Source organism: Rattus norvegicus, chromosome 10 (genome assembly GCF_036323735.1).
Source record: "Rattus norvegicus strain BN/NHsdMcwi chromosome 10, GRCr8, whole genome shotgun sequence".
NCBI lineage: Eukaryota > Metazoa > Chordata > Mammalia > Rodentia > Muridae > Rattus > Rattus norvegicus.
The window spans coordinates 33,479,031-33,551,119 of record NC_086028.1 but is presented as its reverse complement, the minus strand read 5'-3'; positions in this window follow the sequence as shown (position 1 = coordinate 33,551,119).

Genomic DNA, 72,089 nt, shown 5'->3' with positions numbered 1-72,089 from the left:
ATGTATGTATGTATGTATGTATGTATGTATGTATGTATGTATTATTATTATTATTATTATTATTTCTTTAGATGTCTGTTTGCATTCTAATAAAAGAGAAAGAAAGGGTGTGGAATTGTATGGATGGTAAGTGGAAGGACAGATGGGGAGGAGAAGCCTTAGAATAATTGTAAGAAAAAATTTCCAATCAATAAAATAAGACCCCCAAAGAGTGTGGATGTCACGATAGCGTATAATAGGCTCAGATTCCCTGTGCAGCATTCTGGAGAAGGTGGTGTAAGAAGCTTTGAAGGTGAAGCCTAGGCTGCAATGTAGATGCCAAAGATGCTGGGACCGTGGAACAGCTACAAAGAAAAAAGAAAGGTTCGAGAACCATGAAGGGTTGGTTCCTGATAGGTGACATGTGCTGGAAGCAGGTATGCCCTTGGAGTCTAGATGAGGTCACAGTGAGCCTTAGAAACTGGTCATTGAGCTACAGAGTTTGGTGTTTAGCCTCTTGGGTATTGGTTTTATTTTATTCTCACCTTTCCTAGCTCTCTTCCTGTTTTTCCTTTCTAGGCTGGGATTGTGTACTCTCTGCTATTGTAAATACCCGGTGTATCTTATGTCTTGATTTTATAGGACCTTAGAGTTAAGAGTTTCCTTTTGAGTTTCAGAGAGTCTTTTAGACTTAGCTTTTTAAAAAAAATGTTGAAACTGTAGGACTATGAGGGAAATTTGAAGTTGAACGGAATGCTACTTGGATTATGAGATGGCCATGAGTTTATGGGGGTCAGTGCTAGACTTTTATGATTTGAATTAAAACGATCCCAATAGGCTCATAATGTGTCTGAACAATTTGTTCTCACTGGTGGTCCTGTTTTGAGAGGTTGCAGAGTCTTTAGGAGGTGTTGCTTAGCTGGAGGAAGGTTGCTGGGGTTATAGCCAAGGACTTCAAGGGTTCTAATTAACTCCTGCTTTGGGACTAGTCTCTCTCTGTGTTTTGCTCTGCTGAGGTATAAGCATGCCTTATATATAAGTATATAAGTATGCCTTATATAAGTGTATATAATGCCTTGCCAGGCAGTTGGCTACAGAAATGAGAAAAGTACCTAATACAGGGGACTACCTTTTCTGGTTCTAACATTATTAGGCAGGTCTAAATAAGAAATTGGTAATCTTTACAGTGTAAATATTTCATCACGGGAAGGCTGTGAATTCTTCAAGACCTTCAAAATTCGTCAGCATCAATGTGAAGACTCAAACACTTGAAAACCATTAGCCTTGCTGTGGCTAGGAGGAGTTACTAGAGTACTAACACTTTAAGATTCAGGAACAGTGGAGGGCTAATGAGATGGCTCAGAGGACAAAAGCACTTGTTACCAAATTGGATACCAGAGTTCAATCTCCAGAAAACACATGCTAGAAGGAGAGGTTTGACTCCTGGGACCTCCACATACATGCCAAGGCATGAGCAGGCTCCCACACACTCTCAAAATAAATAAGTACACATAATGAGAAAACCAGGGGAACAAAACAAATCATTAAAAAAAATCCCTTCTATAAAAATCTAGCTTTGAAAGTTTGAGAAATCACAGTTTGTTGGGGATTGGCTCATGAGGTGAAACCTGTTTTCACGAAAATCTTATCGATAGAGTCTGGACGTGAGAACAAAGATTATATATTAATGGAGAATAAGAATCAAGAGAATTAATTAATATTGGAGTATATAATAAACACCTCAGACTTGGCTAATCCTAAAAAAACAAAAACAAAAACAAAAACAAAAAACCAAAAAAAACCTTACTAAACTGATTAAACTGACTAAACCTTACTAAACCTTATTAAACTGATCCTTACAAAATGGGGGAGACTTGAATAGCTTTAGCATCGGTATAAAGAAAATATTCCAGGAAACCTTAAAGAAGAATTGAACCCCCAAACACGCAAGTGATAATTTCAGCATAAAGTCTTTGCTGACTGCCTCCTTGAGTGTGAGCACTGTTTCTTCCTCATTGTAGGTTCTAGAAGACTGATCTCTTTAGGAGTCACTTTGACCTTCTGATCGACTGCCGGCATCTGGATTGTGATTTCATCTGCTTGCCGAGTCAGAGCGAGAAAACCCACGATTCTGGGGGCCCATAAATTACTTCTAGTTATTGCAACGACAAAAGACCTCTTTGAAGGTGACTTGCTCTCTCTTTCTTTTATAGCCCTAATATATCAAGGGGGGAAGATGGAGTGGAATCAGTTACTACCAGGAGCTCTAGGGTGTAGGAGAAGAGGGTGGCAACTGTCAGAGAAATTGAATGCTTTCTGTCAGAACTTAATTCAATTAGCCCCAATTCTATAAATAATAGAGCAAGGTTTTCCTCCTGCACCTCTTGCTGTAATCCTGAGATGACTGCATTCTGGTTGTATTGCAATAGACTGTATAAGTCAGGCAAGAATTAACATTAATTTCTAGAAACACGATGTGATGCAGATTAGCAGAGGGATAACAAGCAGCTGGGGGTTGACTCAGTGATTGAGAATGCTTGCTGTGCACTGTATAAGCCTTAGGACCTGAATTTGTTTCTCCAGAATCTATGTAAAAGCCAGGAATGCCCAGGGGACAGAGACTGGGGATCCTTTGAGCTCTGGCCAGCTAGTTTAGCCAAAAGGGCAAGCTCAAGGTTCAGTGAGAGACCTTGTCACCAAGGAATAAGGTGGGAAGTGATTGATCAGAACACTGATGTTCTCTGCTGGTCTACACATAGGCACATGTGGGCTCATACTCCCCACACCTCTGCACATACACACATTGTCCCATCTGCTCCCCAGAAGGAACAGTGAGTTGGAAGATGTGTGCAGTGCTTAGTGGAGTGTAGGGTAAGAAAGCTGAATAGAATGAGAGAGACTTGGCATCTTGCCCTCTATGTATCCTCTGTGAGGTTGAGCAGGTCTCTCCTCTTGTGTTTATAAAGTTGCCATCCAGGTATCCTCCCCTCCCTTCTCCTCCCTTCTCCTCTCTTCTCCTTTCCTCTTCTTGTATTCTCTCCCTCCCCATCTATCTTTTCATTGGCTCTGTCTCTCTTCTTCATTTTTAATTTAGTTTTTTTTTCTGAGAGAAGGTTTCTTTGTGTAGTCTGGGCTGTATGGGTACTCACCCTGTAGATCAGGCCCCAGGCTATAGACCAGAACTCAGCGATCCCCCTGTGCTGGGATTAAAGCTGCTCACCACCACTGCCAGGCTCACCTAGGCATTTTCAAAGCTTTACATCAGCAGGCACGGCTCCCATAGTGAGGTCTGTGGTCATTCTTGTCACATGTTTACTGAGGGCCAGCAAGGACTCAGTCCATGCCCTCTTGTTCTTGACCCAGGTCGGTGGAGTAGATGCCATTTTCACTGCTGAAGATTTCTCTGATGAGAGAATGCAGGGTATCCCACTGGCAACCAACTGGCCTAGAGGCGACATATGTCTTGTTCTCTTATGAGTCATCAGAAAGAACTAGTTTCACAACATTATATAAACAATGGGAGCCAGAAAATAAAATTCTACCATGTAGCTGGCATTTGGTGAGTGGCATTAGTAACCATATCAAGTCTTTTCTAGCAATGGTGTTTTATAATTATTGAATTTCCATTGACTTCATATACATATATGTATATATATGTATGCATATATATGTATTATTAGATATTTAATGTATTTACATTTCAAATGTTATCCACTTTTCTGGTTCCCCCTTTCCCATCCCCTCTCCCCTTACTTCTATGAGGTTACTTCTCCTCCCTCTCACCCACTCTCATCTCACTACCCTGGCAGTCCCCTATACTGGAGAATGGAGCCTTCACAGGAACAGGGCTTCTCCTATTGATGCCAGACAATGCCATCCTCTGCTACATATACAGTGGAGTCATGGGTCCATTCATGTGTACTCTTTGGTTGGTGGTTTAGTCCCTGGGAGAATTGGGGGGGGTCTGGTTGGTTGATATTGTTGTTCTTCCTATGGGATTGCAAACTCCCTCAGTTCCTCCAGTTCTTTCTCTAACTCCCTCATTGGGGTCCCTGTACTCAGTCCGATGTTAGCTGCAAGCATCCTCATCTGTATCAGTAAGGCTCTAGCAAGAGCCTTTCAGGAGACATTCATTGACTTCTAACTTTACATTTTGGCTTTTCACTTTGATTATGAATCCTGAATGAAGTAGGTTTTGAATAGATCTCCTTCACCCATCACTGATTGACAGTTCCTTAGTTTCTTCATGGATGAGTCTACTCTGCCTCATAGTCCTATTTAGCCATCTGATGCCAAGCAATTGATCCATGACCCAGTTACTCATCTGCCCAATAGGAATAAAAATGGTACCTGCTTAGTGCAGTTGTCACGAGTTACTACTTAGAATGGTGCCTGGCCTTTAATGAATGCTTGAAAAGTGCTAAACAGAGGGGCTGGATTATGGGTTAGTGGTTGAAAACAAGTACTCAGTGTTCTTGGATAGGACTCAGGTTCAGTTTCTAGCACTAACGTGGCAGGTCACAACTGTCTATAACTTATTCCAAGGGAAACAATCCCCTCCTCTGGCTTCTACAGGCACCAGGTACACATATGGTCCACAAATATACAGCAGACAGAACACCAAACACATTAAATTAAAAATACATCTTTTAAAGCTCTAGTTATCACTCTGGGAGTCAATACGTAGTGGGGGGCCGTGAATATCAATTAGGAGAATGCTGTTTGACTCCACCTCTCATAAGCCATGACACTTGGATGGGTGGACTTCTACTGGGAAAGAGGGATGGTAATTGTGCCCACCTCATGAGATTGATATGAGGATCCAATGAGCTAATTTCCTAAAAGTGCTTAGCAAAGTACATGGCATGTAGCAATTAAGTGAAAATGCTAAATACTCTCTTAATGTCAAATTTGCAGCATTTGGTGATATTGAATCCACCCTCTGCTTTTGAAACTTTTGCCACTCTTTGTTTTCTTGGCCACATTTATTTATAAATTTTCTCTTGCCTGGATTACACATTTGTTTTTGAAGATGCTTCTCTCCCTCTCCCTCTATCTCTCCATCCCCCCCTCTTTTTTAGCATTTGAAGTTACCCAGAATTCCATGCAAGACTATCTGCTGTCTATGCTCTCTACATGAGCTAGCTCATTCTCAGGGCATCAACTTTTTCAATGATGGGTTCTAAAGACTCACTTTCAGTCCCCACCCTTTTCCAAGTCTACTGACTTTACCTATACGAATAGTCCATGACACCCCACAGTTTTATAATGTGACTCTTAATGTGTTTATCATTATCATCCAGCCAGCAACTTCCTTCTTTCACCCACTTTTAGCATGAGAGTACGGAGGAAGAGCTTTGAGATTATACGGTTCCAAATTGGAATCACTGCTGTATATCAGATGTGCGGGCTTGGATAAGTGACCTATTTCCTAGGCCTTTCAAATAAGGATACATATAATGCCTGCACTGTGGGTTTAATTTGAAGATCGAATGGGATCATTATGCAAATCACCAACATAGCATCCTGCACAACGAATGGCAACCACTGCTGATACCATTGTGTGCTACATAATGGTGTGTTGTTTAACGCTGGACCACATATGTGATGGGAGTGCCTAAGGTCATAGCATCCAGGGACACCATAGAGATGTTTATACAAGCACACAAAATAATGTTCGCACAACCATGAGATCACTTAAGGAAGCATTTTTTAGCAACATGCTGCCATTATACATAATAATGCTGATATTATCCATCATTCAGGTGCTTCTGCTCTATGTGAACATTATTTTTCTAGATGACAATGGCAACCTTCTTATCGATTTTTTTTTTTTGCGTAGTCAGGTCCTGTTCATCTCTACTGATTATTTTTTAAAATGAATTAGTTTACTTTTACAAACTTATTGCAGCTTCCCTTCCCTCCTCTTCTCCTAGTCCTTCCCTGTTACCTCTCATCCCCACATGCCCCTTCCCTTTCTTCTCAGAGAAGGGGAGGCCTCCCATCAACCCACCTTGGTATACCAAGTTGCAGTAGGACTAGAAACATATTCTTGTAGTGCCTGAACTGTTGGTACTCTTTTTAGGAAGTTGTCGCCTGCGCCCACAGATTCAAGGCTATTTCCCTCTTTCGTTCCTATCAAATTTTGAGTATCCAGTTTTATGTTGAGGTCTTTGATCTACTTAGACATGAGTTTTGTGCAGGGTGATAAATATGGATCTATTTGCATTCTTCTACATGCAGACATCCAGTTAGACCACCATTTGTGAAGATGCTTTCTTTTTCCCTCTGCACAGTTTTGATTCTGTTGTAAAAATCAAGTGTCTATAGGTAGGTGGGTTTATTTCTGGATGTTTGATTTTTCTCCTTCTATTCCTATTATTCTAAAGACTTATTTATTTATTTATTTATTTATTTATTTATTTATTTATTTATTTATTTAATGTATGTGAGTACACTGTTTCTGTGCTGTCTTCAGACACACCAGAAGAGGGCATCCAATCTCATTGCAGATGGTTGTGAGCCACCATGTGGTTGCTGGAAATTGAACTCAGGCCCTCTGGAAGAGCAGTCAGTGTCCTTAACCACTGAGCCATCTCTCTAGACCTATTCCTATTACTCTTAGGTTTGGTTTTTTCATAGCGTCCATCCCAGAGATCCTGGACGTTTTGTGTCAGGAACGTTTTAGATTTAATATTTCCTGTTAAATCTGATGTATTGATTTCATCTATTGTATTGTTTACACCAGAGAGTTTCTCTACCATCTTTTGAATTCTGTTGGTGATGCTTGTGTCTGTACTTCCTGTTCTCTTCCCTAGGTTCTCCATCCCTAGAGTTGCCTCGTTTTGTGTTTACTTTATTGTTTCTATTTCCACTCTCTGGTCTTGCACAGTTTTTTCATTTCCTTCACCTGTTTGATTGTATTTTCCTGTATTTATTTAAGTGATTCATTCATTTTCTCTTTAAAGGCTTCTATCATCTTAATATGAGTGGGTTTAAGGTCATTTTCTTGTGCTTTGACTGTGTTAGGATATCCAGGGCTTGTAGTAGGTGGATAGCTGGTTTCTGGTGGTGCCATAGTGCCTTGGCTTTGTGGATTGTGTTCTTACGATGGTCTTTAGCTATCTGGATGTTTTGGTGCCAGCAGGCCACTGGGTATGCAGGCAGAGTTGTGGGCCAGAAAATGGGGTGAGGGTGAGTAGGTTCAGTTTACCACCACTGGGTGTGCTTTAGGGGGACTTGGCAGGTGGGGTATTTGTGGGGATTGGTTTTACTTGGTAGTCCCTGGTGCTGGCAGACCTCAGGAAATGCAAGCAGAGTGTGGGCTGGGGAGTGGAGCTCAGGAGACAGAATGCAGCTGACCTCCACTGGGTGTGCCCAGTGGTACCTGGTAGGCAGGGCTTTGGGGTTGGGAAGGATTATAGCCTGGATGTTCCTGGTGTCAGCAGGCCTCTGGGGATACAAGTAGTGTTGTGGGCCTGAGTGTAGGGGACAGGGTTCAGTTTGAAGTTGTTGGGTGTGCCTAAGGGTATCAGGCAGGCAAGGGTCTTAGGGTAGAGTCCTATTTGGTCATTTCAGATGTTGGCAGGCCTTATTGGCCCTGGTTCTGGCAGGGTTCCAGGAATACAGGCAGAGCTGGATGTCCCTGCTGCCAGCAGGATTCTGGGCCTACTGATTCTTAATTTAAGGGTAACTCTTTTTCCATTCTTACCTCTGATCACTGTGTTCTCCTGCTTAGGATTTTCCGGTAGCTTCTTGTTTCCTGAAAAGTAAAGGTGAGATTTTTTTAAAAAGAAGATTTCTTCATTTATTTTATGTATATGAATACACTGTAGCTGTCTTCGGACACACCAGAAGAGGACATTGGATCCCATTATAGATGGTTGTGAGCCACCATGTGGTTGCTGGGAATTGAACTCAGTACCTCTGGAAGAACAGTCAATGCTCTTAACCTCTGAGCCATCTCTCCAACCCCAAGGTTAGATATTTTTTGCTCCACGTGTCCCAACGGTGCTAACTTACAGAAGCCTTGCACTCCACAGTTGGCCCAGGATAGCTATTGGTGCAGAAGGCTGCAGCTGTCTAGATAAGGGTTTGACCAAGGACTCAGCAATTCCAGGGAACCTTTCACACTACATTCTTGATGAGTGGCAGTTAGAGCATAGCAAGGCTTCCTGGACAGAGCAGTGACCTGTCAGAGTCCTGGATCCTCATGGAGTCCTGGCCCAGCTGCATTAGCTTTGAGCCTTAGTTGTGAGGTGAGGTGGCAAGGCCTGATGTGCTTTGTCTTGCAGTTGTGCATGTGAAAGGTCTGTGGCCTGGAAGTATGATTTCTCACCATTCTCCTGCTGTTCCTGTCCTTAGGAGCGACTGAGCAGTTTGGACCAAGTAGAGCCTAATTGCTGCATCTAGTTTGTAAGATAGAAGGCTGTTATGGCAGGCGTGTGATAGGCCCAAGGAGATCACTTGTTTATAATTTAAATTACTTCATTTACTTATGTTAACAGCAGTCCCCATAATAGTTTAAAAAAAAAGCCTAGCAAAAGGAGAAAATAAAAACACCCACACAAGAGCGAGTATTATTAATTCCTTCATATATTTCCTTGTAGACTATTTCCTAAGCATAGGTGGCATGTGCATCATTTTATAGCCTCCCTTTATCTCCATTTAATGTACCACATTAACAAATGCACCTTCAGAGTATGGTTGTGAATGGCGTGTATTCCTTTTCACTGAGAATCTCGGCTCTTACTTATTTACCTGCACGCTCTTGCTGGTGATGCTTCCTCTGCTCCACACAGCCTGCGAGGAGCATCTTCACAGCTAAACCTCTGCCTACACCCCTGCTTCCTCCTCAGGTTAGACTGCAGAAGCAGAATTACAGGGTGAAAAGAAAAAGAAAAAGCATGCAGTACCTTTTTTTTTTTTAAATAAAAACTTTTGTAGAGAACTGACAATTGCCCTCTAGTAAGGTTTTAAATACAGTTGAGTTTTTGAAGGTCATTTCTGTCTAACAGAGTGGAGGGGAAAAAATAAACTTTGAACTTTCAAATGGAATTAATTTCTAGCAGGCTATAATGAAGGTTTTAGTGAGAGGTGTTTCTAATGCTAGCTGGGGAGTGGTGCTGAGGGAGGAAATAGAGGGTGTGCCAAGCTGTATTAAGAGTGCCTTGGCTCTCCCATTAGGTCTGTTTAATATTTAAGAGTCAGACTATACTTTATTTTGGACATAGTTTCAGTTTAGTTGATTTCAGTGGAGATTGACAAATGTTCACACATATCTGATTTACCCCAGGCATATGAGGAGGTGGCACCCCCAGTGTTTTGCAGGTGGGGATGGTAATTGGGCCAGTGATATGGTTCACTTTGGGGGCAAAGGACTAAATTACAAGAGAAGATGCCCTGGAGCTCTCTTCTGCATGGTGAGAGATGTTACCCTGCAGGATGATGGGGCTTCCCCTAGCCTGGGTCTAAGACAGTTGCCCTGGAGGGTCCATCAATGTTCATGGCAGACCTTGTGCAAGAGATAAAGAAATTTATGCTATGTCATTAAGTTTGGGGCTTTCAAAAATGAAGCACAGTCCAATTTAGTCCTACTAATACAGTGACATAATTCTATGCCAACCACTCTGGGGGATAGAAAGAAGGAAGCATGAAAATAATCTCTCACCACAAAGAATACAATGCTTTTTATTGTAAGATGAATGTGTATCTAATATTTATTGAATAATGTGTACATGCATCAAATGTTATAGAGTGACATAGTATCTATTCTATTTTTTTAAACCATAGCATATACTTAAGTGTATACTTTAGATGTATTTTTGAAAATTTTTTTGAGATTATAATTTTTTTGTACAATGATTTTTTTTCTTTTTTTCAGAGCTGAGGACCGAACCCAGGGCCTTGCGCTTGCTAGGCAAACGCTCTACCACTGAGCTCAATCCCCAATCCCATAATGATTTTTTAAAAAGATTTATTTATTTTATGTATATGAATACACTGTAGCTGTCTTCGGGGCATCAGATCCCATTACATGGTGGTTGTGAGCCACCATGTGGTTGCTGGGAATTGAACTCAGGACCCCTGGAAGAGCAGCTGGTGCTCTTAGCAGCTGGGGCTATCTCTCCAGCCCCATTGTGTCTCTTCTTAGGAGGGTTTTTGTTGTACTGGTTCACGTCTGGAGAATAGGTATAATGAACATTTGTTGTTTTGGAAAGATTCTACTTCCTTTAGGAGATAGGTCTCAATTGGATTCTGTTCTGCAAGGTCACAAACTATTTCACTCATTTCTTTGACTGTTGAAATGTATGTAACTTATCTGGAAGTGTTTCTCCTTCTTCCTATGTAGCCCAGGCTGGCCTCCAGCTGATGATCCTCCTGCCTCCAGAGTGCTAGGATTATTGGTGTGCCATGACACCTACCTTCTGGAAGTTTGGGTTGAGGGTGTAGATGGGAGATCTCTGGTTCTTTTGTCCCTTGAGATATAAGAAGTGACCTTGGGAATGATGTCTCCAGGAAGCCTGAGGCAATGAGAACGAGCCATAGAACACAGCTGAAATGAAACTAGAATACAGAACAGTGACAGATTTTAATGCTGCTGGAGTTCCCAGATCCATGTGAGCCTGAGTCAGCATCACCCATACACATCCATATGTGGAAGCTGGTAATTCCATTTCTCTTTGTCTCAAGTGGCATCAAGTTCTTCCAATCATAGTAAATCAAATGAATATGACACATATATTTGTCGATCAAAACAGATGATACCGTGCTAACAATACCTACATTATGCAAATCTTTACCACCACCTTTACTTAGTTTTTCAGCAAGCCCGCCACACTGGTGTAGTAGTAACTGTATTATCCCCACTTTGCAGAAGAAGGAGGAGGAGGAGGGGGGGAAGAGAGGGAAGAGAGGGAGAGGGGGAAGAGGGGAAGAGGAGGGAGAGGAGGAAGAGGAGGAGGAAGAAGAGGAGGGGAGGAGGAAGAGGAGGGGAGGAGGAAGAGGAGGAGAAGGAAGAGGAGGAGAAAGAGGAGGAGGAGGAGGAAGAAGAAGAGGAAGAAGAAGAAGAGGAGGAGGAGGAGGAGGAAGAAGAAGAAGAAGAAGAAGAAGAAGAAGAAGAAGAAGAAGAAGAAGAAGAAGAAGAAGAAGAAGAAGAAACTATATCATGGCAAAGACAGGTTGCTTACCAAAGCTCACACACTTGTTTTGTATAAAAGTTTACAGGAAATATTTTCTATTTTTTGTTTCATGTCTGAAATTATCTTCAAAAGTTGACCCAAGGATGTACAGAGCAATCCTTTTTTTTTTTTTTGGTGTAGAAGTAAAATACAAATCTTAATAATCTTCAAAAAAAATTTCTTTTTGAGACAGAGTTTCTCTGTGTACTCTGCTATCCTGAAACTTGCTTTGTAGACCAGGTTAGCCTTGAACTCAGAGACCGGGCTCTATCTGTCTTTCAAGTGCTGGTACTAAAGGCTCAGCATTTCTTTTTAAATTTTAAAGAAGTGAAAAAGAAACGGTTGGCTATTCAGTAGAATTCTGGCATCTTTGCTTAGAAGTAACTAACTGAGTTCCTTCAATTCTTCCCCCCAACTCTCCCACAAGACTCCCTAAGTTCTGTCTAATGTGTGGCTGTGGGTGTCTGTATCTGTTTTGCTCAGCTGCTGGGTGGAGCCTCTCAGAGTACAGGCTTGCTAGGCTTTTGTCTGCAAGCATAACAGCATCATTAACAGTGTCAGGGAACGGGAGGGGGATGGTGGGAGGGACTAGGTGAAAGGGGGAGGGACCGGGAGGAGAGAAGGGGGCTGAGATTGGGATGTTAAGTGAATAAATAAATTAGTGGGAAAAAGGTAACAGAGTTGGGGAAAGTGAGACTCTGATAATAGAATATCCAATGGATGGTGAATGTTGTCATACTGAGTATAACAGCCTCCATTTTTTTTTTTTTTTGCCATGCTTGTTCACGTTTCACATTGTTTTCTTGCTTTTTGAGTATCAGGCCAATTTGCAGAGACCCATTTCCCTTTCTGGAGAGCTGGCTACAAGGGCAAGGGAATGCCAGTTGTTGAATGGGTTTCTTGCAGTGGGTGAATGTGGCTGTGTGTGCGCAGTGCAGTGGAGCATGCAGCAGGGACGAGGCTGTCAGAGTGTCTCACTCAGGCCCTGCCAGATTGGGTTGAGGCAGCAGGCAGGGCTGTCATTATGCTAATGGTGCCCACGGAGCCAAAGCCAGTGACCCTTGGGAGAAGGGAGAACTTTTGAAGGTCCATTTGAAGTCTTTGTACCATCCGTTTGAAGGCTTGTGACGCCGGCGCTTGGCACCTCCTAATTGGTTTTATTTTTCACTTATGTGGAGAGTATTGCTCCATTAAAGTCCAATGCCCTTGTAGACCTAACAGAAGATTAAAGAGAGGCATGTCCTGGAGGTGGCTGTCAGGTACAGCTGTTTGGATTGTGGGCTCTAGAGGCAGACTGCAGGATTAGAATCTCAGCCTTTGGCCTCTGTGGTTGTACAGTTCAGGCAGGAAATGTCACCTGTCTGCTTCCTGTCGACTTCCCTCACCTGTACAGAGGGCGTGATTGTAATTGCTGCTGAGGACTGGTAGACATATGAAGTCAGTTAATCCATGGAAAACAGATTACACAGGACCTTTATTTCATGCTTGATCAATGTGAGAGGAGAGAGCCCTGGGAAGGGCTGACATTCCCGAATGAGTCTTGATGCAGCAATTAGCAGGTAGGTGACCTTGCATATCTCACATGCTCTTTATGAAGTTAGATTAAATGTGGTCCCTGGAGGTGCCATGTCAGAAGTGCTCAGCAAATGGCTCACACTTTTTTCTTTGTCTCAATCTTCCCATCTTTAAAATAAAAGTGGTTGAAGGTTTTTTTCCTTTTTTTCCTTTTCTGTCTTTACCTGAGAAAGTGAGTCTGATTTGGAGGTCATGAATGAAAGAGGATCCTTTTTGTGACTGCCCATGTGAGCCAAAACCTCAGGGTCAGTAGGGATCTCTGAGCTGAGGATCATCCTCTGGGAAACTTGTCTTCCCTTGTCACCAATGGTAGGAGCAGAGTCTTATGGGAACAGGTGGTCTTATACACAGGTCTTCAACCTCAACCCAAACTAACTGTCTCCAGCTTTCAACTGCCTCACCTGGAAATCAGGAGCATCCATGTTGAGAAGTCTCAAGAAAGGATCATGGTAAGGAACCTGGTGACCAGACATGGAAGCAGGGAAGGTTCTGGGAAATTTAGGAGAATTTGAGGACTACAGCTGGAGAGATGGTGCAAACATCATGTATCTCATTGTAAAGACCAGGCTTAGCCATTGTTCTGGGAACATCTATGATTGTGATATAATTGAACACCTGCTCCAAGCTGAGAGAGAATTGTTGAAGGACAACAAAGTGAAAGTACCTTATTTTGTCTTAAACCTAGTTCTCAATGCTTTTCCCGTGCCATCTCGTTTGACTTTAGGTCAGTGCTAAGAGAGCTCCGTCTCTGACCTTTCTGAGAGGTGCGGCAATGGACACTAAACCAGGGTGAGCTTGCTTCCATACTCACTAGGTTGGCAGCCCGGGAGCTGACACTAATTGTTTCCTGTTGTTGGACATTCCAGCCTTATTTTAGCTAATACTAACTTTAAAATGAAAATTATATTGGGTTCAACCAATATATACCTCCCCCCAAAATATAAAGGCTATTAATGTCTTAGCTCATAGCCCTTAGAGTTTAAGGTCTGTTTGCTTCACTCATTAGTTACAACATTGCCTCGTACCCCTCACCCTCATCCAAATCCCACAGTGCCCAGATCCCAATGCCCACTCACTCTTTTTTCCTTTTGTCTGCTAGGACTGCTGGCTCTGACCCCTCAGCTGGGTACAGGTCTTTAGCAATGATTTTTAGGGAGGGACATATTTGTGTCTAGCTAAGACTATCAAGTGGGCGAGACTGGAGAAACACGACTCTTTAAAATCATTTGGAGAAGGTTGGGCTGTGCTCTCTGGGTTGCCTCTCAGATCCGTATGACCTCTGAACTCACTGGGCTCACATACTCTATGCAATTCTTGGGCCCACTCCTCCAGACCTTTGAGATTCTAACTTCTGCACCATACTGGCTTTATAACTCTGTGTCTGCACATCTAGAATGACTTGTTGCCAAACCTGGCTCACCAGCAGTCCATTTTACCTCCCTGAGTTTCCAGCACTTATTTATACTAGGGTCTAGCTTGAGGTGTGTCCTTAGGAAATTGAGCCACCTAAACAATACTTTGCATACAGTTCCCATCAGTCTTCTGGAAGCTGACATTCTATGGTTTTCTGGGACTAGAATTTTCCTCAGTCCTCTGTTCTGCCAGATTGATTGTATATGCACCATCTTCCCATTTCTACTCAAGAAAAAGTGAGATAGAAAAGCCTAAGTGTTTGTAGTAAAGTCCTCTGGTCTACTGTTTGAGAGTACACACTCTCAGTCCAGCGCTCTTCATTATTCTTATGGGACCCCCTTTAGATGGGCGCTATTGCCCCAATTTAGCGATGAAAAATTGATTTACAGATGCCAAGATTGGACTAAGTGTCATTATAGTTGAGTCAGAGTTAAATGTGTCAAAAATGGGGTCTTATAAACTGGTAATTTACTGGTCTCACCCAATCACAGTCTTCTTCCGTCTGTGAAATGGAATTTTCATGAGATTGCCTCTATTGCCCTTTCTAGTCCTAAGTCTAGGCACCCTCTACTTTCTCCACCAACGTATCCCTATACTCTTCCCACAAGTGAAGTTGAAGCCACGTGTGGTGATGGGTGCCTAGAAGCCCCGCACTTGGGAGGAGAGGCAAGACATCACATGGCCAGCTGACCTATACATTGAGAACTTGTTTCAAAAATAAACCACACGCACACACACACACACACACACACACACACACACACACACAAATCAAGTGACACTTGGCAGAATTCCATCAGGGCCTGTGTCCTTTACCACTTTCTTTGAAGATGATGTGTAAAATGGTTTTTATGCCAGAGAAGGAAGTTGGTAATAAAAGCTGGCTTTTTAGCTGCCCCAATTTCTCTTTAGGAAGAATGAACATATTGTTTTAATTAATCATATGAAAGCAAAATTAGCATGATTGTGTGATAGGCATTGTAAATCATCTCGATCCACATCATTGAGCAAAGAGCATTTAGTTACCCAGGAGTTGTTAAAGATTTTATCTACCCAAGTGAAAATTCAATTAGTCCTAGTTTCAGCTTATATAAAATGCAGGATTTTCAACTGTGGGAAAATACTCTTTGTGTGTGTGAATACCACCTTATGCCACTTTGATAAATTACTATAATTAACCGTATCCTATTCCAGCTAAACAAAATTTACTGAACTGTTGCTCTATAAATGGGATATCAGCTCTCCCCTTGTTGGGGAGATTGCTCTGATCTCTACATGATATCGCTTTGAATATTGTGCTTTTAAAAAATTGCTGAGCTTGAAAAACATCTACAGAATTCTAGTTGGCACCAGAGAGAGGTACTTGGATTTCATCCCTCCTCACCTATTCCCCTCCGGGAGCAGAGACATCAGCTGTGGGCTTCTCTATGATTCAATTAGATGTGCTACGTTTAATTAGCTAACTGGGGAAACACTGTGCAGGATCAACTTGGAACACTCTAATAACTTAGCCAAAGGGTTGAGTTATTTCAGGCAAGGCAGAGGACAATGGAGGAGGAATGCAGACTCACTACAGTGAACTGGCACAGAGCCTGCTTCCCATCCTTTGCTGTTCTCTCAGGCCTGGCTCTGCCCTCCTTCCTGTTCTCTCCCCTAGGTCTTAACTGCATGGCAAAGTGATGCTTTCTTTTTTCACAAACTGGCCAAAGAGAAGAGAATCTCTTCCCCCTCTCTCCTCCCTCCCTTCCTCTCCCTTCCTCTCTCTCCCTTTCTTCTTTTTCTTTTCATCTTTCTGTCCTTGTCTTTCTGTCTCCCTCTTCTTTCTTCCCTAATTTCTCTTTCTTTCAGAGTCTCGTGTAGGCCACTCTTGCCTCACCCTTACTATGTAGTAAAAGATGACCTTGAATTTCTTATTTTTCCACTTCCTGAGTGTTGGGATTAAAGGGTGTGCCTTTCTGTGCTCATTTTATGCAGGTGCTGGTCATGGAATCTAGGGGTGTGTTCATACCAAGCAAGAGCTCTACCAGCTGAGCTGTGTTCGGTTCAGGAGGTATGCTTTGTCTTGTGAATATTTGCTGCACTGGTGTGAGGCAAAAGCACACTGTGTGAGTGATCACTCCAGCATGGCGACAAGTACTTATAGCAGTTGACTCAGTAGGGGAACGTATAGTATCTCAGGGTAGCAGTTTTTAGTCTATGGTTGTTTGTCTTATTGTGCAAGTTCCCAGACTTGTCTGAAAATTTTTGCTGGTTAGTGTTACCAACCTGACAAAATCTAGAACCACCCGAGAGATAGGCTTCTGAGTATCCCTGTGGGGAAATAACTTGATTTCACTAAGGTGAGAGAATTGCCCCTTGTGGGTGTTACCATTCCCCAGCAGGGGATCCTGGGCTGTACAAAATGAAGATAGCAAACTGAGGAGTAGCTTGCATTTATCTCTGTTTGCTTTTTGGTTGTGAGTGTGATTGACCAGAAGCTCCAAGTTCCTGCTGCTTTGACATTTCTGACATGATGGAATGTACTTTGAACTATGAGTTTTCTCTTTTAGGTTCCTTTACTCAAATATTTTTTTTATCAAAATAACAGGAAAAGATACCCTCTCTATTCTTTCTATCTATCTATCTATCTATCTATCTATCTATCTATCTATCTATCTATCTATCTCAGTTGACTTGGCCAACTGAGTCATCCTCCAAGTTCTGACACTCTTTTTGAGGAATCTAGCAGTGTGTTTAGGGTTAGAGTTGAAATACTGTGACTTCCAGGAAAGTGGAGCTATCTCATCATCATTCCATTGAGTTTATCTTTGACGAATTGAGAAAACTCAGTTAGGGTTTTATTGCTGTTAGGAGATACCATAACCACAGCAACTCTTATAAGGAAATAATTTTATTGGGCCTGGCTTATAGTTTAGAGCTTAGTCCATTGTCATCATGGAAGGAAGCATGGTAACATGTTGTACATGGTGGTAGTTGAGAGTTCTACATCTGGATCAGCAGGCAACAGGAAGAGTAGGACACTGGGCCTGGCTTGAGTATTTGAAACTTCAAAACCCACCTCTAGTGACAAACTTCCTCCAATAGGGCCTCCCCTTTTCCAACAATGCCATACCTTTCCATAGTGCCACTCCTTGGTGACCAAACATTCAAATGTATGGTGTTATTTCTACTCAAACCACCATACTAATATAGTTTGACACCTCTTTTTAAAGTTAAAAATTGCATGTATGCATATGTAAAGCCTGTGTATGCTTTCACATGCATATGTGTACACATGTGCCTGGAAGCAAGGCATCAACATTGGACGCTTTAGTTTTTTATCCACCTTAATTTTTGAGATGTGTTTTCTCACTGGACTCAGAGCTAAATAATTGGCTAGCTTGGTTCAGCAAGCTGTGGGAACCTGCCTGTTCTCACCTATCCTCTTTCCCAATTGTTTGTTTTTTTCTGTGGGTGCTGGGGATCTGAACTTAGTTCCTCATGCTTACACAGCAGGTGCTTGGCCAACTGAGCCATCTTCCCAGTTCCCCTTTTGAGGAATCTACCAGTGTGTTTAGGTTTAGAGTTGAAATGCTATGACTTCTAGGCAAATAGAGCTATGGTAATGAGAATGGAAACAAAAGAAAAACGAAGCATCTATAGTTGTCCCACTGACCTAGCAAATCACTGAGTGTTTGTCATTTTTTTTTTTGCACTTCTGGCCTTGGTCTTGATGACATTGTAATTTTACATAGTTGCAAGCCAAGCGGAAGTAGCATTTTCCGATCTAGTGGAATATCCTGTGTTCTTCTCTACTGTGTTCTGCACAGCACACAATCTACTCAGTGACAAGTCTGAATGGTTCTAGAGCATTCCATTAAATGTATATATATACCGTAAATCTTTGTAGTTTTTGCTTTGTTTTGTCTCGCTCTGTTTTGAGACAGGGTCTCTTGCTATAAGCCTGGCTGTTCTGGAACTCACCGTGTAGACGGGGCTGATCTTGAACTGATAGAGATCTGCTTGCCTCTGCCTCTTTAGTGCTGGGATTAAAAGCACGTGCTACTAAATCTGACTGGGTCTTTCTATTTTCATTCATTTGCTTAAGAAATATTTAGTGAACTAGAATCATGTGCTGGGCAGTGAGGAGGTTGAGGGAAGAATATTAGCCCTGGTCTGGGGAGGCAGCCAGGCAAGTAACCAGAGTAAGTGCCAAGGCATAATAAGGGTTGTAAATAAATCAGAGAAGATGAAGAGCTCGGATAATTGGTGGCGGCAGGCGTAGTAGCATCAAGTATGGAGGACAGATAGGAGAAGCCAGTCTTAGAAGGTACCTTAGTTATTCAGACAGCAGTGACAAACCACAGGCATCTGAGGCTTATTTTGTGAGAACTTTATAAACACCAGACATTTCTTGCCCACAGTTCTGGGAGATGGAGTGTCTAAGACCAAAGTCTTAGGTCCAAGACTAAGACCAAAGTCTTAGGTCCAAGACTAAGTGTTAGGTCACAGACCTTTTGCTATAGGATGAAATGGCTATAAAAGACCAGCTGAGGAAGATTCAAGTACCCTCTCCCTCCTCTGGCAGCCTGGGCCATGAGCAAAGCACTAACAGTGCCCTGTTGTGACTGCTTAAAGCACTTCAGTCTCTGAAGGAAAAGCAAGGCCAGCTTCTCCTACCCCAGACCAAGGCAACTTTAAAGCCTAATCCTCCTTAGTGCCTACATCTGGCCACATGCTATAAACCTTGCCCAGCTTCTCTGGAAACACACAAATCAGACCAAAATCAGTTCTTTGGTTTTAAGAGTCCCGTTGTAGCTGCCTATGGCCATCATGTTGTGACTCTCTTAACAAAGATCTTGAAGGAGGGGAACAAAGATCTTTGTCAGCTCGTTCTGCAACTCACTTATTTTTAAGCCACAATAACTAGCTGATTCCGGGACCAGAGAGTCCATTCTGCTTTAAGTTGGTAACCTTTTGCTGTGCTTTCCTGGGGCAGGATGAGGGGCTGCAGTAGAGTCTCTTGGATTCTTAGGATGGAGCCCTTATGACTATGCACTTCTCAATTAGATCCTCTTTATGCTCTCACATTGAACCTTAAGTTCCAAACTGAGACTTAAAGGGAGAAAGGCCCCCATGTTTGGCCAGTGCTGACAGGAAAAGGTCATGATGTAGAAAGGACTTGAGTGATTAAGACTGTACTGTATGGAGGGTTACAGCAGGTGAATTTTAAGACTTGAGGCTGAACTCTGCAAGTCTTCAGAAGTGATGGTTAGCAATTTTGCATCATTCAATCATTATTTCTTTTTGACAATTTTATACATGGGTATAATGAGTTCTGTGCACCTTATCCCTCCTCATCTCCTCTTAGCTGTTCAAACCCTTCCTCAGTGAGCCGATCTCCTACTTTGATGACTTTGTGTATCTATATGTGTGGGACCTGCTGTTTAATTATGGTTGCTTGCATGAGCATAGGTAGGAGGTTATTTACTGGACCGTGGAGAACCTATCAGTGGCTATAACACTGAAGAAAGGGAGTCTCTGGCTTCAGACACCATTAACTACCTAGAGTCCATTAGGGAGGGAGGGCTCATGAACTTTGTGCATATGTATCATTAAATTACAACACAACAGGCGCATTAGAGCAGTGCTCCAAAGCCCTTATAGTGTGCACATATCTTTGAAGTGTTATGGTGCTAACCCCATTAGTTACCATCCCAATTTGCAGGTGGGAGAACTGGCCTAGAGAGGCCAAATAACAGTTTGAAATTTTAACCTGAATGACTTCTATTTTAAGAATGGAAATAAAGACATTTTATGTCTTTGCCATTTTGGTGCTGCATGATTGCTAAACTTGGTTGTCAACTTGACTGCATCTGGGATCAACTAAAACTCAAGCTTCTGGGTACACGTGTGAGAGATTTTTTTTTCTAATTAAATCATTTAAGTGGGAAGATCCACTTTTAATCCAGATCTTTTGAGGTAGGAAGATCCACTTTTAACCTAGGTCACACCTTCTGGTGATAATTTATATAAAGGACATGGAAGAAGGAAGCTTTTGTTCTTTGCCTGCTAGTTCACAGTCAATTGGCAGGTCCATTCCTTCACTGGTGTCAGAGCCTACTTCTTCAGAATTCTGGCATGCACTGATGACCAGCGAGACATCAGCCTAGTGGACTGAAGAATTACTGGATTCATGGCCCTTCCATTGGTAAGCAAGCATTGTTGGACTAGCTGGACCACAGCCTGTGAAGCCATTCTAATAAGCCCATATATCTATATCTATCTATATGTGTACACACACACACACACACACACACACACACACACACACACACACAAGTTCTGTTCCTCTAGTGTGCCTTTCCCCAAATGATACCTGGATACTCTGTCTCTGTCCCTTAGATTTGTACTTATGTACCCTCCCATAGCAAATTGACTATGCTCAGAGGATTGCAAAGGAAGGTGGGGGAAGGAAAACAGTAGAGCATGCCTAGGTTTGTTAAGTGTAGGACTCAGGGTGAGGGTTCCTGCAAATGGCCAAAGGGCAGTAGCAAGTGGAAAATCCAGAAAAAAATTGTAATTTTCCAACAGAATCTAACATTGCACTGAGAGGACAGACAAGGGAAAGCCTGAGGGAAGAAACTTCTAAAGGGAAGGAAAGAAATTGCTCTGCCTATTTGTAGTGGAACAAATCGAGTCTGTTTATTTCAGAAATGCCGGGGAATGAGATACGCAGGCTGGGTTATAGTGCATACTGTCTAATTGCATTGGGATGCTTGAGTGCCTGCCACAATACTACCTTGTTTCTGTCCCAGTGGTTGAGGGTTGGAGCAGCCACTGCCTCTGAGGCATCATATTCTAATAGTTATTCATTTCCCTGGCGAATGATAAAGCGTCAGTATTTAACTGTACATCTTCCAGCCACTAGGTAGGTGCAGGCTGTGGCGAAATGGCCATGGCAGACTCTTATAGCTTCCCTTTTGGGATATACCTGCTGTCTTCTCATAGTGTTTCCTCGCTAACATACCACCACATTTAACTATCTCACTGTAGTATTTATCTCTGGCTAGAATTTGAGTTCCACAAAATTATGTAGTTTTTGTCTTTTTTAATAAATTTATACCAGAAACCTAAGCATAAAGCAACATGGAGTCATTGAATGAATATGTGAATAAGGAGGAAGGAGGAAATGTGAGGAATTAGGAAGTGTGCTTGAGGCAGAGGCACCTTACATATATGTTTGTGTATGGTGACTCTGAATGCAAAGGAGCTCAGGGTACTTATGGGTTAGAGGAATGAGGGGAAGAATGATGTAGGAGAGTGGCCAGGAAAACGTCTCTCCAGCTCTTAGGAGTTTTTCTTCCTTACACTGGGAATCTCTCACATAATTAATCTTGATGATGTCACCTCTGGTCTTAGCCTTAGAATAATTCCAAGACATTTGCAGTTGAACAGTGTAATTATAAACTTTCCTCATAAGTTTTTGCTAGGTTGGTGGCTCTAGTGTTTATCTTGAGAAGGATGCCATTTAAAAATTCCTTTTTTAAAAAACGTATTCTCTCACATAATACATTGCCACTCCGGCCTCCTCTCCCTCTTCCCCTCCTAGTCCCTTCCCCTTCCTGAGATCCACTTCTCCACAGTTTCCCCTAAGAAAAGAGCAGGCCTCCCAGCATAACATTATTCAATAAGACTAGGCACAAACCCTCATGTCAAGGCTGGATGAGGCGAACCAGTAGGAGGAAAAGGGTCCAAGAGCAGGTGAAAGATTACGAGGCACCCCCATTCTCACTGTTAGGGGTCTCAGAAAAAACTCTAAGCTAAATCATAACACATATGCAGAGGATCTAGAGCAGACCCAGGCAGACTCTGTGACTGTTGCTTCAGTCTCTGTGAGCGCCTCTCTATGAGGTTTGCTTAGTTGATTCCATGGGCCGTGTTCTGCTGGTGTTCTCAATCCCTCTGGTACCTACAATGCTCCTTATAGGCCTAAAACAAAAGCATTAATCCATCATGGACAGGAATGTCCAAATTCTAAGATACTAGAAACTTTTTCTCTTTATAACTTGATTTCTTCCGGTATCTCATTATAGTGACGGAAAGATGGCTAATGCATTCAGCAAATATTGACAAGAGCCCTACTATTCACTAGTTTCTGAGGACAAAATGTTACAATGAACAAGACTGAAGACAATCCTTACTATCGTTGATGAGACAGGCATGCTATGAGCCTGAGTAGAAATAGGACCATTCTAGCCAATAATAGTATGTATTTGAAATAATTTGTAAAGGAATGGCATCATTTCACAAGGTGGAACCTTTCTAAGGCTACATAGACAGGAGAATCCGGACACAGTTCTCTGAGGAAACCTCTTCAGTTCAACCATGAAAATGGATATTTCTTTAAACCTTCTGAAGTTACCTTTGGTGTCTCTCCTCCCTTATAGTACTGGAGCCTCAAGTATTATAATTGTGGGTGTGTCCTTTAGAACCATACCCTCTCCTCCCAGGGTCCTTGCTCTAGACAAACACCCTTATTTTATTTTATTTTTTTGTCAGCTGTTGCTCAGATGACCCAGTTTAGCTTCTCAAAATTCTTCTCAATCAGTTCTGGAGGATATATGTATATATTTAATTGGATGCTCAGAATGAAATATGACTCATGACTGGGATGCGAGGGCCTTTGTCCTAGATGCTACATTTTTATCCATTCAGTAAAAGCAGAAACCCCTTTTATATTTGGTTGAGTAAATCACATTGTTTTCTTAATTGAGCTTGCAGTCAAATAAATCATGGAAGTTGTTTATAAATCTTGGAACTTGGGCCATGGAGTTTTGGAAAGCAAACAAGAAAGCTACCATTCATTTTTAGTGAATGAATCTTGTTTGATTTGGCCTAATTCTTCAAGCCAGTCTAGAGCTTCCTATTTTCTGATTCTTATAGTGAGTAACTGTCACTTCTTTAGTCATTTGCCTTGGAGGTTAAGAGAACCTGTTCAGGAAGAGGTAGTGGCAGCCTGGCCTACACACAAAGGACTGAAGATGGACTCAGAGTGGACTTGGATGTTAAGCTGATGGGCTAGAGTCAAGAGGGGAACAGAGGAAGCAAGCATGATTTCTAGGGTTGGAACCTCAACAGCAGGTCTAGTTTGTGTTTAATTAATAGTAAGTTGCTGAAATACATCGTAAGAATTCTACATGGTTTCATTTTGGTATATTTTTTCTCCATTGGCGTGATTTTCTAGGCTAATTGCTATATTTCTTCTTGGGTCATTGAAAAAAATCTTAACCTCTCTTAGTTTTGGTATCTTCCCTCAAATAATGAGGGGGATATACTAGAACAGAGATACTTGTTAGACAACATGTTTCAAATAGCTGGAAACACATACGAAAATAACATGCCTGGCTTGGGAGTAAAATCTCAGGCACTAAAACTCAGGTATGAACAAATGTCAGGAGAAATTCCCTCAGGGACCTCAGAGTGTACTTCAGCTAAAAGTCCCTGCCCACAGTAGGTGTCTGTACTTTTCCTTCTGTCTGTAACAGGACTGGCATGATGCTACCTGACTGAGGCAGGGGACGACTAAGTAGGGAATGTGGTTGTGAAGAAGAATTATTTTGTTCAGTGAGATTATAGTAATTATTTTTTCTTTCTGTTTCCTAAAGTGCTGGGTGTTAATGTTAGTATTTGAGAGCAATAAATGGAAGGTGCAGATTGTTGGCATTAAAACAAGACATGGAGAATGAGGCATGGAATGGAGGAGACATTTTGTTTTGAAACTAGACTGTAGAAACCAGGGCTGCAGTCCTGGAAGAAAGGGGGAGGTTCAGAGGTGACCCTGCTGAGCTACACAGATTTCTGAGGGGAATAGAAATGAAAGATGTTCTCAGTCTTCTTTAGCTTTTATAAAACACAAGCACCGGAGGGCCTGATTCAATCTGCTGGAAGACTGAGCTCTGAGGAGCTATGGGCCAGAGGGTGAACCCGGAGCAGTTAATCTATGGAACACTTGTAGAAGGGAGAGCAAGTCAGTACAAAGGCTTTACAAAGATACTTCATATTCAGAAAACAGAGCATTTTTTCTTGTTATTATTGTTTGCTAGGCACAAGCCTTTGGTTTGATTCAGGTCGTTGACCAAGTTCTCTTCCACCTACTCCTGACAAACAGACGGAAGAGCTTTCACGTATCTATTGCAATACAGGGATTTAAGACAGGAGTAATTTCCAGGAGATTTACCTGACATTTATTTACACTAGGGTTCTCCAACTTGAGACTTTGCTTCCAAGCTAGGCACATCGATCTGAAAAGCATTCCGCCCCCCTCGTTTGATACACACTGCCAATCAAAGATGTCTGATCTGGTACCTTACACTCTGAATACTGAGAGGAAGAGAGAAAGACTAAGAAAGACATTTGACTTTTTCCCAACTGTTGAGAATAGAGTAGTATTAAACGTGGGCGAGGAAATTGCCTTGTGGTAGGATGGCGAGTCCTTCTCAGAGAAGTGCAGCCATCACTTTGGGTGTTGTGGTCACCAGAGACAATATCTTAAAACCAGACTCTTCTGATCTCTTTATGCTATATCTCATAGACTTAGCCCTAAACAATAATCGCCAACCAGATATAGAATGTACATAGATCTGGAAAGAGAGTTGAGTAAAGAATAAACACAGTGAGATTTATATAAACTGAATTCTATTATGTGAATTAAAATGGCATGTACAGGGGTTGGGGATTTAGCTCAGTGGTAGAGTGCTTGCCTAGCAAGCGCAAGGCCCTGGGTTCGGTCCCCAGCTCCGAAAAAAAAAAAAAGAAAGAAAGAAAATGGCATGTACAGTTATGCATTCCACAAGCTCTCACGCATATCGATCTACATAAAACATCTTGTAGTGGTTACCTACTGGAAGAAAGGGAATGGGATCCATCTGTGCATGGTAAAACCAAACACCACAAACAAAGAAGCAAATCTTAAGAGAAAGGGTCTGACTCGCCTGGTGGTGAGTGGGTGTGCCATGAATTGACACATGGAAATATTCACTGCTCTGCATTCAAAGTATTTTAAAAGATGACTCTATGGTGAGAACTGAATGTTAACGTATGTGTGTTATGGCTTACTTGCCATAGATTTGTGCTTTAAATACTTGGACCACAGGTTTGAAGGCTGTAGGATTTGGAAACAGGTTGTCAGAGGAGAGCTTTGCAGTTTTTTTTTTAAGATTTATTTGTTTTAAAGTGTGTGTGTGTGTGTGTGTGTGTGTGTGTGTGTGTGTGTGTGTGCGTGCTTACATGATTGCATGTACCCTTGAAGCCAGAAGAGAGTGGTGGGTACCTGGAGCTGGACTTACAGGTGGTTGTGAGCCACCTGATGTGGGTGCTGGGACTGAGCGAAAGTCCCGTGGAAGAGCAGTAATACACTTCACTACTGAGCTGTCTCTCCAGTCTGGTTTGAATGTGTTGTCCTCCTGCATTCTGCCTGGCTTGACTTTGTTTTGCATCTATGGGATGTGAGGAAGCCTCTACTCCATATTTCTGCTGCCATGTGCCCTACCATACCTTCCCAGCTATGGTGGACTGAAACCTTTGAAATCATGAGCCACAAAGAAAAAAACAAAAGCAAGCAAGTCCCTCCCCCTCAAACAAACAAACAAACAAACAAACAAAAACACAAAAAACAAAACCCAAGCCTTCAAAACATTCTTCCCTCAAGTAGCTTCTGTCATGTATTTTGGCCACAATGACAAGTTACTCATAAAATATATAATGTTATTATCAAGCTATAAATGGAGCTTTAGTTAATGTGAGAACGCATAGGGGATTCTTCTTGTTTGTTTTATTTTTTGAGATAGGATTTCTCTGTGTAGCCATGGCTGTCCTAGAATTAACTCTGTAGACCAGGCTGGCCTCGAACTGATGGAGATCTGCCTGCCTCTACCTCCCAAGTGCTGAGATTAAGTGGTGTGCCACCACCGCCTGACTTCACAGAGGAGTCTTAAAAGCAGGGCATTAAGGAAAGCAACCTAGGTACAAAAGAGCAACCTCTAAATGGCCCCATTCATGTGAGGCACAGACATTCCATCCCTCCTTATCTTCAAGGGGCATCATGCAGGAAGCCTCACTGGTGACTGAAGTGGCAGATGGTACCAAGCCCTGTAAATACTGTTTTACTTCCTGTACATGCCTATGATAATGTCTAATTTATAGATTAAACACAGTGAGAGATGAATAACATCCAGCAATCAAACAAAGCAATAATGATATACTACAATAAAAGTTATAGGAAGAGAGCTAACTGCTTTTCTAGACTAGCATGAGTCCTCTTCGTGCAGAGTTTGATTGACTGCAGGTAAAAGAGAACACAGGCAGTTAATCCATGATGAGGGCACTGGTGTGCTGGGCACAGGGAGCATACATAGGCGTGGGAAGTTAGCCAGGGACCCCGGGGGCTGAGAGGGCTGTGGGGTAGGGTCTACTAATGTGGAGAGGAATTTCTATTTGTGGTAATAAAACATATTTGGGAATAGATGCTGGCGAGAGTTGTGAAACATTTTACTATAATTTATGCTACCGAATTATGTACTTAAAAATGGTTAAGAAGCCAACATTTATGAGATTTATTTTTCAAAATTAGTATTAATTTAACATGCATTTAAAAATTATCTATTATTTATCTTATGTATGTGAGTACACTGTTGCTGTCTTCAGACACACAGAAGAGGGCATCGGATCCCATTACAGATGGTTGTGAGCCACCATGTGGTTGCTGGGGATTGAACTCAGGACCTCGGGAAGAGCAGTCCGTGCTCTTAACCACTGAGCCATCTCTCCAGCCCCCAACATTAATATTATTAATATACCAAACTCTATTTGATTTTATATTTCCAAGGGGGTACTCTGCATAGTGTACCATATCTCAACATTAGTTTTTAAAATTTTGCAAACATGGCAGGGTGTAGTGGTACATGCCTTTAATCCCAGCGTTTGGGAGGCAGAACAATTGGATCTCAGTAAGTCGAGGGCAGCCTGGTCTACATAGTGAGTTCTAGTATAGTCAGGACAATAGTAGAAAGAGATCCTGCCTCAGATACCAAGAAAAAAAAAAGAAACAAAAAAGAAAACCCACAAATATTATTTTTTCCTTTGCCTTTAACTTTTTCTGTAGAAGAATCGACGTGAGAGACAGGGGACAAGACAGACATCACCACTGCATCCCTGTCTAAACCACTGTGGGTGGTCAGGGTAAGGTTCTGTTCTATGTTGGACTCTTTGGGAATCTTGACATTTTTCTGCTAATACAGTGGTTCTCAACCTTCCTAAGGCTGTGACCTTTTAATATAGTTCCTCATGTTGTGGTGATCCCCAACCGTAAAGCTATTTTCATTGCTGATTCATAACTGCAATTTTGCTATTGTTATGAATTGTAGTATAAATACCTGCTATTCAGGATATTTGATATACAGATCCCCCTGAGGGGTCATGACCCACAGGTTGATTGCGCTGATGTCATGATCTGACAAGTTTTGGGAAGTAGGAATTTGTCATAAAATCATAACTGTTTTAAAGTGATTGAACTTGGTATCTACTTGGTCACAGGATACCACCGCTCATGTTGCTAGACGGAAGTGTGAGCAGGTCTGTTTGCCTTCAAGGTTAGCTTCCACTTTGGCGTGAAGGTGATGTTGATATGTGCAATGTTTGAGTTTTATATGCACTAGAAATATTAAAAATGCAATTGAAAAGGCATGGGTACTCAAAACGTCACCGGTTAATGATGCTGATGCTTCCGAAGCCCTTTCTCTTTCCCCTCCATTTCCTCGGGACAATCCTGAAAGGAAGTTGAGAAGGTAAACACTGTTACTTCGTGTGACTCTCCCAAGATAAGAGGGGAAGCTGATAACTTTTAAGGAAATGTCCATGTGAGCTCTTTCAGCCTTGAAAATAACTTTCGGTGTGTGTAGATTAAGATCCATTTCCACTTGGTTTAAACTCTTTTCATCCAGGACCCACACATCTCACAGAGACTCATCTCCTAGTGTGCAGTGTGAGCTCTAGAACTGCCGTTCCTCGTGATTGACAGAAGAAAGAGCACTTGTCCTTTCGCCTGTCTCGGTGGTGAGCAAGTGGTCCAGTGACTACCGGTCATTTGCATGCATAGTGAACCATTTCATTAAGAATTTCATTAAGATGGTAATGTTTAATGTTTCCTGGGAAAAATGAGTTTTTGGCCTGTTCAATTATATAATTAAGGTTGGAGAATTAGGGGAGATTGCAAACTGCTTGCATAATGTAGGCAAGTGTAATGATAAAACTTGTAAATAAGTTCAAAGGGGTGCGGTTCAGGCTAGATCTTGGTGCTGGACCAGATGGGGACATGGAAAATATGGGCTAAAGCCCAGTGACGTTTAATTCCGGTGTCTGAGCTCATCGTTCTGTGGTGTCTTCAAAAGAAGGTGGGCAGCAGAACAGAAAGATCTGTGGACTGGCTGGTCAGGTTCTAGAAAGCTCCTGGAACCCACTACTTGTTTTTCTACTTAACTAACTAGATAATTAGTTTTCTGTATTACGTACGTATTCACATGTGTGCACACATGTATATGTGTATGTATGTGTGTGCATGCACGTCCGTCTCTCCGCTCACGCTCACTGAGGCTGTACCTCCTTACTTTGGTAAGACTAGCTCTTCTAGTGAGCTCCTGGGATCTGCTTGTCTTTGCCCTCTCAGGTTTGGGGTTACAGGTGCAGGCTGCTGCTATTCTCAGTTTTTGCATGTGTGCTGAGGGGATCCAAACTCAGGTGCATTTGCATGTTCAGCAAGCAGTTTAGCCACTGAGCCACGACCTCAGCCCCTTCTCACTTTCAGTATAAGACTTCCCATATAGGAGTGGAAAACCAATGTCAGTAAGATTTCCTAACTGGTAGCCTTAGGCCTTAAACAGTTTTATCTCCCTTGTCTTCGAGGTGAGACCATTCTTCTTTTCCTACCCCCCAGCCCCACCCCCAGTCTCTATGGTACAGAAAGTTCCACCATATTGAAGGTATCAAGAAACTGATTCTGCCTCCCACCCACCTCACATCCTTATCTCTTCATGTAAACCTAATTTATAAAAGAACTAGTTTGTTGGAACATCAATCGCCTTGCTGTGCACTTTACATAGGTATGCTACCCTATTCTATCCTCCCAGGGGCTTTTGGAGATGGGAGTGATTGTTTCCATAACAACACATGAAGGAACGTAGATTTACTAGGATGGAGCTAGTTTTCCTAAAGGATTGGGGAGGTAGAAATGTTTAATATAACAGTGATATATGTGATTTATATCTTAATATTACACATTCCTATTCTTCAAAAGTATTCTCTAAGTCATGTGTGGTCGAAATGGCTCCAGACCTCCTTTTTTCTTTCCCTCCATTAATTTCCCAATGATGTAAAAATATGTTTCACTTTATCCTGGATAAAAATTAGGTCTTCTATACTTCATATTTCCTAACTTGATTTTAAGAGTTTTTTAAAATGTAACCAAAGACTCAGAATCTTGGTTCTTTTGATATAACAAAATACCTGAGACTAGTTACTTTATAAACTACAGAGATTCTTATAGCTCTGAAGGTTGCCAAGACTAAGATCAAGGTGTCAGCAATTTGGTATCTGGTGAAGGCTGGTTCTGCTTTCAAGATGGTGTCTCTTGGCTTTGTCCTTCAAAAGAGAGGAACACTGTGTCCTCATATGGTAGAAGGAACAGTAGAGTGTAGACGTACAAAGCTTGCCCTCTCAAGCCATTTTATAACGATGCTAATCACAAGTGCAAAGACACTGCTATCTTAGCCTAAGAAGCACATAAAGAGTCTATCTTTTAATTCTGTTTCATTGGGAATTGAGTTTCATGCTGTGATATGCATGTTCAACAGTTCTAGGGCTAATATTTTACTAATATTTCAAGGCACTCCAAGAACAAAAAGAATATACCCTTACCAAAATTTCTTCAACTTGAAACTTTATTGAGACATAGGACATACCAAAATGATGAGACACCAAAGCCTAGTTTAAAGAATCGTTCATACCTTTATGTATGTGGGTTTCTTCGTTTCTTAGCTGAGCTTCATCTGAGTTCCCACACGTGTTGTTATGGAGATGATTAACTGTTCCCACTTCCAAAGGCTCCTGGAAGGATGAAGTGGGATTGTATCCATGTAAAGTTTGTAGCAGGCAACTGATGTTTTAGCAAACTAGTTCTTAGATAAATAAGACTTTCTCAAAGAGTTGAGAGCATCTCTTCCCACTGCAGCATTTTTACACAGTCTCTTGAACCCAACTTTCTCCAGTGACTAGAACATCAGGCTTACCTGGGAGCATCTGACCCTGACCATCTTCTGGGACCCAAGTCTCCTGCAGAGGTTTTCATCTTGAATATTTTTTTTTTGTTTTGAGTTATAGACCTTCATTTTGGTGTTGGCACTAAAGTACCATTAATGTAAGAAGGATTTTATATATTAGAGGGTCACATAAAGTTGTGTAGATTTTATATAAGTTGAAAGATGGGGGGGAAATCTAAGATGGGGGGAGGGGTTAGGCAAAGATCTCCAGGAACATTAAGAAAGACGAGATGTGAGAAAATCTATGATTGTCTACTTGAAGTGGCTGCTTCATTCAAATGCTCCTTCAGGAGATGCCTACAGAGTCCAGATGAGGGTGACAGACCCTGGATTTGGTGTTACAGGTGGTTTTAAGCCACTGAGCATGAGTGTTGGTACCTGAGCTCCTCTGAACCATCTCTGTAAGCTCCAATAATTTGCATTTCAAACCAAACATTTTATTAGGGAAAGGCATCAAGTCACTCCTAGAAGAGAAAAATCCTCACTGGGCTTCTGTAGGCAGCTGTACTGACCGGTGCACATAGCCACACATAGCCACACACACAAAAATAAACAATAGAGGGAAGTAAATCTTTAAATGCAAAACGTAATGTTCTCAGCACAAAACTAGTCCTGAAAATTTATTTTCTTAGTTGAGACCCTGTTCAGGTTCCATGTTCTGGCTCCGGACTCTGATCCATGGGTCGCATCCCAAAACCCTAAGCAAACTTCCGAGAAGGCCACTGCTTTACAACACAACCTCTTTTCTTTCTCCCTATCTTCTTCCCATCCTACCTTAAATCAGGTTAAAGCACAGAATCTGATGTGTGGTGTTCCCTTTTGAGAGACAAAGAAGGCCACCCGAGTGCCTCTAAAATTACAGGGCCATCTCTGGCTCTTCGGGCTGCTAATGCAGTCAAATTGTGCAGTTAATGTTTGTAAAGAGTGCTGGGGAGGAAGAGCGCGATCTGAGCACTGGGCGTGATTATTAGGAAAGGAAAAAGAAGAAGTATCCTTTCTACACATGCCCTTCACTGCCTATCCTCGTCTGAGACGATCATGGAATTTTAGAAATCCTTTAATAACATGCAGTCAAATATGAAATTAAAAAAAAAAAAGAGACTCGCTGACTGCTCATGACTACTCATGCTGATGCTGTACTTAGAATACAGGTAACATGGCGGTTCCCATGAAAGGGACTTAGGTACGTGCCATGAGGGCTTATTCGGTTCTGGTTATTCCATAGAGATGTGAGGGTTCTGGTAACAGAGAGGGTGAGTGAATAAAATAGGTGTTAGTGAGCAACAACGACAAGAAATTTGGCAATGTTTACCAATGTTCAAGGTTTATGAACATGTAGCATCAGTAACAACAAAATCCATTAAAACCCAAACGCATGATGAACCTGCATTATTGCAGGTGGTGCTTGCCCGTCTTGCCTCATGAGACTCACTGCACACACACACACACACACACACACACACACACACACACACACACACACACACGCTGCACTGTGCATGGCGTCACTATGTGACACCAAAGGATGCCACCCAAAACACCTGGGCCCACACTCTAGACTGTTGTAGATCATGAACTTTTCTACGGTGTGTGGTTTCCTGTTCTTACAGAAACATAATGGGTTAATTACTGAAAACGGATTTTGAGTATTTCCTACCATTAGTACTTAGCACGTATCAAATCAGTCACTTTTGGATTATATTACTAGGATAGTTGATTCTTTTCAACTTTTTATTTGAGAAGAGTCCAGATGAGAGAACGACCATACTGAAGTGTCATCATGCCCCTCTGTAGGAGATCAGAAGACATTCTTTATGGTATCTGACCATGTCAGATCAGTCCCATGTGGTTCATGAGAAGGAAGAGAAGCTTAGAATTTATGTCTAACATTTGGAGCAAGCAAGGACAGAATGGGAGAAGATTGAGGGGGGAAGTTTGAGATATTATGGCTTAAGGGGTAGATAATGATTGAATTTTGGGGGGACTACTAAATCAGGACTTTATTTATTTATTTATTTGGTTTGTGTTGTCCAGGTAGGTATCATATCCATAGTTTGTACATGCCTGGCTTCGATTGACTGGACTTCCATTTGTGGCTAACCATAGAAAATATGAGTTTCCAAGAGCTGACCCATGAGGTATCCAGAGGATAGCATTTGAGTACATTGGTCAAAGCTGGGTGGAGATTGTTGGGAATTTCCTAAGAGTACATTGCGGTGTCTTGAGGAATGTTCAGGGTTAGTTACAGTTTCAATGGTATGTTTAAGGATGCTGGGGTTAGCTCAGCACAGTGGTACAGGGCTATAGTCTAAGCTACTTGGGAAGCTGAAGGAGAGGGATCACTGGGGCTCAGGAACTACAAGGGCAGCCTGGCAACATAGCTGTTCTCTGTCTAAAATAACAAAGTTGACTTTGCAGCAGACTGCTTGGGCAATATCTTTGGCAACACTGCTGCTTCTTTGTTTTTGACTTTGAAATGTCGTGATATATATGAAACACAAAAAGTTCCTGGCACATAGTCCAGGATCAGAAAACCATTCTCCCTCTCCCCCTCCCTGCCTCCCTCCCCCTCCCACTCCCTTTCCCCTCCCCCTCCCATCTCCTCCCTCCCCTCCCCCTTCCCCTCTTCCTCTCTCTATTCCTCTCCCCCATATACACACACAAACCTCCCCCTCTTTTCCCTTCCCTCCCCCTCACTCCCCCCCCATATAAACCTCCTCCTCCCCTTCCTCTCTTCCTCCACCCCTATTTCCACCATTACATCACTACCATCATTACCTGTTATAGAGGTTACTGCAGTGACAGGGTAAGTAGTAGGAAAAAGAATTTTCATGAAGGGTTGTGAGATTTCATTTTTCCACTTGAGAAGAATCTTCAAGTACTTGTTTCTTAAATTTTGTTTATTTTTGAGACGGGATTTCTTCATGTAACCCTAGCTGTCTTGGAACTCAATTCTGTAGACCGGGCTGGTCTCGAGCTCAGAGATCCACTTGCCTCTGCCTCCCAGTTGCTGGGATTAAAGGAGTGCACCACCATTACCAGCTCTTGTTTCTTAATTTTAAAAATTCTCTTGCCTTGTGTGTCTTTAGATAGGACAGCAACCAAGACTGGATATGTGGTGCTGAGGTTTATGTCGGGGCCACATCACAATGTAATGTCCTCATTTGATCCTAGCAAACACTCTACAGTTTCAAAATGGCATTCTTCCTTTCTAGGTGAGGACACAAAGGCCCAGGAGATCAGGTAGCTTGCTTTAGACTATGTAATATATGGCAGAGTCAGGACTGAAACATCACCTGGCACTCCCAGATTGATGTTCTTTCTTCCTTTTAAAAAAATTTAGTAGGAAAACTTCATTTCATTTATTTCTGTTTGTTTTATTTAAGCAAAGTGATTACTGCACTGTTAGGGGTTCTATTGCTGTGATGAAACGCCATGACCAAAAAACAAGTTGGGAAGTGGTTTATTCAGCTTATATTTCCACATCACTGTTCATCATCAAAGGAAGTCAGGATAGGAACGCAAACAGGGTAGGAACCTGGAGACAGGAGCTGACACAGAGACTGGAGTCCTGACTTGCTATTTCCTGACTTGCTCCTTATGGCTTGCTTAACCTGCTGTCTTATAGAACCCAGGACCACCAGCCCAGGGGTGGTACCACCCACAATGGGCTAGGCCCTCCATATCAGTCACTAATTAAGAAAATGCCTTGAATACAGGCCTTATATGGAGGCATTTCTTTTCTTTCTTTCTTTTTTTAAAATTTTCTCTCAAGTATGTAGGTTTCACCTTTTAAAAAAATTATTTATTTATTATATATAAGTATACTGTAACTGCTTCAGACACACCAGAAGAGGTCATCAGATCTCATTACAGATGGTTTTGAGCCACATTGTGGTTGCTGGGATTTGAACTCAGGACCTCTGGAAGAGTAGTCAGTGTTCTTAAACACTGAGCCATCTCTCCAGCCTTGGAGGCAGTTTCTTAATTGAGGCTCCCTACTCTTAGATGACTTTAGCTGTGTCAAGTTGATGTAAAACTCTCTAGCACATGTACAAGTGGAAAATCCCAACGATATAGAAAGTTAGTATTTTTCACCCCAAGATCCTCCTTAATATCATAATTAAAAGTACAACTTCCACTTATTCCACTCACACTGCTACAGTATCCAGTGTTATTGTCACAGAATATATCTTTCCATACTGTTTTCCAGGCTCTTAGTAACATAAATACACATGTGGAAAATGAGGTTAACTAGTGTATTGTTTATTAAATTAAAAATATTTTCGTGTATGTTCACAAAGCTGATCAGAGAACAATTTGAAAGAGTTGGTTCTTTCTTTCTACCATGTGGTTTCCAGGGACCAAGCTTAGATGTAGGTTCCTTTATCCACTGAGCTTGGAAATTTGCTTTTTCTCCTTCAATAATACTTCACAAAAAATGTTCTGGAATGATTGATACATATCTAATTTATTCAGCTCTTCACAATAACTTCACAGTCTATTATAATGTGGATGGGATTTATGATTTATGTAAACAGTCTCTATTAGTTGGTATTGTGGTTTTCCAAAGTTAGTTTCATTGTTATTTTACTTTTTTACCCTACAGCAAATAAGCAATAATATACCTGTGCATATTCTGATGGTTTGATACCTATAAGGCATGTTCTGAAATATGTCGCTCTTGGGTCTAAATGCTGAAGTTACCTAATACTATGTAATAAACCAAACCTAGTAGCTTAAAAAAGTTACTGCTCAAGTTCCCGAGTTGAGTTTCTTAAGAAAAATACTCAGTGAATTCTGGCTTGGGATTAATACTGAATTTCCGACCATTTATGAAATCATTACCAAACATGTGTCAGACCATTGTTGCTACATGTGGAACAACATTCTTAGCAATGATGATTATAAAAACAAGATACCAATAAAATATGAAGAATGTTGAAAATGTTTTGCATCCTGCAGTATTAAATTTTCAGCCAGTATCAAATATTCAATGAAATAAATTTTAAAAATTTAATTATGGCTTCCAGTCTCCATCTGTGCCCTGGAGCTAAGGCCATCCACAGCCATCCACAGCCATCCACACCCTAATCCCACCCAGAGAGAGCTGGTCTCCCAGGAGTGCTGCCACTCCTAGCTCACAGGTGAGACCACTACTTTTGCTCCAATAATTGGCCAAAGAGGGACCTGCCAGGAGTTCACGGGGCACAGGAATGGCAGAGCAGCGGGAGACAGGAGCCTTCCAGTCTCCATCTGTACCCCTGAGCTAAGACTGTCCCACAGCCCTCTGCACCCAAATCCTACCTGGAGAGAACTGATCTCCCAGGAGTGATGACACACCAAAGATCACAGACTAACAGGCCCATATGAGGAAAAACTTCAGTCAGAAATGACAAGACCAACTAACACCAGAGATAGTCAGATGGCAGAGGCAAATGCAAGAACCTAGGAAACAGAAATCAAGGCTACTTGGTATCGTTAGAACCCAGTTCTCCCACCACAGTGTGATTGTTACACTATCACACTGGAAAAGCTAGATTTGGATTTAAAAATCACATCTCATGATGATGATAGAGGACTTTAGGAAGGACATAAATAACTTCCTTAAAGAACACAGATAAACAGCTAGAAGCCCTTAAAGAGGGAACACAAAAATCCCTTAAAGAATTACAGGAAAACACAACCAAACAGGTGAAGGAATTGAGCAAAACTATCAAAGATCTAAAAATGGAAAAAGAAACCATAAAGAAATCACAAAGGAAGACAACCCAAGAGATAGAAAACCCAGGAAAGAGGTCAGGAGTCATAGATGGAAGCATCACCAACAGAATGCAAGAGGTAGAAAAGAGAATCTCAGGGCAGAATAGAAAACATTGACATGACAGTCAAAGAAAATGCAAAATGCTAAAAGCTCCTAACCCAAGAGCTTGAAGGGGCTCGAGACCCCATATGAACAACAATGCCAACCAACCAGAGCTTCCAGGGACTAAGCCACTACCTAAAGACTATACATGGACTGACCCTGGACTCTGACCTCATAGGTAGCAATGAATATCCTAGTAAGAGCACCAGTGGAAGGGGAAGCCCTTGGTCCTGCCAAGACTGAACCCCCAGTGAACAGGATTGTTGGGGGGAGGGTGGTAAGGGGGAGAGGATGGGGAGGGGAAGCCTATATAGAAGGGAAGGGGGAGGGGTTAGGTGGATGTTGGCCCAGAAACCGGGAAGGGGAATAATAATCGAAATGTAAATAAGAAATACTCAAGTTAATAAAGATTAAAAAAAAAATAAGCGCCTAACCCAAAGCATCCAGGAAATCCAGGACACAGTGAGAAGATCAAAACTAAGGATAATAGGTATGGAAGAGAGTGAAGATTCCCAACTTTAAGGGCCAGTAAATATCTTCAACAAAATTATAGAATAAATTTCCCTAACCTAAAGAAAGAGATGTCCATGAACATACAAGAAGCCCATAGAACTCTAAATAGATAGGACCAGAAAAGAAATTCCTCCCATCACATAAAAGTCAAAAGACCAAATGCACAAAGCAAAGAAAGAATATTAAAAGCATTAAGGGAAAAAGGTCAAGTAACATATAAAGGCAGACCTATCAGAATTATACCAGACTTCTCACCAGAGACTACAAAAGCTAGAAGATCTTGGGCAGATGTCATACAGGCCCTAAGAGAACACAAATGCCAGCCCAGGCTACTATGTCCAGCAGAATTCTCAATTAACATAGATGGAAAAACCAAGATATTCCACAATAATACCAAATTTACACAAAATCTTTCCACAAATCTAGCCCTACAAAGGGTAATAATAGATGGAAAACTCCAACACAAGGAGGAAAATTACACCCTAGAAGGAGCAATAAGTAATCTTTCAACAAACCCAAAAGAAGAGAGCCACACAAATATAATTCCCCCTCTAACAACAAAAATAACAAAAATCACCAATCACTTTTCCTTATTATCTCTTAACATCAATGGACTCAATTCCCCAATAAAAAGACATAGACTTAAAGACTGGATAGGTAAACAGGACCTAGCATTTTGCTGCATACAGGAAACACACCTTAGTGACAAAGACAGACACTACCTCCGAGCAAAAGGCTGGAAACAAAAATCTCCAAGCAAATGGTCCCAAGAAACAAGCTGGAGTAGCTATTCTAATATTGAATAAAATCTGCTTTCAACCCAAAGTTATCAAAAATAGATAAGGAAGGACACTTCATACTCATCAAAGGAAAAATTCACCAAGGTGAACTATTGGTTCTGAACATCTATGCTCCAAATGCAAAGGCACCCATATTCACTAAAGAAACTTTACTAAAACTCAAAGCATACAGTGCGCATCACACAATAATAGTGGGAGACTTCAACACCCCAATCTCACCAGTGGACAGATCATGGAAACAGAAGCTAAACAAAGACATAGAGAAACTAACAATTTCTGATCTGAATGGATTTAACAGATATCTATAGAATATTTATCCTAAAACAAAAGACTATAGCTTCTTCTCAGCACCTCATGGTACCTTCTCCAAAATTGAGCCATATAATTAGTCACAAAACAGGCCTCAACAGGTACAAGAAGAATGAATTAATCACATACATCCTATCAGATCACCATGGAACAAGGCTGATTTTCAATAACAACAAAAGCAACAGAAAGCCCACATACACATGGAAGCTGAATAATGCTCTACTCAATGATAACTTGATCAACGAAGAAATAAAGAAATTTGAGACTTTTTAGAATTTAATGAAAATTAAGGCACAACATAACCAAACTTATGGGACACAATGAAAGCAGTGCTAAGAGAAAAACTCATAGATCTGAGTATCTCCAAAAAGAAACTGGAGCACTAGAACAAAAAGAAGCAAATACACTCAAGAGGAGTAGACGGCAAGAAATAATCAAACTCAGGGCTGAAATCAACTAAGTAGACACAAAAAGAACTACACAAACAATCAATAAAACTAGTATCTGGTTCTTTGAGAAAAATCAACAAGATAGATAAACCCTTAGCCAGATTAACCAGAGGGCACAGAGACAGTATCCAAATTAACAAAATCAGAAATGAAAAGGGAGACATAACAACAGAAATTGAGGAGATTAAAAAAATCATCAGATATTACTACAAAAGCTTATACACGAAACCGGCGGATCTCGGCCCGCAGAAGCTCTCTGCTCCCAAACCTTGTGGGAGAGAGACCTCACCACCTGGTCAGGTGGGCACTCCTGAGGCTGCAGAGCGGAGGAGACCACCAACACTGCCCATCCCTGCTCACATCCCTGGCCCAAGAGGAAACTGTATACGACCTCTGGGTCCCCATAGAGGAGGGCCCAGGAGCAGCAGATCCACTGCGTCTGAGACACCGCCAGAACTTGAAGGGACCGACCAGATAAACAGTTCTCTGCACCCAAATCCCGTGGGAGGGAGAGCTACACCTTCAGAGAGGCAGACATGCCTGGGAAACCAGAAGAGACTGCACTCTGTACACATCTCTGACGCCAGAGGAAAACAGCAAACGCCTTCTGGGACCCTGGTGCACGGAAGCTCCTGGAAAGGGCGGCACAGATCTTCCTGGTTGCTGCCACCGAGGAGAGCTTGTAGGCAGCACCCCATGAGCAAACTTGAGCCTCAGAACCACAGGTAAGACCAACTTTTCTGCTGCAAGTGACCTGCCTGGTGAACTCAAGTCACAGGCCCACAGGAACAGCTGAAGACCTGTAGATAGGAAAACTTACACGCCCGAAAGCAGAACACTCTGTCCCCATAACTGGCTGAAAGAAAACAGGAAAACAGGTCTACAGCACTCCTGACACACAGGCTTATAGGACAGTCTAGCCACTGTCAGAAATAGCAGAACAAAGTAACACTAGAGATAATCTGATGGCGAGATGCAAGCGCAGAAACCCAAGCAACAGAAACCAAGACTACATGGCATAATCGGAGCCCAATTCTCCCACCAAAATAAACATGGAATATCCAAACCCACCAGAAAAGCAAGATCTAGTTTCAAAATCATATTTGATCATGATGCTGGAGGACTTCAAGAAAGACGTGAAGAACTCCCTTAGAGAACAAGTAGAAGCCTACAGAGAGGAATCGCAAAAATTCCTGAAAGAATTCCAGGAAAACATAAATAAACAAGTAGAAGCCCATAGAGAGGAGTCACAAAAATCCCTGAAAGAATTCCAGGAAAACATAAATAAACAAGTAGAAGCCCATAGAGAGGAGTCACAAAAATCCCTGATAGAGTTCCAGGAAAACACAATCAAACAGTTGAAGGAATTAAAAATGGAAATAGAAGCAATCAAGAAAGAACACATGGAAAACAACCCTGGATATAGAAAACCAAAAGAAGAGACAAGGAGCTGTAGATATGAGCTTCATCAACAGAATACAAGAGATGGAAGAGAGAATCTCAGGAGCAGAAGATTCCATAGAAATCATTGACTCAACTGTCAAAGATAATGTAAAGCGGAAAAAGCTACAGGTCCAAAACATACAGGAAATCCAGGACTCAATGAGAAGATCAAACCTAAGGATAATAGGTATAGAAGAGAGTGAAGACTCCCAGCTCAAAGGACCAGTAAATATCTTCAACAAAATCATAGAAGAAAACTTCCCTTACCTAAAAAAAGAGATACCTATAGGGATACAAGAAGCCTACAGAACTCCAAATAGATTGGACCAGAAAAGAAACACCTCCCGTCACATAATAGTCAAAACACCAAATGCACAAAATAAAGAAAGAATATTAAAAGCAGTAAGGGAAAAAGGTCAAGTAACATATAAAGGCAGACCTATCAGAATCACACCAGACTTTTCGCCAGAAACTATGAAAGCCAGAAGACCCTGGACAGATGTCATACAGACCCTAAGAGAACACAAATGCCAGCCCAGGTTACTGTATCCTGCAAAACTCTCAATTAACATAGATGGAGAAACCAAGATATTCTATGACAAAACCAAATTTACACAATACATTTCTACAAATCCAGCACTACAAAGGATAATAAATAGTAAAGCCCAACATAAGGAGGCAAGCTATACCCTAGAAGAAGCAAGAAACTAATCGTCTTGGCAACAAAACAAAGAGAAGAAAAGCACACAAACATAACCTCATATCCAAATATGAATATAACAGGAAGCAATAATCACTATTCCTTAATATCTCTCAACATCAATGGCCTCAACTCCCCAATAAAAAGACATAGATTAACAAACTGGATATACAACAAGGACCCTACATTCTGCTGCCTACAGGAAACACACCTCAGAGACAAAGAGAGACACTACCTCAGAGTGAAAGGCTGGAAAACAACTTTCCAAGCAAATGGTCGGAAGAAGCAAGCTGGAGTAGCCATTGTAATATCAAATAAAATCAATTTTCAACTAAAATTCATCAAAAAAGATAAGGAAGGACACTTCATATTCATCAAAGGAAAAATCCACCAAGATGAACTCTCAATCCTAAATATCTATGCCCCAAATACAAGGGCACCTACATACGTAAAAGAAACCTTACTAAAGCTCAAAACACACATTGCACCTCACAGAATGATAGTGGGAGATTTCAACACCCCACTCTCATCAATGGACAGATCATGGAAACAGAAATTAAACAAAGACGTAAACAGACTAAGAGAAGTCATGAGCCAAATGGACTTAACAGATATTTATAGAACATTCTATCCTAAAGCAAAAGGATATACCTTCTTCTCAGCTCCTCATGGTACTTTCTCCAAAATTGACAATATAATTGGTCAAAAAACGGGCCTCAACAGGTACAGAAAGATAGAAATAATCCCATGCGTGCTATCGGACCACCACGGCCTAAAACTGGTCTTCAATATCAATAAGGGAAGAATGCCCACATATACGTGGAAATTGAACAATGCTCTACTCAATGATAACCTGGTCAAGGAAGAAGTAAAGAAAGAAATTAAAAACTTTTTAGAATTTAATGAAAATGAAGGTACAACATACCCAAACTTATGGGACACAATGAAAGCTGTGCTAAGAGGAAAACTCATAGCGCTGAGTGCCTGCAGAAAGAAACAGGAAAGAGCATATGTCAGCAGCTTGACAGCACACCTAAAAGCTCTAGAACAAAAAGAAGCAAATTCACCCAGGAGGAGTAGAAGGCAGGAAATAATCAAACTCAGAGCTGAAATCAACCAAGTAGAAACAAAAAGGACCATAGAAAGAATCAACAGAACCAAAAGTTGGTTCTTTGAGAAAAATCAACAAGATAGATAAACCCTTCGCCAGACTAATGAGAGGACACAGAGAGTGTGTCCAAATTAACAAAATCAGAAATGGAAAGGGAGACATAACTACAGATTCAGAGGAAATTCAAAAAATCATCAGATCTTACTATAAAAGCCTATATTCAACAAAACTTGAAAATCTGCAGGAAATGGACAATTTCCTAGACAGATACCAGGTACCGAAGTTAAATCAGGAACAGATAAACCAGTTAAACAATCCCATAACTCCTAAGGAAATAGAAGCAGTCATTAAAGGTCTCCCAACCAAAAAGAGCCCAGGTCCAGACGGGTTTAGTGCAGAATTCTATCAGACCTTCATAGAAGACCTCATACCAATATTATCCAAACTATTCCACAAAATTGAAACAGATGGAGCACTACCGAATTCCTTCTATGAAGCCACAATTACTCTTATACCTAAACCACACAAAGACCCAACAAAGAAAGAGAACTTCAGACCAATTTCCCTTATGAATATTGACGCAAAAATACTCAATAAAATTCTGGCAAACCGAATCCAAGAGCACATCAAAACAATCGTCCACCATGATCAAGTAGCTTCATCCCAGGCATGCAGGGATGGTTTAATATATGGAAAACCATCAACGTGATCCATTATATAAACAAACTGAAAGAACAGAACCACATGATCATTTCATTAGATGCTGAGAAAGCATTTGACAAAATTCAACACCCCTTCATGATAAAAGTCCTGGAAAGAATAGGAATTCAAGGCCCATACCTAAACATAGTAAAAGCCATATACAGCAAACCAGTTGCTAACATTAAACTAAATGGAGAGAAACTTGAAGCAATCCCACTAAAATCAGGGACTAGACAAGGCTGCCCACTCTCTCCCTACTTATTCAATATAGTTCTTGAAGTTCTAGCCAGAGCAATCAGACAACAAAAGGAGGTTAAGGGGATACAGATCGGAAAAAAAAGAAATCAAAATATCACTATTTGCAGATGATATGATAGTATATTTAAGTGATCCCAAAAGTTCCACCAGAGAACTACTAAAGCTGATAAACAACTTCAGCAAAGTGGCTGGGTATAAAATTAACTCAAATAAATCAGTAGCCTTCCTCTACACAAAAGAGAAACAAGCCGAGAAAGAAATTAGGGAAACGACACCCTTCATAATAGACCCAAATAATATAAAGTACCTCGGTGTGACTTTAACCAAGCAAGTAAAAGATCTGTACAATAAGAACTTCAAGACTCTGAAGAAAGAAATTGAAGAAGACCTCAAAAGATGGAAAGATCTCCCATGCTCATGGATTGGCAGGATTAATAAAGTAAAAATGGCCATTTTACCAAAAGCGATCTACAGATTCAATGCAATCCCCATCAAAATACCAATCCAATTCTTCAAAGAGCTAGACAGAACAATTTGCAAATTCATCTGGAATAACAAAAAACCCAGAATAGCTAAAACTATCCTCAACAATGAAAGGACTTCAGGGGGAATCACTATCCCTGAACTCAAGCAGTATTACAGAGCAATAGTGATAAAAACTGCATGGTATTGGTACAGAGACAGACAGATAGACCAATGGAACAGAATTGAAGACCCAGAAATGAACCCACACACCTATGGGCACTTGATTTTTGACAAAGGAGCCAAAACCATCAAATGGAAAAAAGACAGCATTTTCAGCAAATGGTGCTGGTTCAACTGGAGGTCAACATGTAGAAGAATGCAGATCGATCCATGCTTATAACCCTGTACAAAGCTTAAGTCCAAGTGGATCAAGGACCTCCACATCAAACCAGATACACTCAAACTAATAGAAGAAAAACTAGGGAAGCATCTGGAACACATGGGCACTGGAAAAAATTTCCTGAACAAAACACCAATGGCTTATGCTCTAAGATCAAGAATCGACAAATGGGATCTCATAAAACTGCAAAGCTTCTGTAAGGCAAAGGACACTGTGGTTAGGACAAAACGGCAACCAACAGATTGGGAAAAGATCTTTACCAATCCTACAACAGATAGAGGCCTTATATCCAAAATGTACAAAGAACTCAAGAAGTTAGACAGCAGGGAAACAAATAACTCTATTAAAAAATGGGGTTCAGAGCTAAACAAAGAATTCACAGCTGAGGAATGCCGAATGGCTGAGAAACACCTAAAGAAATGTTCACCATCTTTAGTCATAAGGGAAATGCAAATCAAAACAACCCTGAGATTTCACCTCACACCAGTGAGAATGGCTAAGATCAAAAACTGAGATGACAGCAGATGCTGGCGAGGATGTGGAGAAAGAGGAACACTCCTCCATTGTTGGTGGGGTTGAAGACTGGTACAACCATTCTGGAAATCAGTCTGGAGGTTCCTCAGAAAATTGGACATTGAACTGCCTGAGGATCCAGCTGTACCTCTCTTGGGCATATACCCACAAGATGCCCCAACATATAAAAAAGACACGTGCTCCATTATGTTCATTGCAGCCTTATTTATAATAGCCAGAATCTTGAAAGAACCCAGATGCCCTTCAACAGAGGAATGGATACAGAAAATGTGGTACATCTACACAATGGAATATTACTCAGCTATCAAAAACAATGATTTCATGAAATTCGTAGGCAAATGGTTGGAACTAGAAAATATCATCCTAAGTGAGGTAACCCAATCACAGAAAAACACACATGGTATGCACTCATTGATAAGTGGCTATTAGCCCAAATGCTGGAATTACCCTAGATGCATAGAACACATGAAACTCAAGACGGATGATGAAAATGTTAATGCTTCACTCCTTCTTTAAAAGGGGAATAAGAATACCCATGGCAGGGAATAGAGAGGCAAAGATTAAAACAGACACAGAAGGAACACCATTCAGAGCCTGCCCCATATGTGGCCCACACATATACAGCCATCCAATTAGACAAGATAGATGAAGCAAAGAAGTGCAGGCCGAGAGGAGCCGGATGTAGATCGCTCCTGAGAGACACAGCTAGAATCCAGCAAATGCAGAGGCGAATGCCAGCAGCAAACCACTGAACTGAGAATAGGACCCCCGTTGAAGGATTCAGAGAAAGAACTGGAAGAGCTTGAAGGGGCTCGAGACCCCGTATGTACAACAATGCCAAGCAACCAGAGCTTCCAGGGACTAAGCCACTACCTAAAGACTATACATGCACTGACTCTGGACTCTCACCTCATAGGAAGCAATGAATATCCTAGTAAGAGCACCAGTGGAAGGGGAAGCCCTGGGTCCTGCTAAGACTGAACCCCCAGTGAACTAGATTGTTGGGGGGAGGGCGGCAATGGGGGGAGGATGGGGAGGGGAGCACCCATAAAGAAGGGGAGGGGGAGGGGTTAGGGGGATGTTTGCCTGGAAACCGGGAAAGGGAATAACACTCGAAATATATATATATATATATATATATATATATGAAATACTCAAGTTAATAATAAAAAAAAAAGCTTATACCCAACAAAATTGGAAAAATCTGGATGAAATGGACAACTTTCTAGAGAGATACCAGGTACCAAAGTTAAATCAGGGTCAGATAAACCATCTAAACAGTTGCATAACTGCTAAAGAAATAAAAGCAGTCATTAAAAATCTCACCCGCCACCCCCCAAAAAGCTCAGGACCAGATGGATTCTATCAGACCTTCATAGAAGACCTAATACTAATACTGCCCAAACTATTCCACAAAATAGAGACAGAAGGAACACTACCCAATTCCTTCTGTTAAGCTACAATTATGCTGATACTTAAACCACACAAAGACCCAACAAAGAAAGAGAACTTCACACCAACTTATCAATATTGATGCAAACCAGTAGCCAACATCCAACTAAATGAAGAGAAACTTGAAACAATCCCACGAAAATCATGGACTAGACAAGGCTGCCTATTCGATATAGTACAATCAAGTCCTAGCCAGAGCAATTAGACACCAAAAGGAGGTCAAAGGGATGCAAATTGGAAAGCAAGAAGTCAAAATATCACTATTTGCAGATGATATGATAGTATTCTTAAGTGATCCCCAATCCTCCACCAGAGAACTCCTAAACCCAATAAACAACTTCAGCAATGTGGCTGGATATAAAATTAACTCAAACCGATCAGTAACCTTCCTCTACTCAAAGGATAAACAGGTGGAGAAAGTAATTATTGACATGGTACCCTTCACAGTAGTCATAATTAGTATAAAATACATTGGTGTGACTCCAACCAAGTGAAAGATCTGTATGGCAAGAACTTGAAGTCTCTAAAGAAAGAGATTGAAGAGTATCTCAGAAGATAGAAAGAACTCCCATGCTCATGGATTGGCAGGATTAATATAGTAGAAATGGCCATCTTGCCAAAAGCAATCTACAGATTCAATTCAATCCCCATCAAAATTCCAACTCAATTCTTCATAGAGTTAGAAAGAGAAATTTGCAAATTCATTTGGAATAACAAAAACCCGAGGATAATCAAAACTATCCTCAGCAATAAAAGAACTTCTAGGGGAATCACCATCTCTAACCTCAAGCTGCATTACAGAGCAATAGTGATAAAAACTGTATGGTATTGGTACAGAGACAGTCAGGTAGATCAATGGAATTGAATTGAAGACCCAGAAATGAACCCACACACCTATGGTCATTTGATCTTTGACAAAGGAGCTAAAACCATTCAGTGGAGGAGAAACAGCATTTTCATCAAAGGGTGCTTGTTCAACTGGAGATCAGTATGTCAAGGAATGCAAATTGATCCATTCTTATATCCTTAGACAAAGGATATAAAAAGTCAAAAGTTCAAGTGGGTCAAGAACCTTCCTATAAAACCAGATACACTGAAACTAATAGAAGAGAAAGTGGGGAAGAGCCTCAAACACATGGGCACTGGGGAAAATTTCCTGAACAGAACACCAATGGCTTATGCTCTAAGATCAAGAATTGATGATTGGGACCTCACAAAATTGCAAAGACAATTTTGGAAAATTAAGGCAATTAAGGCAAAGGACAGTGTCATTAGGACAAAATGACCACCAACAGATTGAGAAAAGATCTTTTCCAATCCTACACCTGATAGAGGACTAATATCCAATATATACAAAGAACTCAAGAAGTTATACTACAGAAAATCAAATAACCCTTTAAAAAATGGGCTACAGGGTCGGGAGAGATGGCTCAGCGGTTAAGAACACCCGACTACTCTTCCAGAAGTCCTGAGTTCAATTCCCAGCAACCACATGGTGGCTCATCTGTAAAGAGATCTGATGCCCTCTTCTGGTGTATCTGAAGACAGCTACAGTGTACTTATATATAATAAATGAATAAATCTTTAAAAAAAAAGAGTCTGTTAAAAAAAATGGGCTACAGAACTAAACAAAGAATTCTCAACTGAGGAATATCGAATGACCAAGAAGCACCTAAAGAAGTGTTCAACAGCCTTAGGCGTCAGGAAAATGCAATTCAAAACAATCCTGAGATTCCACCTCAGACCAGTCAGAATGGCTATGATAAAAAAATTCAGGTAACAGCAGATGCTGGCAAGGACATTGAGGAAGAGGAACACTCCTCCATTGGTGGGATTGCAAGCTGGTACAACCACTCTGGAAATGCAGAGGTTCCTCAGAAAATTGGACCTAGTACTACCTAAGGACCCAGCTATATACCACTCCTGGGCATATACCTAAAAGATGCTCCAACATATAACAAGAACATATGCTCCACTATGTTCATAGCAGCCTTTTTATAATAGCCAGAAGCTGGAAAGAACCTTAATGTACTTCAACACAGGAATGGTTAAAGAAAATGTGGTACATTTACACAGCGAAGTACGAGTCAGCTATTAAAAACAATGACTTCATCAAATTCTTAGGCAAATGGGCAGAACTAGAAAATATCATTCTGAGCGATGTAACCCAATAACGAAGAACATACATGGTATGCGCTCACTGATAGGTGACTATTAGCCCAAAGTCTCAGAATACCCATGATATAATTCAGACCGCATGATTCAACTCAAGAAGGAAGACCAAAATGTGGATGGTTCAGTTCTTCTTCAAAGAAGGTAGAGGGTGGGAAGGACTTGGGAGGAAGAGAGGAGAGGAAGGGGAGAAGGGGGGCAGGATCAGGTATGAGAGGAGACTGGGATGATATACAGAGGGTCAGGAATTTGATCAGAGTTGTATAGCAATGGGTTATGAGGAACTGGGTGTAGCCACCAGCAAGTCCCAGATTCCAGGAAAGCAAGAGGCTCCTAGGAACCAACTAGAATGCCATTAGCTGAAATGCCCAATAAGGGGGAAGAACCCTTGTCCTCGAGAGCTGCAGGCCTTCCACAAGGCAGGCAGACCTGTGGCTGGGTTATAGAGTGCAGATTCTCCATTGCAGGTGGAGATGTGGGCTGGAAGGAAAATGGGGTTCTGATAGGGAAGAGTTTATTGCTGCTGGGCTAGCTGGGGTTCAGCTGTGTGTGTGTGTGTGTGTGTGTGTGTGTGTGTGTGTGTGTGTGTGTGTAGTGGGGTGTGGTTGTCTCACTTGCTCACTTGTGTGTCTCAGGTTAGAGCAGGCCTCCCAGGAGTAGGTGGAGCTGAGGTTGGGAGTAGAATGCCGATCCGTGATTGCTCCTGGCGGTGTTATCATATGATATCTTCTTCAATTTCTTTTTTCAAAGACTAAAAGGTTTTGCCCTACAAGTATTTCACATGCTTGGTTAGAGTTTCTCCACTATATTTTATATTATTTGAGGCTATTGTGAAAGGTAGTTTCTCCCTAATTTCTTTCCATGTTTGTCATTTGTATTTATGAGGGCTACTTTTTTTTTCTGAGGTAATCTTGTATGTAGCTACTTTGCTGAAAGTGTTTCTTGGCTGTAGGTGTTCCCTGGTAGAATTTTTAGCGTCTCTTATGTATACTATCATACCATTTGCAAATAACAGTACTTTGATTTCTTCCTTTCCAATTTGTATTCCTTTGATCTCCTTCCATTGTCTTATTGCTCTATGCAAAACTTCAGTTACTGTATTGAATAGATATAGAGAGAGTTGACATCCTTGTTTTATTCCTGATTTTGGTGAAATTGCTTTGAGTTTCTGTCCATTTAATTTGATGTTGGCTATAGATTTGCTGTAAATTGCTTTTATTATGCTTAGGGATGGACCTTGTATTGCTGATCTCGCTCTGACTTTTATCATGAAGGGGTATTGGATTTTGTCAAAGGCCTTTCTGCATGTAATGAGATGATGATGTGGTTATTTTTGTTTTTTTAAATACATAATGAACTACATTTACTGATTTTTGTATATTGAGCCATCCTGTATTTCTGCATTGAAGCCTACCTGATCATGGTGGATGTTCTTTTTGATGTGTTCTTGGATTCGGTTTGTAAATATTTTATCGAGTATTTTTTGCCTTTATGTTCATAAGAGAATTTTTTTTGCTGTTGTTGAGATTTTATTTGGTTTGGGTATCAAAGTAACTGTGATCTCATAAAATGAATTGGGCAATGTTCCTTCTGATTTTTATTTTATAGAACAATTTGGGGAGTATTGACATTAACTCTTCTTTGAAAGTCTGGTAGAAGTCTGCACTAAAACCATCTGGCCCTGGTTTTTTTTTTTTTTTTTTTTTTTTTGCTTGGGAGACTTTCTTTTACTGACTGCTTCTATTTAAATTGTTTATCTGATAATGATTTAACTTTTTAAGATACAATCTATTGAGAATGTCTATTTCTTTTATATTTTACAATTTGGTGGAATATGGGTTTTTAAAGTATCCCCCTGTGATTCTCTGAATTTCCTTGGTGTCTGTTATGTCTCCCTTTTCATTTCTGATTTTGTTAATTTAGATATTCTCTCTTAGCCTTTTAGTTAGTTTGGATAAGGGTTTGTCTATTTTGTTGATTTTCTGAAAGAACCAACTCTTTGTTTCACTGTTTGTATTATTTTCTTTGTTTCTATTTTGTTGATTTCAGCCCTCTGTTTGGACTATTTATTGCCATCTATTCTTCTTAGATTTGATTACTTGTCTTTTGTTCTAGAGTTTTCAGGTGTGTTGTTAAGTTGTTAGTATAAGATTGCTCTTTTTTTTTTAAATGTAGGCCTCTTAGTACCATTTTTATTGTGTCTCGTAAGTTTGGGTATGCTGTGTATTCATTTTCATTGAATTTTAGGAAGTCTTTAATTTCTTTCCTTATTTCTTCCTTGACCCATTTTTCATTTAATCGAGTGTTTTGGATTTTTTTTTTATGTTAGGTAGGTGTTTGGTTCCTTGGTTTCATTTTCCGCCTTGGATTTTCAGAGTATGATAGTTGTATGTTGCCTTTTTTCCTTTTCTGCTCAATTTTTTTTTTTGTGTGTGTGTTCACAGGGAATGCCTGCTGGTGTTGGAAGCTACAATACTGGGATGAGTTGGGGGAAGGAAAATTGAAGAAGGTCTTTATGGTCCCTTGAGGGTGAGGTCAGAGAGGAAAGGGAGACCATAGCATGTTTCCTGCTACAGAACTGGGCATGAGACTAGGGGGAGTGGATATCAGGAGTAATAGGCGAGGTGTTGGTCTACCTTCAGCCTATTTGTTGCCTTGGGAGAAGCAGCTCTTGGTTTGCAGTGGTTCCTGTTGGGGTTGGGGTCTGAGACAAAGCAATAGGCTGGGGGAAGAACACAAGAAGGGGAGGATCTGTGGGATCCACTGGAAATGGTAAAAGGTGACCAATGGATTTCTGCTGTAGAGTTGCAGATGCAGTTGGGGAATTAGATCTGGAGGAAGAAAGATAGAGAGGAGGTCTGTGGGCAGCCTACCTGGTTTTCTGGTAGGTGTGGCCTGTGGGTTAGCAAAAAGTGCATGCTGGATTTGGGGACTGGGAAAATGCAACAAGGAAGGAGATTAGAAGGGAAGGCTCTGTGGAATCCACAAGGAATGGGAGCAAGGGAAAGGGGGCATTGCTGAGGATATTCTGCTGTAGAGCCAGGGATGAGACTAGAGGGTTGCATGGAGGGAGAAGAGAAAGTCTGTAGGCAGCCTACCTGGTTTAACTGGCAGCCTGGGCCTATTAGCAGGGGCTACCTGATGGAATTGAGGGCTAGGATACAGCAATTGAGTTGGGGGAGGGAGATTCGAAGGGGATCTACAGGAGATGTGGTCAGCAGGGGAAAGAAGTGTGCAGCTGGTGTTCTGTTAGAGTTAGCGATGAGACTGGGAGATTGGATTTAGAGGAAAAGAGGGAGTGGTGAGGGTCTTTAGTTAGCTTATCTATTTCTTTATTCCCAGTGATTTGGTCCCTGTTATTTTTATTGTCTATACAAACTGGCCAAAGCTCTGTAGTATTAAATCTACTTGTCATCATTTTGTATTCTATGGGTCAGATCTTTCATCAGAACACTGAGACAGCCAGGGTGGAAAGATACTTCCAAAATAACTTTTTATTTAATTTTATTGTATGTACTCTATGTCTGGAAACTTGGGCTGAGTTTAGCAGACTTTGTCTCTAGGATACCCACACTCGACTTCTGAAGCATGGTGATCTCAGGGTAATCAGATGACTTAGAAAGTAAATATCTTTTCTCCAGCCAAAAGAGCCAGAAGTGGGTGTTTAAGAGAATAGGCAGGTATCACACAACTTCTTATGATGTCTTGTCTCTGCTTCTATACCTATGGGCTGACTTGGTCAGATATACTCTTGGATTCAAGGAAGAGGGTGCATGAAAGATTTTTGCATGTCTCTGTATGTGGGTCATGGCGTGCATCTCTTTGTCTATCTATGTGTTTCAAACAGAGTCTTATTACTCCCTGCTCTTTCTCCTCTGTGCTGATAATAGGAACTAGAGCCTCTGAAATCTGGTAAGGAGACTGCAGCTATTCTGTGTATTTAGTCTGGAGGTTGAAAAGAAAATGTCCCCAGAAAGTTCCACTCATAGACTGTTCTTCAAATGTCATTGCCTAGAAATATCATTTGTATTTCTTCAAATTCAGTCATTGGTCAAAAGAGTAAATCAACATTGATTATTTTAGCCTAATTATTATTTGCTGACTTTGAATTGAAGAGTTGACATCTTTCCTTGATAGTAGGTCTTATGGCATAGGCAAATGTTCTTATGTGTTCTACCATAGTTGAAGAGTCCCAAGAGAGTGAATTTGTGTAGATGATTAAGTGTACCTGGCTAAATTCTCTGTAAAGAGACTCTGGACTAATCAGGAAGTGTTAAAGGAAGAGGCTGAGGATGGCTTTCATTGTGTTTGCTCTCTAAAGAGCCTAGAAAACCACCTTCCTTCCCTCTATTATCTTTGTCCTTCTCCCTCCTCAACTGTTTTCAAAGATCCATTACCATCTTTAGTACCAAGAGCAGATGGTTTCATTCTTGGGAAATCAGGTAATGGCCCAAATAACAAGTTCTTAAAGCAAATGTGACAGTTACGGTAGGGATTCAGACCCCAGATGGGGTCATCAGCACTCAACTGGACAGCTACAATGCATCATTGATTTCTCATGATGAGCATGACAGCCTCTGAGAACATCTCAACCCAAACTGGGTTATGAATGATTGATTACTAAGTGCTGTACAGATCACCACATGCCAGTTCTGCTACAAGCCATAATCTCCCATCGAGCATGCACTTAGCACTGGGCTCACTGAGGGAAGATTGCTCTTTCTAGAACAAAGGCAGGGCTAGAATGTTCTTCAGAGCTCCCACTGATAGAGTCTCATAGAAGGAGATAGAATTTTTCCACAATGGGCTGATGAAATAAAATTGTCGTTTAGCATATCTGTATTCTTCTGTGTCTTTAATTTTTGTATGTATATGTGTTTGTATTTACCTATGTCTGTATGGAAACACTGTATCTGTCACTTTGTGTATTTGGGGGTATTTTTCTAATTTTCTTTTCAATTAGGGTCTCATTATATAGCCTAGTCTGGTCTTGAATTCTCAATCCTCCTACCTCAGCCTTATAAGTGTTATGGTTACAGACATGTGCTGCTATGCCTGGCCCTCAGAGGTTTTTTCTGCACGCATGTTCCTCTACATCTTGTTTTTCTGAGAATATGTTTGATTATCTGCTTCTTTCCGGTGGGTACCTTTCTCCTGTGTGTAGGTTTCTTAGTATGCATGTGTGTGTGTGTTCCTGTCTGTATGTATATGCAGTGTGTGTGTGTGTGTGTGTGTGTGTGTGTGTGTGTGTGTAGTTCAAGTGGAAGGGTGCTCTCCCTGTAACGTGAACAATGTGATGTCAGGCAGAGAGTATGGGTATGGGGGTATGGCACTGGATATATTACCCAGTTTTGCCTCTTACTCACTAGATGGTTTTCTGTGATTCATTTCAACCCTCTAGGCCTTGGTTCTCTTGGAGATAATACAACTTGCTTAACCTAGCTCCTGGGGATTTTTTTGAGTGTGCAATAGTAATATAATTTACAATGCTTTTGAAAAAGTCAAAGCACTATAAGAAGAAAGGCATTAAATGGATTAACATTGGCCTTGATTCAAGAAAGACCTGTGTGCTCAAAATAGTCATGGAAAGGGGACTTTGATTCAAATCAGAATTGCTGGTTGGTAGTCATCAAGTCTGAGCCAAGCATGCTGTTGGAGGAAGGGAGGACATCAGCTCTGTGATCTGAATCAGCAAAAGCAAGGTTCATTCTGCATGCCAGCTCTCTTCAGTTAATGGCTGCTTGGGACACTATGTGGATGAGCTATTTGAAGCCATGTCTTGGCAAAAAATGATAAGAAGATCACTAGGGGTAGCTGCTGTGAGTGCCATGGAGGGGATACTTATGGCATTCATGGGTACTTCCCATGCCTCCTGGAGTGGCGGGGCACTTGCCACTCTTCCTGTGGGCAGGAATGAAACACCAGAGCTCCAATCTAAAGATGTGTTGGTGCCTTAAAAGTTGTCCAAAGTAAAATCTTCATAAGTTTTGAGATTAGCTAGAGTCTCGGTTCACACTGCTTCGGTGATCTTTTCTCAGTGATGTGTGTGTGTGTGTGTGTGTGTGTGTGTGTGTGTGTGTGTGTCTACTTTTCTTCTGTTCTGGGAATACATTAGCAACTTGATGTTAGTTTACATACATATTAGGGTAAAATGATGCAAAGGTGCAGTCTTACTAGAGTTGGTAAAAGAGATGATTTAAGTTATCATTCTGGTTGTGAAGGAACTTCCTTCCCTTTTCAATGGATTTTGTCAAAATTAGAGGAGGCAGCTTTACTTATCCCTCAGAGTCTGTATTTTCAACAACTAGAAATAGAAGGCACCAGGGAAGCCACCAAGCATTGGTTTTTTGCCTCTATCTGCTGAGTGCTTTCCTGTCCTCTCTGCCCTCACCTGAAGCTTTATAGGTCTTCCCACACAGCTTCATGACTCGGCACTTATGCAGTAGCCTTACTTTCTTTGCTAACGGTCCTTTATGCAGTCTTCTGACTTGAGTATATGAATCTGTTTCCTTTTTAGCTGAATGGATAATTAGTGTCACTTTGTGTTTGACCATGGATAAGCTTGTATATTGGTGTTAGACTACTGAGTCCTTGAATAAATCAACAGGAAGAGAAACACTGTGTTAGTACATTGCAGGCGTCTGTTTTTCCTAACTCAGGGGACTGGAAAAAAGCAGCGTTGATATGCTTTGTAATAAAATGGTTGATTCTATGAAATACTTCATTCCTGGATCCATTTTATTTAAGATCTACACTTTAAGCATTGCGGATATGATAGGAGCAAGGCAGACCCAACATTTTATTCTCACTTGTTTTGTTGGAGTGAAACACAATTTAACACCTAACTGCTGTGGCCTCTGAACACGGCAGGAAGAACTAGTGTATTTGGGGCTGGGAGCTCAAGAGCAGGGCAAAGAAGGTTACTGGAAAGTGCTGACACCTAAGGGACGAAGAAAGTGTTGTCAGGGCAATAAGAAGCAGGACAAGGGGAGGAGGAATGGGATGAGGAACTGTCGGAAGGCAGAACAGGAGGGGGATAACTAGACTGTAAAAAAAAAGATTAAAGATAAGGATAACAAAACAATTCTGTAGTAACATTTTGAGGTGTGGCTTGGAAGCCACCAATATCATGTATGTGGTTTCCACTAAAATGCTTATGTATGACTCCTGGAGACATCTATATTATTATGTAGGTGTATGTTTTACCTTTTTTTTTAAAGAGTGCCATTTTCTCCAGTTAATGCCTGTGTTTAAATATTTGTTGATGTTTCTTTCTAATAAAATGCATTTCTGCTTCTTACTGAAAAAAAAAAGAAGAAGCAGGACAAAGGTGGAAACAGCACAGGGATAGAGCAACACAGGCAAGGAAGAGTAGGGTGCTCAGAGAAGCTGAATGTGAGGGGATGAGATTGGCATAGGGCGAGAGACTGCATTTCTAACTGTCTTCCTGGTGATGTTGCTCATGCCCAATGATGGGTCTTAGACAGGAGAATGACAGGACACAATAATGTGGTAGTAAGGTGCCGCTGCCAGGAGAGCAGCACGTGGATACTGGTGAGCAAATTTGGAAAGTGGAAATCGGAGAGGAGGTGGTGGTGAGAAACAGCCATGCAAGACTTGTCAATCCAGTGGACATGCATGATTTGTAACTTCCTTAGCTTGATAACTCAATTTCCTTTAACAATAATTCAATCTATATCTGCCCCCATCACTAGACCTCGAACTCCTAAGTGGTGGGGCGTAGGCAATGGCATGGGATGAACTACATGCAGCACAGAGCTTAAGAATCTAAGCCTCGGAGTTGTCTGAGCTTGTATTAAGGTTGCCCTAACTTCCTACCTTCTGTTGGCTTAACCACTCAGTGCCTATAAATGAGAGTATCTGCCACGTGGTTGAGGGAATTAAATGACATGATGTAGATAAAGTGCTTAGCCTGGGTCTGACATTCCATTGATTCAAAAAAATATATATACACAGTACTTGCTCTTGCGTGTCAGGCTTTGGGGATTTGGCAATGAACATAGTGGATTTGGTCCTGCTCTCGTGGAGAACTTGATAAATGGTTGTCACTGTAGCTGAGTTATTCTCAGTTATAGCTCTTCACCATTGTCTCATTCATGTTGTGCATGGAGTCTGAGCATGAAATTCTAGAAGCTACTTGTCTGGCCAGTACGTCCCCTAATGCCCCACTTGTATAAGCTTCTAAGGATGGACACTCTATTCTATAGATTTAGTTTAATTGATTCCTCAGGCCCCAGCAATACTTTTAGCTTAATTGCCCATAAAACTGAATCAAGAATACTCGAGGTCTAATATCATTTTCCAGCTCAGTAATCTATATGTGGCTAACCTGAAAACATTACACTTAATGGTTTTCAAAGGCGTGGATGGGTAAATGTGTGGCTCACCATGAACTAGTGTGTACACAGGGCTCCAAATTCCTATGTAAAATACCTACTTTGGGTTTGAGGCTGTATGTTTTCAAATGAGGGAATGAATTCTTGAAGGAAAGATCAAAGCTGAGAGGGGAACTGGGTAGGGGTGGGTAGAAAAAGAATTGGCGGTCTTTGGCAAGGAGGATTTGACCTTGATATGAGTGCTTCTGTGGCTCCTAAAACATTTACTGAGTGTCCAGCTGCAATGAATCGAATAGGATGATTTATTTGGAAAGAGTTTTGCTACTGAAGTGTTTGGGAGGCTTTGGAAGTCAAATACTGGTGGCAGAAGATATGAGAGGTTCTTAGAGCTTAAGATGCATTGGAGGGACTAGGTTTTGGGAAAGGCAGTAAATGACTAGGAGTTAAGGGTACTAGGAAACAGGAATGGTGGATAGCCTCAAGGCCATGAGACATTGGTTGGACAACTGCTGGCTGCAACTGGCATTCTTTCTTTCCTTGAAGCATTGGATCAAGACTTGAGGCTCCAGGACAAGGAGGCCTGGGTGGCTGAGCACAAGTCTATTTGCTGTGAACGTGGACAGCAAGACTCTGATGGTACCTGGCATTAAGCTCCTCTGATTATGTGTGCAGTGGTAAATCTTCTAGAAGAAACAGATGGGAGAGTATTCTTGGAGATAGAAGAAATAGATACAGGCACCTCAAGCTTGTAAAACAAGGTGGGTGACATATTAGCTAAGAAACAGCTTTCTAATTTTCTTCCTTTGAGATCCAACTAAAACTTGCTTGCTTTTCTGGGTCTGTATAGCAAACTTCCCACCTAATTGTTCTCACTGCTCTTCCCTTTCCCCCAGCTCTTGCTGCATTGTTCTGTGAGCATGCTCAGGAACTCACTTCCCCAATAGCCTGGAGTTTTTAGACCTACAATATTTGCCAGTGTTATCAATTAAAAAATAATTTAATAATTCTTTGAAAATTAAAATTCTTCACATAGTTCATATACAATGTATTTTGATCATGTTTACCTCTAATCTTCCTTCACAAAATTTCTTTTAAATCCACTCTTTACCATCAAGCCACCTCCCAACTCCACCCCCCTTTAAAAGAACCCATTGTACCCAATTTTTGCTTCAGCCACCCTCTGGAACGTGGTTAACCTAACCAGAGACAAGGTATATAAAGAAAACCAATTTTCCTTCCTTCAGAAACCATCAACGGTTTTTAGCTCCTCAGATGGGATGGTGACTCCTGAGTCTCTCCTTGGTTCATGCTGGAATGCTGACTGTCTTGTACTTGTACAGGTCTTGTGGAGGCAACCATTGATGCTGTGAGCTCACAAGTATAGTGGTACTGTCATGCCCAGAAGATATCGTTTCTTCTCATTCTCCCCTACTCCTGGTTCTTACAACCTTTCTCCTCCCTCTTCTATGACGTCTGCTGAGTTGCGGGGAGGATGAATTGCGATATTAGTTGTTCTATTTGTAGTTGAGCATGCCACAGATGCTTATTCTCTGCTCTTTGACCAGTGGTCAGTTTCTGCGTTAACCACCGTATCTCCTTTACCATGAAAGGTCTCTGATGATGTCTGATAGCTGCACTAATGTATGAGCATAGAGATACAAATGAGGAGGCAATGTGATACTTTCTTCACGGAGGAAACTAATACCAGTGGGTCTACCCCTGGAGCTTGTTTCTTGTCCTCCTCACCATGGTTTCTTGTCCAGACTTACAGTACTAGACATGTGTTTGTTTGCATATAGAAGACCTTAATCACAATCAGAATGCGATTGATAACCCCTGCTAACATTCACGCCACTATTTTGTTTTTAACCTATGGGTTTATCTTGGCAGGCTAGTCATTCTTAGCGCCCAGGGTCCACAGTTGAGCAATATTGTTGATGACCTTTTCGTCCTGGCAGTCTGCACAGCACCTCCTGGAACTACAAAAGTTAGCCAATATCTTCTGTTAATTTATAGGGCTTGGAGAAATACTTAACCATTGAAGACATTGGGTGGTTAGGGAAAGTATCTTACCAGAAGTGCAAGTGTAAGTATCTTCTGGGATATCGTTTTGGAAAAGAAACATTCAAACATTCTTTTATGACGTATCCACAAAGATATGCATACTTGAAGAATATCAAATCAGAAGTAAAACACAGAGCCCATGCATCCTCTGCACCGCAGCTTTTATTCACTTAATTTTAAAAGAATGTTTACTTTCATAAAGCCGTATTCACTAAAGAAATCTCCTTGCCTCTTTTTAGTATTAAGCTAACATTTTTTTCTTTAATCTAAAGACACAATATCTTCCACCCCAGGATATTTTGTATTTCCTCAAACCTCTCCTACCTTGATGAGATCAGCTGTATGGTTCTGTTCGTGGCATCTCTAAGCCCGGTAAATTTAGCTGTTACAGCCATGTAGATAGAAATGGAAATTTTTTTTAGCATTGACCTTTACTCCTAGATAGATAGTGTTATCTAACGGTGCAGAAATGCAAGATTCTGGGCTTTTATTATAAAACAGCATCCTCCTGCCTTTCCTTTAGTGAAGTCATTATCAGGGGAATCAGGAAGAATGGAGGCTTTTGTGATCCTGGCTTCTACCTCCCTTCAGGGGACGCATTAAAATCTGACTACTATAATCTGGGAAGAAATGTGTCGAAAGGCCCCGGGGCAGCTCACAATGAGGTCGTGGGTTGGGGGAAGGCTGGAAGTTTCAGCACAAGTAGAAGGAGGGTAAACAAGTGGGACCAGGCTCAGGAAAGGGGACAGACCCTGACCACAGAGCTGTGCTGTAGAAACCACAAGCAACTGGCTGCTGCTCACCACAATGGAAAAAGACCTGTCCTCAGAATAGATTCTACACGTTACTGTTTTCCTGGGTTTCTAGATGCTGTTTCTAGGCCATGTCCCCAGGCCATGTCCTCATGATCTACTTCCATCACTTGGAGAGGAGAGCAAATGTCACATTTTCAGGCCCTGGCTTCTAACAAGGTCACAAAAGCAGGCAAGGGAGTTTTGGGAACTTCCTAGGGAGGAGACTTTAATATAAATATATGGATTTTATATGCTGAGTAGCTGAAATAAAATGGCCATGACTTACACATTTTTAAGCCATAGTTGATACTGATAAGAGAATTATCTTCTTGGTGTTTTAGGTCCTGCTGATAAAATGCTTTGTTAGTTCAACATGCCAACATGGGTGGATGGAGAACTTCTATCAAGGTCATCGTCATTTCCTGGGGTTGGGATGAAATGATGTTGGCCATGAGCCCTGCATTCTTACACCCAGTCTGGGTTCTGTTCCTTACTAGATGAATGATGTGGAAGCATCACTGAATCTTGCAGCCTCAGTTTACTCATTGGTGAAATAGTTATGACCCCAGAATCCTCTTTTTGTTTAGGGTACTTAGGTGATAATCTCCACAAAGCTCTGAGGAGACTGCCTACTGCCTTCTCGGGCTAGATCAGTCATTATGGCTGAGCCAGAGGAAGATGAGATCAGGGATTGGCCAGAAGGACCAAAACTCAAGGTCTGCTGGTATCCAGGATGTGCCAGATATCCATCTTCAAGGATAACCTGGAGGAAGGAGGTCACAATGAAATATGAAGCCGGTGAGCTGCAGATTGGATAACCTCCATCAAACATCATGGGCAAATTCCCAAATGCTGCTGGTCACAGATGCCTGAGCAGAACAATCTGTTTTTAAAGTACAATTAAACAGACAAATGCTTGGAGATCTCAAGGGGTAGACCCACCCCAGAGCCCCATATGCTCAGTTTAGGCACAGCAATTAGACAGGGCAGGGGAAAGTGTTCATCTCTGTTTTAGAGGTGATTTTTAAAGCTGAATCTCTTTATAGAGTCAGAAGGGGTATTCACAGTCATATGTTTTCAACAACCTCTGTTTGGGTTGGAGTCCTGGGAAGGTCATCAATTCTTATACACACTCAAAATTGCGTCTTAACAAGAAGATTTTAACTAGATGCCAATTCCTGCTAAAGTGTTCATTGAAGGAGCATCTACTTTAAATCTGTTTATTGAAGGGGGAGGGAAGAGTGTGGAAGATACAATCATATAAGAGGAAATGATTTGCTAATGTTTCAAGTAGGGTATCAGTTTTGTTATCATTTAGCCCCCCTGCTCCAATTAAATTGGAGAATGAAGTATGCAAGACAGACGGATTCTAAAAGACATACTCTCATTTGTTTTCTACATCTGAGCACCATTTTAGCTTTTGTGAGATGTTGTCTTAGAGTTTGTATCGAACTCTAATGCTGTTGCTTCAAGCTGGGTTGATTGCAAAAAGCACCATTTAAGTGTTTTCATAGTGGGATTAGGAAAGGGATAGGCACTCACTGGTCACCTAGGGGGAGATTGAAACCATCACTTAGCTCTTTAATGGAGGCAGAGGATGTAATTAAACATTTTTGCATGTAACATTGGATTATTACTGTGATAATGACTCATCCCTACCTCCTATCACAACTGTAACAAAATTAAACTCAGGCCTGTGGCTGTTGGGCAAGTATAAAATGGAAAATTCAAAATTTGTCTGGTGGATTGTCCTAGTAGATTACTCTCTGTGTATTTAATTAATCACTCCCCAAATTTAGTTAAATTGATTGATTGATTGATTGATTGATTGATTGTGTGTGTGTGTGTGTGTGTGTGTGTGTGTGTGTGTTCATAATGTGATAACATGATAACAACTTTGGAGAATTGGTTCATTTCTCCCACTATGTGGGTTCAAGGAATCCATCAAAGACCGTAAGATTTGGCAGCAATCATTTTCGTCTTAACAGCCACTTTACCTGCCCCCTTTCTGTCCTTCCTTCCTTCCTTCCTTCCTTCCTTCCTTCCTTCCTTCCTTCCTTCCTTCCTTCCTTCCTTTTGTCCCTCCCTCCCTCCCACCTTTCCTCCCTCACTTCCTTCTGGTTAAAAACTTGATTTGCTGTTTAAAAATTGCTCATTCCAATAATTAAAATCATTTGAACAACAGCACTATGACTGAAAACGGCACTATGACTAAACTGCATGTTATAGCCTGGAGGATGCCTTGGACCATCTAAAGTTTTATTCTATATTTCACTATCTCTTACCCAGTTTTTTCCTTTACCAACAGGCGAGTTCTTTTCCTTTCCCCACTAGCCAGACCAGCAGATGAATAGGAGAGTCAGGGGAGGCCTCCGTGGTCTGTAGTTCTGATTCTTTGCCATGAAAGGGGCGGCACAGTCACTTGAACTTGATCCAACCTCTGCACCTTACAAAGCCAAACAGCTAAAAGAAGGTAAAGAAGTAGCTACTGCTTGTGGACTGTGTAGTACACATTGGCAGTGTCCGCCTCATTACGATTCACCAGCATGTATCTCCTGTCTAATCATTCCTTTTGAAGGCAGAGTGTTTTTCTCTTGTGTTTCTGCCTTCTTCAATTTCGACTTATCAGATTTTTCCATCTCAGCTTTTATTGTATTTGTCTGACACGGTTGTGGAAGGAGTTGGAGAATGACAGGCATGAATGAGAAGGGTCAGATTTGCTCGGCGGCCACTGCCCAGTCCCCTGGTAGCTCTTCACTGGGCATCTCCTACTACAAGCAGTGCGCCCCGGCTTTCTGACTCACAGAAGCAACTTGGTTCGTGCAGCCAGGCAGATAGGTTTCAGCTCTCAGCTCTCAGCTTGAAGCCTGAGATCAATTGGTGAGGACTGCCTGGAACAGTGATGAAAGGGCTTCTAAATAAAGTTACCTCTCAGTGCATTGGGAAGGAGCCTGGTGATTGATAAATAGTGTCTGCTGAACTTGGAAATGGAGGAAGAGTGATCATTCTGGGCTCAACAATACCAAGGCCGAAGGGTTAGGACTGGGGTCTTGTCTTGGTTTAGCTATGGCTAATGTCCCATGTTTTGTGACATTGGACAAACTTCAATATTCTGGGTTTTTTTTTTTTGTATTTTGATTTCTTAAATGTTAATTTGGGGGAGGAGAAAAGAAATCATCTTGTAAATAAAAAACCCATAAGGCTGTTGCAAAGATTCACAAGGTTTGAAAGCACAGATCTATGTGCAGCACAGTACAATACATTGCTATGGCACCATTTTCCAACTGAAGGCTAACTGGGTAGCTTACAGAGTTGTATAAATAAAGTTCATTTTAAGGTGTTTATCACTTCATTTTGTAAGTACAGGGGACATAGGTCAAAGGGAGTATGGAATCCTAGAGTAGAAAAGGGAGATTCACAGTAGACTAGAGACAGATGGACTTTTTTTTTCTTTTCTTTCTTTCTCTTTCTTTTTTTACGGTTTAAATCTTACATATAATTAAAGAAACTATAAAAAGCACAACTTGACAGAGAGGAACCAACTGGAATAGTAACAGTTTCTCAACATGCCACAGGTATTCTTCAGCTAAGCAATCTACTGTATTAAAATATGTAAGTAATTTACTTATTAGTGATAAACTCATCATAAACAGACAGATGGACTTTCAAGGGTACCTAGAAGAGTAACCACTCCAGTTGTTTTTGAATTTGGGACCCTCCATCTTTTCCTGTAGGGAAATACCCTTTATTATACCCGCTACAACAACTTAGTAAAAAGTGCTGTTTGAGGCTATTTATTCCTTAACATGCTTCCCAGACTTTAGTATTAAGTGATTGCTATTGAATCTATCTGAATTCAATCAACTGCCATAGACATCACCAAGGAAAAGTGTTGAAATCTTCTTAGCCTGTTAACTTCCTCAGCCTCTGTAGTGATCTCTTGGGCATCACACTGCAGCGCTTGCTGCCAAATTCCCCTCACAGTAGCTAAGAAGGAAGTGACCACTTTGTTTGAGATGCGTGTGTGTGTGTGTGTGTGTGTGTGTGTGTGTGTGTGTGTGCTCGTGCACATGTTTGTGCATATGTGCATATGTGTGCATGTGTGTGTACATGTGAGTAGGTCAGAGGACAATGTTTATGAGTCAGTTCTCTCCTTCTACTATTGGTTTCAGTGACCAAACAGCTTTTCAGGCATGTATGAGAAGCACTTACCTCCTGAGTCATCTTTACAGTTCCAGTCCAGCCTGTAAAAAGTGATTAAATTGTGGGTTATGACCCCATGTCAGTCTTGTAAATGAATGTGGGGGTTGTAAAAATTTTGGCATGAGTAAAAGGTTTCTGACTGTATAGCCACCAAAAATTAAATAAATAAAAATAAAATGTGTAATGAATCTGGGCTGTGTCTGTGAATTCCTGTCTATGTTGTATCCAATGACTTCACCGCAGCCTCCATTCTGAACATACAACATGTACATTTTGTGTCGCACATAGCATCATGCCACACAATTCCCAAAAATGTTGCCCAAAATACCTCGGTTCAGATTTGAGATTGTTATAAAGTGTTGTGTTTTTACTATACATACAGTGATTCCTCACATAATTATGGAAAGCAAAAATTTTGAAAAATGGATTTTCCACTGTCCTTTCTCAGCATATAAATATCAAATTAGTATATCTCTAGGTTGTATTGTGTTAGAAGGCTTGACTTCAAAAGTTATTTGAGTTGAGTTTTACAATACACACCAACCACTGCAGATGTGATGATTTTGGATTTTGGATTGGAATTAGGATAGAATTTCTACAATTTCTGAAATAGTGATAAATATATTTCTGTGATTTTTGTAGCATGTATTTATGGGAGTGTTCTCATCATTATTATAAAATTAAAGTATCATACAGTCCTGAAAACTGCTGACAATGGTCTGTATCTGTTAACCAACTATTTAGCCAAGAGTTTTAAATTTTTATGTAAAAATTTATAAGCACCTTCATCCCGTTGGTAAGAACATTTGCTTTCATTATCAATAGATGGTAAAATGCTAAACAACTGTTTTAAAATAAATTAATGATTTTCTTAGTGTTTGATTTGTATACCTGTTATATATATATATATATATATATATATATATATATATATGTACTAGCAACTATATGAAAACAATAGTAAGTGGGACATTTGAGTAGCCCTGATCCAAGGACTATGCTGTTTTATCATAGAGAACATGGTGGAGTCATGGTCCTTCATCTCCCCAGTTTTGGGATTGACAGAGAGCAGCTCGATGCTGCCCACCATCCTGAGAGTATTGTTAACACTGCTTATTTCTAATCTAGGCAAATGCCACAATTCAAGTATGCTTTCTACGTATGCATGCCATTTTTACAGCAGGATGAAGTTGAAAAATTGTCATTTGAACATTTGTAAGCTGAGGGACCATTGGTACAGATATTTGCTCTATAAGTTTGATTTTCATGGGAAACACTGAAAAGTAAGAAAGAGAGTGAGATGCCTTAAATGAGAGACATTTTCATTAGTGCTCAGAAAAATCATTTCATAATGTCAACAGCGACAGTGTAATAGGATTGTGAAGTATCTTGTCTTTTTCTCTTAGACCTGTCACCACCTTCTGACAGCTCCAGGTGGAAGGTCCAGAGGCTTATGTTAAAGAGCAAGCCTAAAGACAATAGTTCTTTTTCTCTTGGGGTCAGTCCAGAAAGATGTGAAATTCCCAGCCCCCTGGCTCCCTACAAGCAGAGATGGGCAATGGGGTAGTGTGGTCATTATTCCTGGTTGCATGGGGAGATCTCTCAGCAGATGAATGTGTAGAGCCTGGCTTCTGGACTCACTGGTTTCCTTTCAGTTTGATAGTTAAATCTTGTCACATTTCAACAGTAACACTGTGAAACCTCAAGAACCTTGGGCATGTGCATTAGATTTACCTTCCTGCTTCTCACATCAACTCGAGTTCCAGCACCCATATGCCAGCCCACGACCATTTGCAACTACAGTTCCAGGGAATGTGACACCCTATTCTGGACTCTTTGGGCACTGGGCATACATGTGGTGGATACATATATATATATATATACATACATATATATTTATATCTATCTCTCTATCTCTCTATCTCTCTATATCTATCTATCTATCTATCTATCTATCTATCTATCTATCTATCTATCTATCTATCTATCTATCTATCTATCTATCTGTGCAGGCAAACCACCCACAAGTAAAATGAAAAAAAAAAAGCTGGTGTTGGACTATGCTCTTGTAATTCCAATGCTGGGAAACAAGATATAGGCTGAAACTTGGGGTTCAGTGGTGAGCAAACCTAGGCAAACTGGTGAGTTCCCATAAAAGTGAGAGCAAGGTGGAGAACTACTGAGGGAGACACCTAAGATAGACCGCTGCCTCTGGCTTCTCTCTCTCTCTCTCTCTCTCTCTCTCTCTCTCTCTCTCTCTCTCTCTCTCTCTCTCAAGTTATATCACAGGATATCCAGGAGGACCAAGGAAGCCAATGAAGTTTTAAAGAGAGGCACAAAGAGAGTTGACTACAGCCGTAAGTTGGCATGGATTGTTACGTGTGCTGTGGAGTGGAAAGATGTCAAGGCATTCCTTTTATTTTCTGCTTATTTTTCCTCTACTGACACAAATACTTGTCAGCTTATAATCAATGCTGCCTTTTCTGAAGGGGGTTCGACAGAGACAAGCTTTCCTCTCTGCTCCTGTCAAGGCAATGGTCCCCTATTGAGGCACTCATTCTAATTTACCTAACCGAGGGCATTTGCCTTCCGCAAGCTTATTGTTTTGATGTGTGCTGTGGATTTGTCATGATTAAGGTATCCTCTCTGTTATTAAGATAAAGACTGACCTTGTCTTTCTTGAGGTGAATGACTGATGGAAGATAATATACATCTTTTTAACCACCCAGTCAGGTTAATTGGATGCTTTCTATTCAGAGACCTACATGTTCTGATTTAACATCAAAATCTCTTTGTAAAAGGCTCAGTGCTGGGAAGATTAAATCTCAGACTAACCAGTGGACACAAGAGACCTGGAGATAGATTTCTTAAATTGACTCATTATAATATAGAGTGGTGTAATAGGGAGAAACAGGAGTGGTGTGGGCCTCTCAGACTAGAGATGTTCAAGCAGTGTAGGAGGATCTCTGAGAAGTTATAGGGTTGATTTATTTATTCCAAGGGAATATGAGAAACATTTCTATTATGTTCAATATGAAAGGGGAATCTAGGATATCAGCCCCCAAAGGTTAGAGATGTGGGATTAGTTTTGTTTTTAGCAACTATTGTGAAGGGTAACACTGATTGTCACTGAGACAGAATCTAGAATCAAGTCTCTGGGAATGCCTGTAAAGGATTATTTACACTAGGTTAGTTGAGTGGGAAAGACTCATCTCGAATGTAGGTGATAAGCTTTCACAGCCTGGGGTCCTGAACTGAACAAGGAGAAAGCAAGTGGACCACTAGCATTCATCTCTCTTTGCTTCCTGACTGTGGACATGACATGACCAGCTGCCTTCAAGCTCTTGTCTACAGGACTACTTTGCTGTGGTGAACTGTACCCTAGAACTGAGAACCAAAATAAAGTCTTCCCTGCTTTTGTCAGTGGCTTATCACAGAACAGGAAAAGTAGCTAATACAACAGAAGAGTGGAAACATAGAATTATGACGACACAAAAATAGCGACCAGGGATTGTCAACTCTTCACGCATGCTATGTGCACTGCTCCCTGTTTCTCGTGCCACGGTTAGTTGCTCATTTCTCCTCTTGGACACTCACTTGCTGTGCCACCCTGGGCTTGTCCCTTTAGTTCCCTCTTCTGTGAGAATTTGATTAGATAAAATTAAAGTTTGTCGTGTGTGTGCACACTTGTGAGTGTGCACGTGAGCTGCGTTTCCACTGCTATTGAACCTACCAAGGCTTTGTGAGTCAAACTTTGATTTTCAAAGAAAAAGGCTCATTGTGTGATGTCAAACACGCAGCCATGGGAAGATGAATAGGGGAGGTTGGATCGGATCTTTTGGATCCACTTTGGTTGGGCTTTTCTGCCATGAGTGTCTTAAAGGATCCTTAGTCTCATACTGTGTTCTTCTCAAAATAGTGGGGACCAAAAGGCTCAAGAAGTTCTGTGGAAGGCAACTCTGATCACCACTCTACAACTAAAGGGGTTTTTGTTTGTTTCTCTGTTTTGAGACAGGGTCATACCATCTTGCTGGGCGATTCCTTTTAAAGTCTTTAAATGTACCAGACCTCTTTATTGTCTGGACATAGCTCACTACCCCTATATTGATCACCTCTGACTTCATCCAGCACCTGTAACTCTACATGGCTAGAACTCTTTATGGGCTGGGACTTGCCATGTAGAGCAGGGTGGCCTCATGCACAGAGATATGCCTGCATCTGTCTCCTGGGTGCTAGCACTAAAGACATATGTCACTGTATCCAGCAATTCTCTCTATAAAACCAGATGAAGGGTCAGGTATACTTCTTGTTGCTAGAAGAGTTCATGGTTGTGACTTTTGACTTCTTTAGGTGGGATCTGCGCCCAGGCAGGGATTCGTCCAGGATTCTTCCTTATCCTTTAGTAGCACAGGTATTGCCACACCAGTAGGGAGTAGTGGGTGTAGGGAGATCTTTTGCTATCAACATTGCTTAGAATCTTGAGTAGATGTATGTGTACCCCAAGTGTGCTTGGTGCCTATAAAGGTCAGAAAATGGTGTTAGATCTCCTAAAAGTGGAGTGACTGATGCTTGTGAGCTGGGAACTAAATCCTTATCCTCTGTAATAACAAGTGCTTTTAACATCTGAGCCATCTCCCCAGTGCTCCTTTTAAAGTCTTTAAATGCACTGGACCTCTTTATTGCCTGGACATAGCTCACTGCCCCTATATTGACTGTCTCTGAGCACAGGACCTGAGTCCTAGGGATTGGGAATCAGGGGACTTGAGAGATGGCTCACTGGTAAAGAGAATACACTACTGGCAGAAGACTGGTTCTCAGCACCCATATCAAGAAGCCCACAAGCCTATGCAATTCTGCCCCAGGGGGCATAATTCACTCTTCTGGCATCCTTGAATATTTATATATTGTATATAAACATGTATACACACAAACCCACACATAGTACATCCAATTGGATAAAAAAGAAAGTCAGGGAGTAAGCAGATTGCTTTAAAAGTGAGTCGAATATCTGCTTGCGTCTCCTTAACTGAGAGTCAGGGCTAGGAAAATCACCTTTTAAAAAGGATTTATTTACTTTTATTTTATGTGTATGTGTGTCTGTCTGTCTGACTGTTGATGACACACATGCCTGATACCCACAAAGGTCAGAAGAGGGCATCAGAGTGCTTAGAATGAGTTATAGATGGCTGTGGGCCACCACGTAGGTGCTGGAAACTGAACCTGGAAGAACAACAAGTATACTCCTAACTGCTGAGCCACCTGTATGGCCTGAATTCTGTTTTCACCTTAGACACTTGGCACACACTTAGGTGGTAGTGAGACATATTATATATAAATACATATTATATATTATATATAAAACATCTGATTTTATCTTAATAACACATCTTCAAAAACATGCCATATTCCTCATTTAAAGATGAAGAATTGAAGCTCAGATGTGAAGAAATTGTCCCAGTGTGTCTTAGGTGTTTGGCCAGCATCTCAAACCCTCTTCTGCGTTACTTACCCAGGCCTACATTTGCTTGCATTCATAGTTTGCAGGGTTATGCTTCCCTCAGACAGACTGAAATAAGGCATTAACATCATGGCTGTAAAAGGGGCCTACAAATGTTGCCATGGCATGTTGCTGAGGTTATCAGTGGAAGAAAAATGACAAAAAAAGCAAACAAACAAACAAACAAACAAACAACCCAAGATGTGGTAGCTCAGAATGAAGAACTGGGAGGTCTTCAGCATGGCGTTCACTTCGCACTTTTCAGGGAACCTACAGTTGCTTAGTGAGGTACATAGTAGCCATTCTGTTCTGCTTTCTGATCTCCTGTAAGAATTCTCTCTTAGCGTACCCGGGGAGTTGCTCAGTTGATCCTTCGCAATTTTACTCCCTCTTTGGAAGCTCACTTTGTCCCAAGGGTCAGGGTATATAAGTATATGATATGTGCTGTTGGACAAAGATTCCTGAGAAATCTGATCCTCCCTATTAAAAGTGCTCTCCACCCTGCATTTGTGTGTATAGATATGAGTGTGTATGTGAACGTGAGATTAAATATTTGAACACTTGGTTTCCAGTTGGTGTGGTTTGAATAAGTCATGGGAACTTTAAGAAGTAGAACTTTACTATAGAAAGTGTGTCATTGGGGGTAGACTTTTAAGATTTATAGTCTGCCATCTACTTTCTGTTCTCTCTCTCTGCTTCCTGTGTGTGGATAGAAATGCCATCATCCAGCTTCCTACCCTGGCAGCCATGTTCTGCCTTCTCCACTATGAGGAGATGAACTCTATCCCTTTGGAACCATAAGTGAAAATAAATGCTTTATTTTTTACATTGCATTTGTCAGGGTATTTTATATAGCAACAGAAAAGTAACACATCTGGCTTGTCTAAACCTTCCCTGAGCACACATTGTTCCCAAGAAACTACTTGGAAAGTTCCCAAGGCAGAAGGCAATCAAACTCAAGCAATAACCTTCAGGGAGTGGGTAGGAAGTGTGATGTTTGTTTTCCTTGGCAGTCATTTCTCCCACGTCTGAGAAGGGAAGCGCCCAGGGCTACATTTCCTAAGTGGTCTCAGAAGGGCCTGAGCCTCGCAGCCAAGTAGCTGGTTGTCACTGAAGGCCAAACATTTGGTTTTGAGTTCAGCTCCCATTTGGAATTCCTTTCCCAGACTTCAAAGTGTGAGACATCACTGTTGTCGGTTACTTATTTTTCTTTATTCTTAGCCGTGTTGGCTTTCTGGCAGGAAGCCAAGGTGTTCTGTGAAGGCTACAGCAGTCCTTAGGTATTTGTAAGATGAGGAAAATGCCAGGAAGGAGGTGTGAAGGGGATGTACAGAAACTGGACAGGGGGGAGTTTAATGAGCTCTGTCATGCTTTCCTTGTTCTTTCTCTTTAGGAACAGAGAAAGAAGTAATAAGATCCATAAATGTCTCCTCCTTCCTCTTTCTCCTCTTCTTTTTTCCCCATCTTTCATCCATCCATCCATCTGTCCATCCATGTACCCACTCATGCAACCATCTATCATCCATGCATGTAATATTTGTTAACACACACACATCTATCTATCTATCTATCTATCTATCTATCTATCTATCTATCTATCTATCTATCTATCTATCTATCTATCTATATCTTAACCAGGCACTTCTCATGCTCAGGGATACCAAGGTAGATGTTTAGTCCCTGGCTTCTGGAAATGTGTAACTGAGGGGAGAAGACAGACACAAAGATGACAGCACTGTCATCATCATCCCTGAGTTTTATGTACTTGGTTCAAACAATCAGGTAAAGAGGACTGTTACCTCTGACCAGCATGGGGCTGAGGGTCAGGAGATGGTCCTCAGAGCAGGGTTCCCAGATGTATCCTGAAGAGTTAGAAATCACAGAGGCTGGGATGAGATCCCAGGTCACATGAAGGGGGTTTTGGACATGGACAGAAAAGGATGAATTAAAGATATACCATTATATAGGCGGTTTTGAAAGACATGTAAGACTTTGCAGCTTCTAGAAGCTCTTGCTGTCATGTGCCAGGTTGTCAGTACCCAGTGAGAGTGGTGGCCGTCATGTCACCGATATTAACATAAATGGCCACTTCTCCATTTATTTCAGACCAATCCTAGTATTGATTACTTTGAGGGCCTGACCTCAGTGAACCACAGGTAAGTGCTGCACATGTGCAACAAGAGAATGTCTAAGTGCTACCTGGTCGTGGCTCCGATAGATGCTAAATCACAGAGTTACCTTTTTATTTCTTTTTCTGATTACTTCAAGGAGAGAGTTTCAGTCTGAAGCCTAGGTATTTTTTTAAGTTTTTTAAAAAATATGTTTGCTAATTTCCACATTAACACAAAGAAGGCAGCCTCAGGCCCAGAACCCCCAATAGCAAAGGGTACTCTACTAAAGTTTAACTGATTTTTAGCTTTATTGACTAAGATAAAAATTCATATGATTCTTCTTGCTATTGTTATTACTGTTGCTATCAGTCTACGGCTCTCATTTGTGGCAGCAATATAATGGTTCCTGCTACGTGAAACCATGGATTGATTTAAAGGAAGACCATATTACTTTATTCATACTTTGCACAGATCTGGCAAGCCTCAGGAAGGAGTCTGCCGATGAGCATGGCTTGATAACCTCATTCCTTGTAACGACTGTGTGAGTTGAAAATACCCTTTTAATCTAAAGTTTGAGAAATCAAGGGCGCTGGGAGTGTGGGACTTTAGGGCAGTTGGTAGATTGCCTGCCTAGTATGTATGAGGACCTGGATTTAATCCCAAGCATTGCATAGACTGGATATGATAGCCTGCTCCTATAATCACAGCACCAGGGAGGTGTCAAAGGAAGATGAGAAGTTCAAAATTATCTATTTTTAGTTACACAGTGATCATGAAGAGAGACTGAGCTACATGGGGCCTTCTCTCAAAAACCCAAAACTAAACCAAAACATGCAGATTACAGAGATTTATAATTTGCCTATCGTCATTTAGCTAGCAAGCTTCAGAACTTGGATTTGAACCCAGGACTTTCTGGCTCTATGCCTTTAACCTCTAGGCTACATACTTCCAGACATATCAGGCTCTGATAGTTGATGGGGTCCCAGAAGATGGAGTCGGAACGGTCTGGTAAAGCCATGTAGCCAGTGTTACACAGTTCAGTCCCTAGTTTCTTTTGAATGTGTTGAGAATCAATCCCGTTTAGAATGTGTGTTACAAATCCACAGTGGCAAACTATGGAGCATCTTCGTGGACTTAGAAGTGTCCATGGTTCCTAGGTTCTAAATGTCCAATCTAGGATACCCATCCGCCTGCTTACTGAGACACACAGTGAGGCAGTGGTATGGGCACAGGTGAGTGGTAGGGTCAGAAGTTGAGTTCCTCAAAAGACAGAGGTTCCCTTTCTGCCCTCCTATTCAGTGGACCCCATTACTATTATAAGAACTTTTGTCTAGAAACTTGGCATTTTTCTTGTTCCACATTCCTCCTGGCCCCAGTTGTCTCTTAGTTGGTG